This window comes from Ascaphus truei, chromosome 1 (assembly GCF_040206685.1).
Source record: "Ascaphus truei isolate aAscTru1 chromosome 1, aAscTru1.hap1, whole genome shotgun sequence".
Taxonomy (NCBI): Eukaryota; Metazoa; Chordata; class Amphibia; order Anura; family Ascaphidae; genus Ascaphus; species Ascaphus truei.
This window is the reverse complement of record NC_134483.1, coordinates 191,921,388-191,993,476: the sequence shown is the minus strand read 5'-3', so window position 1 is coordinate 191,993,476 and position 72,089 is coordinate 191,921,388. Positions and strand designations below refer to the sequence as shown.

General features: G+C 42.9%; 1 protein-coding gene across 1 annotated transcript; it reads left to right on the top strand.

The window, feature by feature from the left end:
* Positions 1 to 36,917: 36,917 nt before the first annotated feature.
* LOC142490774 (uncharacterized) lies at positions 36,918 to 43,721 on the top strand. The gene is made up of 3 exons (XM_075593220.1): positions 36,918 to 38,820; positions 39,625 to 39,722; positions 43,695 to 43,721. The coding sequence occupies exons 1-3, from the start codon at positions 36,918 to 36,920 to the stop codon at positions 43,719 to 43,721; spliced, it is 2,028 nt and encodes a 675-aa protein (XP_075449335.1).
* Positions 43,722 to 72,089: the final 28,368 nt, after the last annotated feature.

Genomic DNA, 72,089 nt, shown 5'->3' with positions numbered 1-72,089 from the left:
TTATAAAAATATAGACATAAAAACAGGTATATATAAAATAAATAGGCAGTAAGTAAAACAATATAGTTTAGAACAGGGAAACTAGCTAATTATAAAGCATAGTTGATTCATAGGAATAGATGAAATCTAATGTGGAAACAAGAAACAGGGCATAAATAACATTATAGAAAAGGTTTCAAATCAAATTCCAAATTCAGACTAGCAGGAGACATGGTTTTTAGTTCGAACATCCAATATGATTCTCTTTTTATCAGTGCTTTATCTCTATTACCCCCTCTCCAGTGAGGCATAACCTGTTCGATGGCTTTAAATTTTAACCCTTTAGGATCTGAATTGTGTGATAAATAAAAATGATTTGAAACATTGTGTGGTCAATTTTCTTTTTATGTTTCCTATGTGTTCCAATATACGGGTTTTTAAAGATCTTATAGTTTTCCCAATATATTGTAGACCACATTCACATTCTAGTAAATAGATTACAATATTGGACCTACAATTTAAATGTTGTTTTATTTTGTAGCTTTTTTGTGTTTCTTGTTTCCACATTAGATTTCATCTATTCCTATGAATCAACTATGCTTTATAATTAGCTAGTTTCCCTGTTCTAAACTATATTGTTTTACTTACTGCCTATTTATTTTATATATACCTGTTTTTATGTCTATATTTTTATAATGTTCATTTAAACATATTTTATATCTATGCATTAGCATTTTTAAAGATACATTTCTGCATTACATTTTCAACATTGATTGATTGTATTATTTTTTGGACCTCTGCATATGTAATATGTAGAGGGATTAATTACATGTCTCTTTCTATCTCATGTGTATCCACTCAGTATAATCGTTAACCCAATTAAAATCTGGTTAGCCATTCACCAATGGGAACTAAGTTAAGGGTATATATACATCCCACACCCATCACAAAGTCACTCCTGATGAAATCGATGAGATGAAACGCGTAGAGTGACGTCTGTACTACTGGCCTGAACCCCTGGAAGCCGATGACATCACTTCCTGTGCAGTTGGAACGCAAACCAGTGACACGCACGCCACGGAAAGAGGGGAACCAGATACACCATCTATCCGGCTGCTGAGATCCACTGCGTGTGATCGAAATGCTTTTAAACTTTTGAAATCATGTGAGTGTAATACCTTTCCCTTACCTTTTATAAATTCTTGGTATACAGTCTGCGCTATGTCCAGTCTTCTTTTCTAAGGTCTCTTGGATTCTATATGGGGCTGAGATTGATTTCCTGAATACAGTGTGACATCCATACTCTGGGAAAGATACCTTTACGTGCCTTTAACCTTCTCACACTTGTGAGTACATCTGCATTAGATCAGCCAATTTATTTAATTTGTCACAGCAATATTGCACTATCTATATACATTTTTGTTTTGACATATCCCTGCGCTTCCCGGAGATTCATCCCTACTACGCGTGTGTGTATGTGTGTGTAAATGTCGGATTTACAAAAAAAAGCCAGATGTGAATGGCTAATTTCCTGCACCCTTTATCCAGTGTCTGAATGCCCCCACTTCACAATATCTAAAGCAGCAATCCCACCTGGGATCTTACCTGATCCGCAGTCCCTCAATGTCCATGTACCTCATTCCCGCAATGTTATAAGTTGGAGGGGAGGTGTTTTCTACCTGTCTTCTGGGTTAGGGGGGATTCCAATGTCTCCCGTCTGAAGCTTGAGAGTCAAATCTGGAAGAAAGCAGTATAGGTTATTTTGGTGTTGTATAGGACAGTTAAGATATATAGGGTAAATAAGATATCCAGATACAGAAAGGGGAGAGGGGAGAGAGAGAGAGAGTGGAGAGAGAGAGTGGAGAGAGTGGAGAGAGAGAGTGGAGAGAGAGAGTGGGGAGAGAGAGAGTGGAGAGAGAGAGTGGAGAGAGAGAGATTGGGGAGAGAGAGTGGAGAGAGAGAGAGTGGGGAGAGAGAGTGGGGAGAGAGAGTGGGGAGAGAGAGAAAGAGAGAGAGAGAGAGAGAGAGAGAGAGAGAGGGGAGACACAGAGAGACTGGGGGGGTTGACTGACTGGAGTGTGTGACTGGGGCAGGTGTGACTGACTGACTGGGGGAGGTGACTGATTGGAGGGGTACCTCTGGTGTCACACACATACTCCCATACACACATACACATTCTCCCATATACACACACACACACACACACACACACACACACACACACACACACACACACACACACACACACACACACACACACACACACACACACACACACACACACACACACACACACACACATTCTCCCATATATACACACACACACACACACACACATTCTGCCATATATATATATACACACACACACACACACACACACACACACACACACACAGTGAGATGTCCTGACGGCCTCTCTTGATTTTGAATACATTTGTGTCTTTTACATACAGTATTATGCTATGGAGCTGGCGCTTCTTTTTCTCTTTTTCTTTTGTTCTTGTAGATTCCTTTGATCTGGCTAGATCATATAGAAGCTTGCCTCTCCATATAGTGACTTGATTACCTATCTGGACTTGTTTTCATCTATCACATTGGACTGGTCTGTTCTATTTTTATTTTTTCACTGGACACTGTTCTATTTATTTTTTGTTATTAATATATAACCAATTTTTGTTGTATATATTTTTCACTCTTTCACATCACCACACATTTTTTATAACACAATCAGTTACAACACATATTTTAGAACGCACTAACACTCACACACTGATAGCGCTACTTCTTTGTTTTGTATGTGTGTGTATATATATATATATATATATATATATATATATATATATATATAAGGCAGTTGGCACACTACTGTACTAACCAGGCAAACGCAGATGCTTATCCCATATGAATAGAATAAAGATGTATATTACCAGATTGGAGTCCAGCAAAGAGAGACAGCACACTGCATGTAGTCTTCAGACAAAGAACTGTATTAAATCACAGGGCATTGCAACCAACGTTTCTGTCCTTCATCAGGGTTGTGCACATTCACTTTTAACATCTGTGATTATTTGTTCACTTCTATCCTCCATTACCTGTGAAGTCTCTCCTCCTGCATCTTACTATGCCCTCCCTACTGCTTTTTCTGTGTACTGTTTTCTCACTCCTTTGTGAATATCTCTGTTCTCTCCAACATTGCACCTCTCCCAACTGCACCGTTATTTATACACCTCTCTCCCAACAACTTCTTTACCCGCAACAAAAAACACCCACACGAATCCTCTGTTCACACCCTCTATCTACTCCTTCCTGCTGATGGAGGTCTCCCCGTAGCCTGAAGCGAGACATACACACCTGATCTCACTCATACCTCCCTGCCATCTCTTCCCCTGTAAATGGTGTTAACCTTTTCATTTAATACTGACCAGCCTTAAATCTCACCCCACAAATTAAGTATCCCAATAGCCTGATCTCATGGCTATTGTCCCACACTCAGTCATTCCTACCACCCATTGTGACCAAGCACTGCAATCTACAGCACTTACTCCCTCACCTACTGTCTCTGTAAGTTTCCCATTAAACCTCTTAGATTGTAAGCTCTTTGGGGCAGGGATTTCCTTTCCTATTGTCTGATTTTGCTGCACTTATTTTATAATTATAAGTCCCTGTACTGTATTCTTTGTGAAGCGCTGAGTACACTTTTGGTGCTATATAAATAAAGACATACAATACAATACAATATATACACACACATACACACACAACTAGAGAGAAAGTATCCCACAATTAGCACTCTGCCATACCAAAATAATAATACATTTTATTATAACATCACACAGAATTTAAAACAATCTATTGTTCCTTCACATGATGAAATTCCTATATTGAATCTAATACATAAGATGAGCCGTATAACTGAAAGAGGTAAGTACAGGTATTAAATCTCTTATGTATCAAAACCATATGGTAATGAGGCATTCAACCAGCCTCATACCTCTAAGACTGGCAGGTCCCTTATTAGTTAATGATGGAATAAGACAAACCCCAAGCATAGATCAGGAATAGGGGGATATCAGACACAGGAAAAAATAGCAACAAGGAATTTGTAACTGCACTCATGTGAAAATACACAGATTAAGCTGAAACAGCAAAAAAAAACAGCCAATTTAGCATGAATACATGGCTGATAGCAAAACAGTTCAGATTGTCCCTTCATATCACATCAGTATGTATGATGAGAAAGTCCCAGAAATCATGCAATAGTCATTGATGGAATCAGGATAAGTTTGTAACTTATCCACAGCAGGCATCCTGGAACTTAAGAAGCTGTTAACCAGTGGCAGTTTTACTCATCCCTGACTCCCTAATACAGTAGAGCCAGGGGAAAGGTATCACTCCTCACTCATTTAAGGGGGGTGTTCCGTGGGTGCCAATGCTAGATACAACTCTGTGGGGGTACCTGTCTCTCTCAGGGGTAGAGAAACTGAGTACATTTAGATGTGCAGCATCTTAAGTACAGAGGGGGAAGGTCCAAAGTCTGAGCCTGGATTGGGCATAACATAGGCCTTAGCCCGCCTCCTCCTTATCACTCAAGAGAGCTGCTAACTATGGGGAAAACTCAGGATTGGTCCTGACAGTGCCTGCACTGTTACCAGGGCTTGCATTTCAGGGAAGGCAGACTGGTAGCCAAAACCAGATATGGCTACATATGTATTAGATTCAACACAGGAATTTCGTGATGTGAGGGAACTAGAGACTGTTTTAAAATCTGTGCGATAATTTTATAATAAAATGCATTATTATTTTTTTATACCAGAGTGCTATTGTGGGATACTTTCTCTCTAGTTGTGTATATTATTCTGTCCCAAGCACATCAGTAGCTTTATCTTAAATTTTACATTCACTGATTTTGGTACCATTTAATTATAGGGTCTCTTGCAGGCACTTCTTTTGTGTGTATATATATATATATATATATATGAATGAAGGGAGATGGTGGCATATATTCTGTACTAGTAGATGCGAGGTTTTCTTTCCCCCATCCCTCCCCCCGTTTTTCCCCCGTTATTTGAATATATATATATATATATATATATGTTCCTTACCGAGTAAATCCAGGATCCCAAGATCACGAGGCAAGAAAGAGACAGCACACTCAGGAGGTACAGAAAAAGCATGTATTCAGTAGAAAAACTGGCACATAAACCCAAGGGTTTATGTGCCAGTTTTTCTACTTAATACACACTTTTTCTGTACCTCCTGAGTGTGCTGTCTCTTTCTTGCCTCGTGATCTTGGGATCCTGGATTTACTCGGTAAGGAACCTATCTATTCATTATTTGTATGGGACAAGCAACCATTTCCAGTTTATGTGTGTGTCATCTGCCTATTTTTATATATATATATATATATATATATATATATATATATATATGTGTACTTATGACGCATTGGCCAAAGGGTTTAACTAAATAACCAGGTTATTATTATTATTATTATTATTATTATTATTATTATTATTATTATTATTATTATTATTATTATTATTATTGAAGTATTTAAACTTTATACTGTATTACTTTATATGTTTTGTCAATTGGATGTAGCATTGGGCTCCCCTGTCTTTTGTGTGTGTGTGTGTGTGTGTGTGTGTGTGTGTGTGTGTGTGTGTGTGTGTGTGTGTGTGTGTGTGTGTGTGTGTGTGTGTGTGTGTGTGTATATATATATATATATAAAAATTGAATATAATAAATAAATAATAAATAATAAATAAATATATATATATATATATATATATTCAATTTAATAACCTGCTTTATTTAAATATGCTATACATAAAAAAAATACAATTTAGCTGACCCAAAATATAGGATAAAAGTTACCAGCAAACAACTACAAAGCTCCACAATACAAAATGTGTTTTTTTTTCCTAAAGTATGTTTTATCAATTTCAAGCTTCCAAATAAGCGATATACAGCAGTTGCATCTACAAAACAAGTCTGCTTTACAGTTATTAAAAAGAAAAGGACAACAAGGTCAAACACGCAAGATCTTGCATTCAAAAACTCACTTCAACCACTGCATGAATAATAACTGTCAAATTGACATTCCTCTGATTGCTGATCCCAGTGAGGATTCAGATCTAGCCCTTTATCTTTTGAAATGTCAGGACTTTTATCTCAGTGGTCTACACCTGAATATAAGGTTACTGATGTTATGCACTGCACCTTGTTGAACTATAACTGTTAAGACTTTTCTTGTTGCCATGTCTGCATGTGGATAGGGATTGTGAAGCTATAATGAGTGACATTTCCTTTGTGTGATTAAAAATCACCAGTCAAAAAACAAACAAACAAGAAAAACAATTTCCTCTGGGAAACAACTGCAGGATTGAACATGTTGGTTTATATTTGAAGGTGGATTTATAATACTTAACCAAGCATTCTTGGTATCTTGGAGGAAACATTTGTAGATATGCCAGGGGAGAGAAAACACAAAAAATGGAGATCTCATCAATTTTAATAAGATTTGTATATCTAAAAATTTGCATCTAAAACATAATTTTCGTCCATTTTTTGGGGGGAAAGGTAATTTTTTTTGTGAGATACATATGTAAGTGAAAAAGATCGTGGTGGTAGGCACTCATCAACTAAGAAGTAAGAAGGTTTGGAGTCTGGTGCTGGTTCAGGGAAGAAGGGAATTCACAGCTGTGTGGTTTTAATAAAACATAAAAAAAAAATCCTGCTGCACAAAAACTCAATCATTACCAGGAAATAGAGAAAAAAGAACCCTTTATTTTACATTGCAGCCAATACCAATGGGGAACAAAACTTACAAGTCTAATAAAACATCACTTTTGCTGTCCAATTAAAACTATGTACCAACTTATTACACATATGAATTCTTAAAATTGAACAGGCAACATTTTTGTTGTTAGTACAGATGCTCCGGCCCTTATTCAAACATTTCACGCGTTGTATCCTTTTACTTACCGGGTCATGGTGCGTAATTTCTCAAAATATTCTCACGTTACAATACAAAGAATACAAAGAAATGGTTAAGGATTACAAAAAACTGCCAAAATAAAAACCTCACATAGCCAAATATCAAACACAGAACATCTCAAAATACAATCATGACTTAACCAAATTTAAAACACAGCACATCTCAAAATAAAACACAGCACATAGCCAATTAAATATATAACAAATGCAAATCAAACAATTGAATGGTACAGTGGGTACATGATGCAATGATGCTATTGGGAACTTCGGCCCGGAGACACTGTTCTCTTATGAAACCTAGGGATTCCTGGTAAACACAAGCTAGCCGACTGCTGGAGAAACAGGCCCTTTGAAGTAGAGTCCCAAATGCCAGGCCACCCTGTCAACCGCATCCGAGAAGCGGATGGCAGGCTAAAGTTCTGACACCTAAATCACTTGCTGCCCATTCCTCAAGTGAGGGAAGACCCCGAACCAGAGACAGTAGTAACGGTCAGTGACCAAGAGGGATTCCCCGAGAACCCAGATTCTGTGACCGAACAAAATCAGGAACATACTGTATGGAAGAATGCTAAACAAAGAATTATCAATAAAGTGGCGCTTAGATATAATTATGTAATGCCATACAATAAGACATATACTTTAAAGTGGTGACAATTCATATAAAGTGTTGAACATACAGTATGTATCATAAGTATTTGTGACTTCAGTGATTGTGATAAAAAATATACAGAGGCGGCACAATTTATTCTAACTCAGCTCGAGCTGCAAGCCGGGAGGTTTCCCGGCTTGCTCGTTTTTTTCCCTCGGCGTGCCGTGCGTCATCTGTGTAGGGGATGGCGGTGGAGGGCTCCGGGGGACCAGGTGGACCCGGAGAGGGGATGGGGGTGCCTCAATCGGAGGACCGATCCACCGAGGCTCCGGGGCGCGCACGGGACACCTCGGCGCGCGCCCGGTATCTGTCGCGGCCGAGACCGGGCAAATGTTAGAATAAACTCGGCCGCAACAGTATACAGATGAATATAGTTTGCAGCTTCAAACCCACAGTTGATTGCTTCCTCAATCTACTGTATGTGTTGTCTCAGTTTTCCAGGTTGGAAGGGAGCGGATACAGAACATATAGAAAAAAGAAAACAAACCACAAATAGTGCAATATGTCTGATAATTTAAGGAAACAGACTTATTCCCAATTCCAGTGAAATTTGTACTTACAAACTTCACTATTTAACAAATCCCATAAAGGTATCTTTATGTAGTAAGACCATGGATATTCCCCATGGAGTAGTAGACAGGTAACACGGTTCACCGGGTAAAACCTTGAGATGGTAATACAGTAACCGGAGATAGTGCAGACTGGTACAAAAAGGTTTATAAAAATAATCATAGATAAAACACACTCACATTGTGTCAGATCTGAAAAGGCATTTTGATCCTATAAAAGAAACCTTCGCTAGTTCAAATGGAGACTGGTGGGCACCTAGTGAAGGAGCAACCGGTAGTGGGTCCATGCCGCAAGTACCCTCACCAGTAGCTTCAACAAGCCACCTCCTTGACCCGAGAAGCCTGTGCTTTGTTCCTCAAAGAGACTTTGTAGAGACTGCTTCACCCCTTATGAGATGGACAGGGCCTCAAGCCCACAATAGCTTTTCCCAAGAATGAGTCACTGCAGAAGAGACTCGCAGAAGCCAGCGAGTGAAACGCCCTCCTACTAGAGTGGCATATGATTCATTAGAGGCCCCTCATTTGAGTCTCAGAAGCTGTCTTGGAGTAAGCTAGCTTCGGTTATCACCATGCTCACCAAAATATTTAATTTGGTTTAGAGTAAATTGTGTTGTGTTAAGTTGCATAATTGTTCTGCATTTTCATTATTTAACTTCTGTGTATACGATGTTCCCAAGCGGCGACGTTGGATTCTCTACCAGGGACAGGATGTAGCCATGTCCCCAGCAACTCCCGGTGCCCAGGAGGGGGGCAGCTACAGTGTATGGGAACGTCGGAGCAACGCAATGTACTTGGCAAGCGGGGGCCGCCATCTTGTAGTTTGCGCATACGCAAATGCAGCCATGCGCAGAGAGGCGAGAAGTTGCGGTGGCCATTTTAGGTTCACGCATGTGCAGTGGAGTCTTTGCGCATGTGCAGTCCCCAGAGTTGTGGCTGTATTCTTAGGAGAGGCTCCGCAAGGGACTATATGTCCCAGGATCCTGTGGGACATGCAGGTAGAATGTTGACACTGTTTGGCAGTTGCTGGAGTGACTGTCAGTTACTGACAGTTAGAAGAAGGGGAGAACCATTGAAGTAGTGTCCAGGGAGCAGTGCTCCCCTGGACTAAGACTAGGGTTGTCCCTTAGGTGGCAGCTAGGACATAAGTCCCTTTTTAGATTTTGGCTGCTATAGGGAAGACCCCAGGCAGGGATGCTACCCATTAGCCTTACAGTGTCAGGTGTAGCACTAGCAATGAAACACCATGTGGTGAGCTGCAGCCTGTGGTTTGGGATCAGACCACAGGCAACTATAGACATTGGGGGACGCCCTCCAGCTGGAGCTCCCTCAAGAGGTGGACACTTTTGCGAACCAGAGAGAGACTATTCAGCAGACAACGTGGGATCAGATGGATCCTTTTTGCTCATTCAGCATTTTCCTGGGTACAAGAGTGCCCAGGGAGGTAAAGTACACCAGGGTAGCTCTTCTCCTTACATATTGGTGGGACTGACTCTCATTGTGGGAGAACATTAGGGGTATTTGTGCCACACACCCTAGGTACTTTGGGGGCCACTCACCCTGTGTTGTTATTATTGTATTGTGTGTGTTATATTTTATGGTACCGTATATCGTTATTCTATTGTTAGTAAACCAATTGTTACATACTGGTGTGTATATCATTTGTGTGTAAGTGGCCCTGAAAGGGGTTCCACCGCTACGCTGGGATCCCTCTCAGGTTGGACGCACTGCATCGATGAGAACAAAAGGTCACCCAAGGCTCCCAGCTACGGAGGTTCAAGCCTTCTGTGAGCCACAGGTAATGGCAGCACACGTAGTTCCCTTTGACACAGGAAAATGGGGGTTACACATGCTTTAATCAAGTGAAACATGTACTTCGGGTAGGATTAATACGCTGACTTTGTGCTCAACCATCCACAGTGCACACATTTATGGCAGTAGTAGGTTGACTAAACAGTACTTATTATTCGATTCTTCATCAGGGCACTGAAACAAACAGCATTAAACTGCATGAGCTGGTATTTCGGGCTCTCTGCAGATAGAAATAGTCATACACACTGTATTTTCCCTTTTCAAACAATATTCCTGTTTCGTTTAAAGATCTCGGCTAAATCCATTTTTGTCTTAATTGTTGGTATTCAGACACAGGGTACACCTTATCCAGGCAACTGGATCTACTTTTAAATGTGTTCTCATCTTAACACCAAATAACCTGCTACTCAGGTATGCTATAGTCAGCATACAGACATCACTGATACATAAGGGGGCAATGTATATCTGCTAACAATATAAGCGTGGATTATGTCCCAGATCTGATATTTCTGTGTGTTAGACATTGCATACCCGTAAAGGTCTTTTCTTAGAGTTTTGAGATTTTCAAAAAGAAGTTATACCCAACACCTTATACTACTGTATAAGAAAATACCACACCGTTGGTGTTACTCGGTGCACTTTAGGTATTATAAGACAGTTACGACACTTGCAGTTTCAACTGCTATTGATCTAATCTCTGCGCTGAGGAGGTTTCAGATATTTATATCTTTGCAATAAGTCAAATTAATTTTCTTTTACAACTTTTCTTTGTATATAGTTGATCTTATTTCTTCATATGATTATTCAAAATTTACGTTTTTGTCACTCTAATACATAGTACATCTAGCACTACCTTCCTTTCACTATCTCATGGTGAGAGCGCCTATTCAGCTGCTCCCACCGAGGCACATAGATACAGTGTCTTATATACTAATATGTTAACATCAAACCAGTGGTTGTGCATGTAGTCAGTGCTTTTCATCCCTCTCTTGAGGGTTCACTTTTGTGCATATACCAGCAAAGAATCTTCTGTCGCTTGCTATTTCAGCATAAAAGTCTTGAAACTAAATATTTTTGTCTTGTTAAAATATCAGGTATCATTTTTGTCTGTATTTTCTATGCATTGTGATATTTTCTTGATATTTATAAAAAGAAAACCCTCTAGGTTTTTCAGTTGTATTTGTTTTAGGCCGACCCAGACAGTGTGCTCTCTGTATTAGCATTGGTGAAAGGTCATCGTTAAGCCCCAATTTTAGTGGTATATAAGTATATAAAATGCTTAATGAGAGTCAACCCCTTTACATCTTTAGTGAGGCGTTTATAGCACAGGTCTAAATGTTGCTGTACTTCTATTTTCTTACTTGCCAGAGCTGCTTATTTGGACTTCATTGCAAATATACCTTTAACAACATCCCATTGGCACTTGTATATTTTGTAAAATCTTTTTATTAAATTGTGACAAGTGGTCTTTAAATTCTTTGAAAGTTTTTGTAGATTGTGAGGAAAGTTTTTTTCACTCTCTGACCACTTTGCCAATGCGCCTATACCTGATGGAGATACCATTTAAACTGTTACCATCAGCCGTCACACTTCCTTTAATTCAGAATAAACATCTTGTTACAGTACATTTTTTATGCAAAAAAGTAGCACAACGTTTTTGGGGTCTAGCCCCTTTTATCAGGTGCAGGTAATGGATCATATTTCAATTCATTAAGAGTTATCATGCTATAATGCAGAATATCATATCGATCATATTTTATTTCGATAAAATTTTAACGGCAATGATAAAGCACCATAATTGTATTGTATGTCCTTATTTATATAGCGCCAATAGTGTACTCAGTGCTTCACAAAGAATACAGTACAGGCAATTATAATAATACATTAAGAGCAGCAAAATCAGACAATAGGAAAGGAAGCCCCCGCCCCAAGGAGCTTACAATCCAAGAGGTATGATGGGAAACATAAAGAGAAAGCAGGTGAGAGAATAAGTGCTGTAGATGGCAGTGCTTGGTCACAATGGAAGGTAGGAGGGACTGTGGGTGTTGGACAATAGTCACGAGTGCAGGCTATTGGGATGCTTGATTTGTGGGGCAAGTTTTAAGGTTGGTCAAGATTAAATCAAAAGGTTAACACCATTTGCATGGGAGGAGATGACAAGGAGGTGTGAGTGATAGCAGGTGTGTTTATGGCTGGGTTCAGGATTAGGAGAGATATCCCCAGCAGACGGAAGGAGTAGAAAGAGTGTGTGGATAGAGGATTTGTGGCGGAGCTTTTTACTGAGGGGTAAGGAAGTTGTTGGGAAAGAGGTGTATAAATAATTGGGCAGTGTATGGGCAGGAGAGATGAAGAAATATGGATAGGAGGGGTGTGGGGAAGTTGGAGAGTACAGAAACGTTTGCAAAGGAGTGAAGAGACATTAAACAGAAAAAGCAATAGGGAGGGCATAGTGAGATGCAAGAGGCGAGACTAAACCAGGTTTTGGAGGAAAGGATGCCCACAATGAGCCAGCGGGTACAATAACTCTAGCTACATCTGTATATAACTGGTATGTTAATACTTTATTCACAATTCAACATATTCATTCCTTATTTTTAAATCATTATTTTTAAGGTACGGTTTAAGAGTTAGATTTCTCAATATGTAAATACATTTGTGAGAAATCTAACTCTTAAATGGCACCTTAAAAATAATGATTTAAAATTAAGTGATGAAAAGTTTGAATTGTGAAAAAAGTTCTGTAAATAACGTCAATCATTTAAAAAAAAGGATTCCTCTGGAAGTCCTCTTTTCAATTTCTTTTGATCGGGGCATGTAATTCTTTCTGATTTACCCTGTACTTAATTTTGTTTTTCTCTAACAAAGGAAGGCCATATAGATGAAGTTCCCGGTTCTGGCGTGTCCTCCCTGCGGCTACCGTGTTGGACACCCCCCCAGAACCAAGCGCACAGAAGGGACATGATTTGCCCATTTTTTTTAATCCTTTGTGGGTGCCAGCATGCCACGGTGAGCTGCAAAGTCCCCCGCGGGCAGCCAACAGACTTCCCATGGAGCGTCGCTGGAGGCATGGCCAGAACCGGAGACTCCATCTGTAAGATAACAATGTGGGTACAAAAGAACATGCCCTGCCTAAATCCCATTTCATATTAGAAGGCTTCTTGCAACTGTAATACAACAGTATCTTAGTTAGAAGAATTTTATCAAACAGTATATAATGTCATACTGTAAGTGAAAGCACTAATCCACATGCAGCCTTTTTCTAACTCTACCGAGGTGGTAATCAGACCATTTTTGGATTACATTCTTCATTGATTGAAGCAGAAATATAGAATAAGCCTCCTAGTTTACCCACTATACAAATCACTAAAGAGAAAGAAAAAGACAGAACAATGATGCCAAATTATTGCATTTGCTTTGTATCACACAGCAAATAAAAATATCACTTTTCTCAAATAGATCAGCAACCCTGCTTATCGCCATTATTCTAGTTTACAATGCTTCAACTGCAGCTACGGTTTCTGGGAAATGACATGCAAATCAGCACTCAATTTCAAACACAATTATAGGCCACATACAGTACATAAAATGAGGAACTCGTATGACAAATGGTAGACTTCATAAAGATTGCTTGATATTTAGTCAAAGAATAAAGGAGTGGAACATTGAAACAAAACTGAAACATCTAATACTTAGTTTTTATTTTCATGCTGTGTTCTCAAACAGTAAGCACTAGTTACACAACAGAGATGGCAGGATCATGCATAAAAATCAGAAATATCGTCGAAAATAATAGGTTGGCTCTAAAAAAAATAAAAGTCATAAGTTGGAAACAGAAAGGGCCGTGGCACATTAGCAAACATAACATTAAAGCCAAAATGTTTTAGTCAGTCCTGGGCACCGTACAATTTGTTAATGCCATTCTGGATGATGATTTATGACTTTGCCTTAAATTAAAGATCTCTGAGACTTAGCAATCTGTTTGCCTAGTACTAGAGTCAGTCCAATTAGCTATTTTGGTGGATTCTTCAAGATGGTGCACCATCTGGACTTACTAACAAGCTAAACAATCATCCATTGAAAGGAGCTGGCAAAATAAATAATAATGAATCCCTGAGACCAGCTGGTAAAGCAGGTCAAAACAGAGAAGCTACAAGGTACTGTATAAATGACTGTAGCTGATTAGAGCAAAAGCCTAAGAAAAGCAATAGGTATTACATATGGTAGATAGGGTCAGTTGTTCAGGAGTATTAACTGTTGCAGTACAATTTTTGCTTTTTTTTTTCCAGATATATTATGTATTTCTAGATGAAGCATACAGTGTATAAGGTATTCACATAATACTGTACGTTAATATAAATTAGCAAAATTATACAATTGGGAGAAATGTCTAAGATGATATAGGGGCCTATTTTAATAGCATTGATAATCCACTTATCAAGGTTTTTTAGTAATTATTGGCAAAAAAAGCCACAGCTATTCAGAAAGCTTCGATAAGTGGTTGGCGATAGCATTTTATCGACATTTTTGTCTCTCGCCTAAACATGCTGCTAGGTGTGCAGCAATAAGCCCCTAATCGCCAGTTTTGGGAAATTGTACAATTCTAGTAGCATCGATTAGGTTATCAAGGCTATAGAATGGCGATTTTATCCAAAATCCATCTCGCCAGAAAAAATTGGCATGAAGCTGGTGAGAAGTTGCGAGAGAGAGACTTAGAAAAAAGTGAATTTTTCCTGCATTGCATTGATGCCGGAGGTCTCCGGACCTGATACACATAAATGCCAGCACGGGAGACCCCTGTCATCAATTCAATGCAATAAAAATGCATTTAGAGGCAACATCATTAGGTTAGCTGCTAACCGCAAAGGCAATGAAAGTGTTAACTACCCGTGCCATGTTTATTGTGGGTAGCGGAGTTCGGTGAAGGTGGTATTTGGCCCATGGTGGGTGTTTAGGCATGGGGGGGGGTTGTGGGTGGAGATGAAGCTCTGTCTTTTTCCTCTTGTGCTCAGTCTCCCTAACCCTGTAGAAGAGCCTTGACATCGGTCAGCTCATTAAGTACACTCATCAGTGACTGTTTGGCCTTCTCTTGTGAAGACAGCAACTCTTCTTTAGCGGTGATGGCTTTTGGACATTTCCCCATCAGCGTACCTTCAATGTTGGGTTCCACACCATTCATCTGCAATACTACAACTTGGGCAGAATTCTTATTAACCCGAAGTGCAGCCCATGACGCCTCTCTATTACAGTTGGCAGACTCGTAGGCTTGGGCTTTTCTGTCTTGACTCCTTAACTTACTCCGTTGGGAGTGTAACTGGACAAACTGTGAGGTCTTTCTCGTCTTATGATCGCGAACACACTTCCATCCCATTCGTGCCTATCTCATCACAGTGGTTGCCCTTATGGCAAGGAATCCACTTTGGGTCCTATGGGCGCTGCAGTATGAATGGATTCCTACTGTAATATTCCATCGCTACATGGCCTTCCCATTCCGTGCCTTGTGGAAAGTAGACTGTAGTACTGCAAAGGTATTGCAATCATACTTCCTGGAGCACCTCACTTGCTCAGGCGGTTCAAACTTTGTAATCTTGTTTTTCAATTGAGCGGTGTCCCCAGCTCTCACTGTACCCTTGTCTTCATGGGCATTAGTTTCTGTGGGATACAGATGCTTGGGCTGGGCCAATACCTTTTTCTCCAACTTCAGCTGAGAAACCTCATGCTTGGCATGAGCGTCCCGCTTAGTCTTCAGAGCCTAGAGCTCCTTGCCCAGGTCATGCTTTTGTTTCTCTGCCATCTTGCAGCCAGCACGCTCAGAATCCAGGTCCTTCCTCAAGTCTTGAAGCTGTCCTTCTGCATTTCTTTTTCCACTCAGTGCAGCTGCCAGTTCAGCTTCCTTGGCATTGAGTTGCAATTCCACATCTGCCAGCTGATTCAGAGCAAAAGCAAGATTTAAATCTGTTTTCTTTTCTTCATTTCTGACCTGCAGCAAGTTTAGTGCTTCAGTGAGAAACTGCTGTCTCTTGAAAACATCTTGCAATTCTCCTCTTAGCACCTCTATCTCTTTAATGTGGTTGCTCTGATTTTGCCTCCACGTATCCTTCATCATATTACTGAGCTCTGCAGTTTTTGGCGCTAGGAATTCCCTGCTTCTGTTTTCCAGGCCTCTTTCTCCTTGGCATACTGACTTCAGGGGAAGGACAAGCCCCTCTGCTTCTCCATCTCTTGCTCCAGTTTCTGGATCTTTTGCCACTCCCTCTCATACAGGGTCACTGTAAGGAATCGGGGGCCACGTCCCTTGCGGCGTGATCCCTCCTTACCCACTACCAGTACTGCAGCGGCTGCTGCCCCTGCCCCCCCGTCGCTACCCATGCCGTCGCCCAGTGCATACCTTGAACTCTGTCGTCGCCATCTTGGATTCTGGCACTGGTGTTACAGACTCTCAGCTGTGCTCTGCTATTTCCAGGTCTCTCAGCCACTCACGAGCAGCTCCTCGACACGCCTCCGCCATGCCCCTTGTCCGGATTGGTCACTGTCGCTTTAAATATCCTGCTTTGCCTTCACTTCCTTGCTCTGCATAGCTCCTTGCTTCCTGTGTAGTCTGGAAACTGTGTCATGCTCCTGTTTCTCTTTACTTCCACAGATTTGAACCGGCTTGTCTGACTTACCTCCCTGGCTCCCGACTTCGGCTTACCCATCACGATTCTTACCGCTCAGACCCTTGGACACGGAAACGGATTTCACTACGGAACACTCTATACTCCTGGACTTGGCAAGTACAACGACTATTCTGAATCTTAACCCAGGCCTGGCCACGCTACAACCACATCTCGGACCCGCTCCCTCTGCTGTCGGTGTGTATATTCAACATCCCACCTCAGTACAGGGGACTGGCCTTGTCTGCGGGCTGCACAGCGTGACATTATGCAGAGCCCAACTGAAACAGACCTGACTGAGGTGGGCCAAGTAATCAGGGGACTTGCGCTTTGCATTGATACTTTGGGCACTCAGATCTCAAGCCTGATACAACAGCTTTCCCAGCTTTCACTACAACCTATTCCGGCCCCAGCCGCGCAGGGTGGCAACCGGCCATCAGAACTCAGGATTCCTATGCCTAAAGCATATGCGGGTGACCCTCTAGCCTGTCGTGGGTTTTTGAACCAATGTGAAATACAGTTTGAGATTTCTCACAGCCTATTCCCCACCGGATGCACCAAGGTAGCCTATGTTTACTCTCTTTTAACAGGGGACGCCTTGGCATGGGCCTCCGCAGCGGAGACGAATTGGAACCAAGAAGCCCTTATTGCTGTGTTTTGGCAAGGTTTGTCCGACTCTGTAAAGGATGAACTTGCTGTCCAGCCCAGGCCCCAGGGATTGGAGGAATTGATCGCACAATGCATACGAGTGGATCAGCGCCTCCAACAGCGCCGTCATGAACGCCAGCGCCCCAGAATTTTCTCGTCTGAACCTATTCTTCCCAGGTCCTTCCCAGCTATTCACCCTGTTCTAGATGCTGTGGAACCCATGCAGATTGCCAGTTAAGAGTTCCGTAATACCAACAGGAGTGCCGATAGAACCCCTGACCGGACTGCCGAAAGGGCTCGTCGCCGGAATGAGGGCCTTTGCTATTTCTGTGGATCTCCTGAGCATACGGTACGTTTTTGTCCTTTAATGCCCAAAGAACAAACACGACCAATGGGGCAAGAGGGACTCATTTTGAGGTCAATTTCTGCTCACCCTACCTCTGAAAAGGAACTCCCTAAAGAATTATGCTTCCAGTCTCGCTTGAAGGTCTGAATTTTCTCGTAACCACCGCTGCTTTTCTTGATTCAGGATCCGGTGGTAACCTCATGGATCAAGATTTTGCTACTCAGAACAAGATTCCGCTCATTGCTAAGAAATCGCCGATTGGCCTCGAGGCTATTGATGGTCGTCCTTTGTAACCTGCCTTCATCACGTTAGAGACTCTTCCTCTCACCCTTTCTACCGGTACTCATACCGAAATCATATCCTTTGACGTGATGCACTCTCCTGCCGTTTCAGTTATCCTAGGATTACCCTGGCTACAGCAGCACAACCCACGCATTGATTGGAGGGATGGCAAGACAATTCAGTGGGAGCCAGAGTCAGATGCCTCACCATTGCCAGTCATTTCTCCTACCACAGTCCTTGCAGGAGTGGAAACGCCTCCGGCTAATGAAGCATATGCGGATTTCATCGACGTGTTTAGCAAGACACAATCAGAGGTTCTACCTCCTCACAGACCTTATGATTGCCCCATTGATCTGGTTCCCGGCGCTGTTCTTCCGAAATGTAAGTCCTACCCCTTGTCTCTCCCTGAAACTGAAGCCATGGCAGCATACATCAAAGAAAACCTTGAAAAAGGATTCATTCGTAATTCTTCGTCCCCTGCTGGTGCCGGTTTCTTTTTTGTCAAAAAGAAAGACGGATCCCTGAGACCATGCATTGATTACCGAGGGCTCAATCTCATCACAGTCAAGAATCGATACCCCCTTCCGCTGATCTCCGAACTTTTTGATAGGCTTCAAGGGGCAATTTTTTTTTTCTAAATTAGACTTCCGAGGAGCTTATAATCTTGTTCGCATCTGAGAAGGCGATGAATGGAAGACTGCCCTCAATACCAGAAGCGGCCACTACGAGTATCTGGTAATGCCCTTCGGCTTATGCAATGCTCCTGCTGTTTTTAAGGATTTTATGAATGATGTCTTCCGTGATGTTCTCAACTCTTTCGTAATCATCTATCTGGGCGATATCCTAATTTTTTCTAAAAATCTTCAAGATCATGTCCAGCATACCAGGCTCGTCCTCACTCGCCTTCGTGTCAATAATCTCTATGCTAAGCTCGAGAAATGCCTTTTTCATCAAACCTCTATTGCCTTCTTAGGCTATATTATTTCAGATAAAGGATTTTCAATGGACCCTGAAAAACTTAAGGCTGTTTTGGATTGGCCTTTGCCCAACTCTCTCAAAGCCATCCAGCATTTTTTGGGCTTCTCCAATTACTTTAGAAAATTCATCCGAAATTTTTCTACCACTGTGGCTCCCATTACTGCCCTTACCAAGAAGGGAGCTGACCCATCTGTATGGCCTCCGCAGGCCATCTCGTCCTTCAAAACCCTGAAACAAGCTTTTGTCTCGGCACCCATTCTGCGACATCCCGATGTTAGTCTTCCTTTTACTTTAGAAGTTGATGCATCTGATTGTGGTGCAGGCGCCATCCTGTCCCAGAGATTCTTCCCTCAAGATAAGCTTCATCCATGCGGTTTTTTTTCAAAGAAGGTTTCGGCCGCTGAAAAGAACTATGATGTTGGCAATAGAGAGCTCTTGGCTATCAAGATGGCCTTACAGGAATGGCAACATCTCCTGGAAGGTTCCCGCGAACCTATTTCTATATTTACTGATCATAAAATTCTTCTTTATATCGAAAATGCACGTCGTCTGGGGTCTCGTGAAGCCCGTTGGGCACTATTTTTCTCAAGATTTAATTATACTGTCTTATATTCCCGGTTCTAAGAACACAAAAGCTGATGCCTTGTCCCGACAATTTTCTCCTGAGGAAAGATCCGAAGAAACCCCTGAAACTATCGTACCCTCTAAGTTTATAATTTCCGCCAACTGATTTGACATTCTCGAAAAGATCGTTGAAGCTCAAACACAAATTCCGAGTGGTCTAGGGGTACCGGAAGGAATTCTTTATGCCGCACCCAGGTTTCATCAAAAGATACTAGAATGGGGCCACTCTGTCCGTTCAGCCGGCCATCCTGGCTTCAAAAGAACTTTGGATCTTATCAAGCGTACTTTTTGGTGGCCTCATATGGCAAAGATGGTTCATGAATTTACTAGTGCTTGTCCAGTATGCACACAAAACAAGACTCTTCATCAAAGACACTCAGGCTTGCTCATGCCCTTGCCAGTACCTGAACGTCCATGGTCACATATTTCAATGGATTTCATTGTGGATCTACCCACTTCCAGAGGAATGAATACCATTTTGGTCATCGTTGACCGTTTTTCAAAACAGGCCCACTTTGTTCCACTCAAAGGACTTCCCTCCTCAACCACCCTAGCTGATATCTTCACCAAAGAGGTGTTTCGCATCCATGGGATACCTACATCCATAGTCTCGGACAGAGGCACGCAATTTATATCGAAATTTTGGCGGGCTTTCTCCAAGAGAATTGGCATGGCGCTATCCTTCTCGTCAGGATATCACCCCCAGACTAATGGACAAACTGAAAGACTAAATCAAACGCTGGAACAATACCTACGGTGTTTTATTTCCGAGTCCCAGGATAATTGGGTTGACCTGCTACCTTGGGCAGAATTTGCAACCAATTCACTTCGTAATGAATCCACGTACGAAACCCCGTTCTTCGTGAATTATGGTTTCCACCCAAGTCGACTGCCAATCTCAAACATTCCGATAGGAGTGCCAGCGGCTGATGAACGGGTAACTACTCTTCAGGAGTCATGGATCAAGATTCAGTCCGCGCTTCTTAGCGCCGCTCAGAAATTCAAATCTCAGGTAGACCACCGTCGTCAACAGGCCATTAATTACAAGCCAGGGGACGGAGTTTGGCTTTCGTCCAAGAACATCAAGTTGAAGTCTCCCACCCCGAAATTGGCACCCCGATTCTTAGGGCCTTTTCTGATACAGGTGAACAAATCAATCCTGTGGCATTTCATCTGCAACTTCCGTCTTCCATGAGGATTCCAAACGTATTCCACGTTTCCTTGCTCAAGCCATTCGTCCAGAGCAAACGGTTCCCTGCTAAGACCTATAAACTCAAACCAGTCACGGTCCAAGGACACCCTGAATTCGAAATCCAGACAATCATGGATTCTCGTGTATCCAGAGGAAAGATACAATTCCTTGTTCACTGGAAGGGTTATGGCCCAGAGGAACGCTCTTGGGTACCCAAAGAGGACATCCATGCTCCAGTTCTCTTGGACCGCTTCCACAAGAAATTTCCACAGAAACCTTGGATAGATCGTCCTGAGGTCGATCCTGAAGGGGGGGTATTGTAAAGAATCGGGAGCCACGTCCCTTGTGGCGTGATCCCTCCTTACCCACTACCAGTACTGCAGCAGCTGCTGCCCCTACCCCCTGTCGCTACCCATGCCGTCGCCCAGTGCATACCTTGAACTCTGCCATCGCCATCTTGGATTCTGGCACTGGTGTTACAGACTCTCAGCTGTGCTCTGCTATTTCCTGGTCTCTCAGCCACTCACGAGCAGCTCCTCGACACGCCTCCGCCATGCCCCTTATCCGGATTGGTCACTGTCGCTTTAAATATCCTGCTTTGCCTTCACTTCCTTGCTCTGCATAGCTCCTTGCTTCCTGTGTAGCCTGGAAACTGTGTCGTGCTCCTGTTTCTCTTTACTTCCACAGATTTGAACCGGCTTGTCTGACTTACCTTTCTGGCTCCCGACTTCGGCTTACCCATCACGATTCTTACCTCTCAGACCCTTGGACACGGAAACGGATTTCACTACGGAACACTCTATACTCCTGAACTTGGCAAGTACAACGACTATTCTGAATCTTAACCCAGGCCTGGCCACGCTACAACCACATCCCGGACCCGCTCCCTCTGCTGTCGGTGTGTATATTCAACATCCCACCTCAGTACAGGGTACTGACTTGGTCTGCGGGCTGCACAGCGTGACAATCACCTGGTATCTAAGCTCTGCATCCAGTTATGCTCTGGTGACACGCAGCGTGGCCTTCAGCTTCCAGAAACGTTTGTACTGTCAATGTTGGCTAATCAATGTAATAAATTATACTGGTCCCAAATTGAGTCTCTATATCATTTTCTCTCTCTGCAGTGCACCTAGTATGCCATCCACTTTGCTGCAGAAGCAGGGCATACAGTAGAACAACAGAAGCAATCACTGACTGTCATTGCATAATAATTTAGCTCCATTTAAATATAAATATAAGTTTATAAATATATATAAGTATATAAAGCAAAAGTGAAGTGAAATAATTATCAATATGTCTAAAAGTAGAAATACCCACTATCGGGTCCTATGCTTATCGAGCACTTATCAGTCAAAATGTCTACGGCAATTCAGTAAGCCTCAATAAGTGGGCGATAAATGCATGATTCGCCAAAAAATTCTGCTGTTATACAAAAAATCGCCAGGTGATCGGTGATAAGCCACTTATTGGCAGGTTCTAAAACTCGTGCAATTGTAGAAGCCGCGATTAGGTTATCGAGACCTATCGTGGCTCTAGAATGGCGAGTTTCTCCCAAAATCATCATGCCAGGAAAAGTTGGCATGAGGCTGGTGAGAAGCTGCTGAGAGGCGGTGAGACAGGATTAAGAAAAGAAAATGCATTTTTCCTGCATCGTATAGATACTGGGTATCTACAGAGCTAATATCCATTAATATCAGCACCGGAGACCCCCTGCATGAATCCTATACATAATGCATTTACAGGCTAAACTCTAAGGCAATGAAGGGGTTAGCCCCTCCCACTACCCACCAAGGGCGAAATACCCCCTTCAGCCACCCCTGCTAGCCCCAGGATTGTCCGGGGGTCCTATGGTGGTCCCCGTGGGTGTCCGAGGTCTTTGGGTGGTCCCATCCCGCTGGCCTGCGGTACTAATCGTCTGGCAAATATTTTTCTGCAATACATTGAAATAAATACGCCCCCCCTATCCAACCCCCAAACACATACAGTACAGTAATGGATAAAATAAATATTATTATCCAGATATGGATGATAGCTCATTTGCCCATTATAAAATAAAATTGATTGGTTGGCTAGTGCTTTTATTTATTTATTTATTTGGGGTTTTTACGTGCTTGTGTATATCTTTTATTATTGTGTATTTTTGGCCTACATGCTTTTTTATTAGGATGACCATTGACTGCTATAGTGGCTTATCAGGCCCATATTATATGGGTATGATGTACCACTATGCCAGATCACTGTTGGGGTCATATAAGTCCTACATTGCATAACTGTCACTACATAAAATAAAACGCTAAAAGAAGATTAAAAATGATAAAATAATACTAATAAAATATATTAAAACATATTACATCATAAAACAATGAATGGAATTGTAGAATCAAAATGGTATTCTAAAAATCTTTTAAAAAGTCTGCTAAATCAAATTCTATATTGAGTCCTAGGGGAGACAGGGTTTTCAACACATATATCCAATAACTCTCATGTTTGGATACCGTGTTGAGCCTGTCCCCCCCACGCCAATTGGTTTTCGGATTGTCAATACCCATGCAGATTAGGCCGTCTGGGTTTTGATTGTGCTTCAATCTAAAATGATTGGAGACACTATGCGTCTCAAGACCTCTTTTAATATTATACACATGTTTGGCAAATCGCCGCTTTAGATGTCTCCCAGTTAAAAGATCTTTAGAATACCATTTTGATTCTACAATTCCATTCATTGTTTTATGCTGTAATATGTTTTAATATATTTTATTATTATTTTATCATTTTTAATCTTCTTTTGGCGTTTTATTTTATGTAGTGACAGTTATGCAATGTAGGACTTATATGACCCCAACAGTGATCTGTTTCTCAGTTTGCTGTTATATGTTCCCAATGACATTCTGTCAATCATCATTAATGTGCCCGCCCCTCTGTGGGAAAGTTGTCCTATTACACTTGTATATATACCCCTGAGGAAGTGACGCTTAGTCACGAAACGCGTAGGGAGGAGCAGCTTAGTCCTGTGCGTGCCGTTCAGCTGCTGTAGCCGCCTGATGCCGGAAAAGCGACCCGTGCTGCTGACGTCATCTTTTGGCGAGCCGCGGGTGCTTTTGATAGCTGGTCGATCTCCTTGCTTATCGGGTTGGAAGCAGGTTGCGGACGGCATTCGTGAGTTGTATCGCTATCTCATACTTATTGTAAGTGTGGGTGGTGTGTTGTTTTTAATTTTATTAAAGTGTAGTTACATATTACACCAGGCTGTGTCCTATTTCCCTTTTCATTGGTTATCGCTGTTATCGGTGTGTCCGTGAGTTCAACAACTATTACAAGGGGAACCATCTTGTCAGACCACGTGGGGTCCGTGGAAACTGGGGTGAAGGCGTGGCACAAGCACAGATTCTCTCCCCTGCACGAGCAAGATATTATCTTGTAAGTAGGGTTTTTTTTGTTCTAGATAGAGGTCCTTGCCCTTTATACTGCGCAATTGGTGTGTCTTTTTGTCTTTGTGTATTCCCAGAAATATTTTGGAGGTCTTCCATAAGGACACCCCTACCCACCTGGAACTCTTTTGGTTGCTCCATCTACCTATCCGGACTGTCTCATATTACAGGACTGTCTTTTGGACTATGGTATCTTGGACACTTTATTCACTAGCGCCGGGGATACTTTTTTTGTATGTTCATTTTGTCTAGCAGGTTTGGGACTATCTGTTTTATGTAGTTCCCCTTGGCAGCTTATTATTATTTTTTCTATCACATTAATTATTGTGTTTAGATTCACCATATATTGTTCACCTATCACACTGTTGGATCTAGCGCTTGTAGAGAGTTTATTTAGTTAGTTGTTTGCTCCCTTCTGCTTCCAGATTGAAATATTGCTACCCGGTAGGCTCGGTGCGAACTCGGGATTATTCCATAGGGGTGTCATCATGGTATGGTTTGTCGTGAGGGAATGCCTTATCCTCGTAGCCTCCTAAATTGACAGTGAGTTGGTCATTGAGGAGAGCGGTATGTCAGCAAATTTTCGCGCTGTTCTAGGTAACCAAATCAAGCTGCTGAGTTCCAATGGCGCACAGGCAGCACTTTCTAGTTCCACCCATCTTTTTAATCACGGGTTAGATTGCCATTGAACAATTTGGCTTAATTGTGCCACTTTATAGTAGGCTACCAGGCAGGGTACTGCTAATAGATAAAAGTTGAAGTGCTCAATCCAAAAAACACCTTAACTGTGTAAATAACTTGGTTATACAGTGCACCATACAAAAATCCCTTATATATTAGTGCTAAATGAAGCAAGTATAATGCTATATAAGGTACTACTCTACTGTGAAAGTAATTAATAAGCAAACCATACAGTCCGTTGGTATTAGCGTGTGCTGCTATAATCAGAGAGTGGCTCGGCACTCACACAAACTAAGAGAAAAAGACAAAAAAAGCGCAAAACGCAAATGGTGAAGTATGTCATTAAATAAATATTTAAGTGATAGGGAGGTAAGTATTCTGCGTACATCAAGGTTGAACAATTAAAGCATTCACGTGCAACATTGCACGAAATTACCACACTGCGGTCACCTGGATTGGTGGTCTGGAAGGTGTAGCCCCAGTGGATTGTCTCCTGTCGCTGTTAAGATGTCATCTGCGTCTCTCACAAACCGGACGTCTCGCGATCAGCATCTAAAGTCCTTGAGCTGCTAGAATCAACACACCGCTAGGAACATCTGTTCTGTGTGAAGCACTGTGTGCACGCCGCAAATGCGGAAGTCTCTATAGTTGACAACGCACGTCCGTGCAGAGGCGCTCTCACTGCAGTCAGGCTGACCGGTGCACAGCAACAGCGTTCAGTCCCGACGCTCACGCACTCCAATGATGTCACTTGTATAGTGTAGAGTGTACACGGAACGCACTCGGACAGTGTGCCGCAGGTATATAGAAAAGCTCACGTACTCTTACAGTACTAACAGGTTATAAAGGTACCATATAATAAAATAATCCAACGCATTTCGAAGCTAGAAATGCTTCTTCTTCAGGGATAAAATTCATTGTCACATACCCCCAGCATTAAATATACACACAGCTGCCGTTATTGGTCAGCTAATTAGGGCTACAAGCCAATCAAGTGTATATGCTCAAAGTTGGGGGCGTGCCAATGAATCGGATAGAAAACATACATAAATTATACACTTCATTTAATTCAATATTTAGAAATCTGCAAAGAAATCGAAAAATATAAAATAAAAAAGGGAGATAAAAAACAGATTTAGAATACATATTCATACAAAAATACAAATCATTAATTCACATTATTTATTAATAAAAATAGAGGAAATTCTCCAAAAGATTAACACAGAGATGATTTCTTGTTCAATGGAGTCAATGAAACCGATTTAATTCTTAAAGACACAATGAGCTAATATGTTATATCATTATACCCCTAATAAAATGCCCACACATCTAAATCTTCATTCAGCCCTTTAGGGACCATACAATCTAATTTATGGATCCAGAAAGATTCCTGAGCAGATAGGGCTTTAAATCTGTCTCCCCCTCTCCTATTTTTTGGGACATGCTTTATACCTAAAAATGTCAAACACGAGGGGTCTTTCTGATGGTGAGTCAGAAAATGTCTAGAGACACTGTGTTTTTCAAATCCATTCCTAATATTTCGAATATGCTCCTGTATTCGTATTTTTAAATTATGTTTCGTTCTCCCTACATAGTATAATCCACAGGAACATTCCAGTAAATAAACTATGTACACTGAGTCACAAGTTATAAAATCTTCTATGGTGAAGACTTCCTTAGTTTTTTTAGAGGAGAAAGTCTTCCGATTCACATGCATAAATTTACACACATTTAGCACAATTAAAATTACCCATAGGTTTATTACCCAGCCTATTTCTAAGTTCTAATGGCGCACAGGTAGCACTTTCTAGTTCCACCCATCTTTTTAATCGCGGGTTAGATTGCCATTGAACAATTTGGCTTAATTGTGCCGCTTTATAGTAGGATACCAGGCAGGGTACTGCTAAGCCCCCAGCCAGCACAGGTCTTTTCATGTTTACTTTGTTTACTCTTGGTTTTCTACCTTCCCATATAAAATTGGAGATTTCAGATTGAAGTGAGCGCATGTCCTTCATTCTGAGTGGCACTGGTAGCGTCTGGAAGAGGTATAGGATACGGGGGAGTAAATTCATTTTGACACTATGTATCCGTCCTATCCAGGATATCCTCTTGGATGCCCACCTCTGTAGATCAGATTTTAGGGTCCGAATAAGGTTGGGATAATTTGCTTTATATATGTCTTTGACATCTTTGGTAATGTGGACACCCAAGTATTTTATATGTTTATGTTGCCAGTTAAATTTCAAATTCAGTTTTAGTAACTTCTCTGTGTGTCTGGGGAGATTGATATTGAGGGCCTCCGATTTGGACTGGTTTATTTTGAACCCCGAGATCCTCGAGAATCTGTCCAGTAGGTCAAATAGGTTTGGTAAGGAGGTAAGGGGTTTTTTGATAATCAAGAGGATGTCATCTGCATACAGGGCCGCTTTATGAGTTTGGGAGTATGCGTTTAACCCTGAGATGTCTGGGTTGCCTCTGATTTATGCCACCAGGGGTTCGATACAAAGGACAAATAGAAGAAGAGATAATGGGCATCCCTGTCTCATGCCACTTTTTATTTGGAATGGCAAAGAGGGGTAGCCTTGATGTATGACCCTGGCGGAAGGGCCAGAGTACAGCGAAAGAATCGTACAGCGAAAGAATCACCCCACTCACCCGATCTCCAAAGCCGAATACCGTGAGCGTCTCTTTTAAATAGGGCCATTCTATCCTATCAAAAGCATTTTCTGCGTCCAGACTTAACAACATACTTTGAGTTGTCTTTGTATTAGCCAATTCCAACAGATCAATGAATCGTCGGGTATTATCCGCCGCTTGCCTTCCCTTAATAAATCCGACCTGGTCTGGGTGTATAAGTCTGGGTAGGATGAGACAAAGTCTATTGGCCAATAATTTGGCATATATTTTAATATGAGTATTAATTAATGATATTGGCCTGTAGCTTTTGCAGTCCAGCGGATCTTTCCCAGGCTTATGAATTAGTGAAATAGACGCCTGCAGCATTTCCCTGGGGATGGTGGCTCCCGCTAAAATTGCGTTTAACATTTGGAGCAACCTTGGGGCGAGTGATTTTACAAATTTCTTATAATATAGCCCTGAAAAGCCATCCGGCCCAGGGGCCTTTGATGGTGTGTAATAATTGCTCGATATAGAAATCTGTGCTTAAAGCTTCTCTATCTGTTTCCGTCAATCTCTCCAGATTTGAGCTGGCTAGGAAATCTCTCAGCGCCCCACTAGTTTTAGTGTTATGTGCCACTTTCTCTCCGTTGTATAGTGTCTCATAGAAGGAGCCAAATTCTTCTACTGTTTTCTTAGGATAGATGTGGGGGTACCAGATTTTAAGCATATAGCTTCGATGTTATACTTAGATTGCCTGTCCTTTAGCATACGGGCCAGCATTGTATCCGCCTGTTCGCTTTCTCGTAAAATTTCCTCTTTGACCAACTCAGTGAGTTATCAGCCCTGGAGGCTAGCAGCATATTTAGCTCAATTTGGGGTCTTTTACTTCCTGTAGGGTTTGAGGGTACAAACTCTTTTTGTGTTTTGAGGAGAGTGACTAATTTAGTTTGGAGCGTGACAATTTTGGCCTCTCTCTCCCTTTTTCTTCTAGCTGTGATACTGCACCGACACACTTTATTCGAGCAAATGCCCAGTTTGTACCTGGCAGATACCTGGAATCCGCCGCTGCTCACCTCTTGCATGCTTCATTGCGTTTGCCTTCCCAGCCACAGTTCATGCCTGGCTGACGGGGGACTGATCTGTTAAATGATAATGAGAAGGATTTACTAGGCTGCAATGCTTCGTGTGTCCACCAGATGGCATAAACTCATGACTTGTAAAGCGCCGAATCAGTAATGTGTGGGCTTGCAGTTGTTTCGTTTAAAAAAGATACTGTACCACAGTGTGCCATTGTACAGTAACTTGGCCTTGGCCTTGAGACTGGAGGAAGAGTTGCAAAAATGTATCAATTTAGGCTTTACATATTAAATAAAGACAAAGACCAGTTTCAGTTACACTATTCTCCAGAGACCCACCATGAGTGTCCAAGTGCAGCAGCCCGTGTTCCAAAAACCTGACAGAAGTTATGCTTATTTGATATGGGCCGCTATTAATGCAACAGAGGATAAGATGGCAACAGTTGTTCAAATGTATCAGTATTTTATCGAAAACTATGACTTTGACAAATTTTCGCCAACTCCTCATTTGTGGTAGCGTGCAATAAGGAAAAGGTTATGTAGTAACCCCTGTTTTCACCGTATTGAGCCCCAATTTGTTGGAGGGTATTGGTGTGTGTCACAGGGTTTTTCCCATATCTATGATCATGGAGGTGGCAAAAGGCGAAGGGTCGTGTTAAAACCAACTAAGAAGCGACAGTCCCTGCCAAGCAATGCACCAGCAACAGCACCAGCACCGGCTTCCAATGACGGTCCCACTGTCAGTGATAACCCTGAGACAGAGTCGGATTTCGCGGCCAGTTTTGATGAAGCTTGCATGTACCTAAGCGATTTCCCGCCTCACCTGCTGACTACAGGTGGGCTAGTCCCACTGCTAACTATCGACGTGGGTGATGAAGAAAGCTGTACTGGCAGTGGACCGGCGCCGGCGCAAGCTGAATGGGAAATAGTATGGTGAGTACTGTATTGTTGCCGTAATATTTTGGTGGGGCTGGCTGGGTACTTCTTTAGAGGGCTGACCATTACTGTACATTAAAACTTTTCATTTTTTTCCCTCAGAAAAGAAAACGGCTAATGGGGGGATTTCGACGGATAATATTGTGCTGTACTGTATGCTGATGTTTTCCGGCCGAACAGTATACTGTGTAATAAACCCGAATAAATAAAACTATGCATTTATTCTACAGTACATGTTCAGTAAATTACTGCACATACTGGGGGCGAGATGTGTTTGCAGCAGAGAGAGATCCGCTGCTCTCTCTGCGCAAACATCACACATTAAAAATTATTTGAAATACATTTTTATTGATAGTGTACATGTGCAGGGGGTCTCCGGAGCTGAATCGCGTTGGTTGCAGGTCTGGGGACCCCCGGCCCCCCGAGATACAGGCCCCTTTAGTTGGTGCCGGTATCCCTCTGCGTTTAAAGGTCCCGATCACGTGAACGCGAACTGTAAACCAATCAGAGGGATACCGGCACCCCCTAAAGGGGCCTGTATCTCGGGGGGCAGGGGGTCCCCAGACCTGAAACCTGTGCGCTTCTGCTCTGGAGACCCTCTGCACATCTACACTATCAATAAAACACATACAATATACAGTATAAATAAACACTCGTTCTTTACCTTAGCGGCTATGGGCTATGGTAAAGAAGCATCATTTCTGTATTTTAATAATATTGTACAGTGAGCAGGAGGTTCCCTGAGCCAGAAATTAATGCTCAGGGACCCCCCCTGCTCCTGCTCAATATTATTAAAAATACAGAAATGCTGCGTCATTACCATAGCGGATAGCCGCTAAGGCAATGAAGGGGTTAACCCACCGTGCCCGCTTTATTGTGTGTAGTGGGGATGGGTGAGGGGGGTATTTGGCCCTTGGTGTGAGTTTAGGACTTGCGGGGGGGTTGCGGGTGCACTTAACCCCTTCACGACCGTAGCAGTTAATACCGCTACGGTCATGAAGGGGTTATGTCCTCCCGCTACCCCCCCGCAAGCCCTAAACAACCATCGTTGGGGCTAATACCCCATTCACCCACCCTCCCGCTACCCACAATAAAAAAAATACACACACACAGCACAGCAGCCGCCCAAAAATCTTATAATATATTATTGAAAGCACTGTATGCCTGCCTGCCTGCCTGCCTGCCTGGATGTCCGGTGTCCCTAGGGACAATGGCATTGCACCTTTGGCCTGTCACTCCGCCTCAGGCCATGCCCGCCCCCGCACCATGCCCGCCCCCGCACACCTGTCATTGGTCGGCCATGCCCGCCCCCCGCACCATGCCCGCCCCCGCACACCTGTCATTGGTCTGCGGCCAGCACCCCGCACCATGCCCGCCCCCACACAACTGTCATTGGTCTGCGGCCAGCACCCCGCACACCTCTCATTGGTCTGCGGCCAACAACACTGACACACTGTGACACCCCTCACTGAGCTACACCACTGACACACTCTCCCACCCCTCACTGAGCTTTGGGAATCGCAGCACCTAATCCTCACTGCTCTGAGACATTTGCACAACTGACAGATTTGAAACTTTTTTGGGACCACGCTTCACAAGTCTCAACAGAGACAACCCTGACCACCTGCTATCTGACCACCTGCTAACAATCAGGTACAGACTCTTCTCTCTATAAATACACCCACATCCACACACCGCATCTTCAAAACACCACCCTCGCACACCCACACCCCCACCCCACACTCTGCTCCAGGCCTACCGACTCAGCACTAACCACCATTAAACTCCCCCCCCGCTCCTCACCTCCACCGCATGGTGCTCATCCGGAGCCATACTGACACGCCATTAACCCCCCCCCCGCTCCTCACCTCCACCACGGACACCATTAACCCCCCCCCAAACAGCACCCCCCCCGTTCCTCACCCCGCTCCTCACCTCCACAACGGCCACCGCATGGTGTTCATCTGCGCCCATACTGAGACACCATTAACCCCCCCCCCGCTCCTCACCTTTAGCGCATGGTGCTCATCCGGAGCCAGAAAGACGCCATTAACCCCCCCCCCCCCCGCTCCTCACCTCCACCGCATCCTGCTCATCCGGAGCCAGAAAGACGCCATTAACCCCCCCCCGCTCCTCACCTCCACCGCATCCTGCTCATCCGGAGCCAGAAAGACGCCATTAACCCCCCCCCCCGCTCCTCACCTCCACCGCATCCTGCTCATCCGGAGCCAGAAATACGCCATTAACACCCCCCCCCCTCCCGCTCCTCACATCCACCGCATCCTGCTCATCCGGAGCCAAAAATACGCCATTAACACCCCCCCCCGCTCCTCACCTCCAGCGCATGGTGCTCATCCGGAGCCAAAAAGACGCCATTAACACCCCCCGCTCCTCACCTCCAGCGCATGGTTTTCATCCGGAGCCAGAAATACGCCATTAACCCCCCCCCCTCGCTCCTCACCTCCACCGCATCCTGCTCATCCGGAGCCAGAAAAACGCCATTAACCCCCCCCCCCGCTCCTCACATCCACCGCATCCTGCTCATCCGGAGCCAAAAAGACGCCATTAACACCACCCCCCCTCCCGCTCCTCACCTCCAGTGCATGGTGCTCATCCGGAGCCAGAAATACGCCATTACCCCCCCCCCCCCCGCTCCTCACATCCACCGCATCCTGCTCATCCGGAGCCAGAAAGACGCCATTAACACCCCCCCCCACCCCCCGCTCCTCTCCTCCACCGCATGGTGCTCATCCGGAGGCAAAATTACGCCATTAACCCCCCCGCTCCTCACCTCCACCGCATCCTGCTCATCCGGAGCCAGAAAGACGCCATTAACCCCCCCCCCCCCCCCCCGCTCCTCACATCCACCGCATCCTGCTCATCCGGAGCAAAAAAAACGCCATTAACACCCCCCCCGCTCCTCACCTCCACCGCATGGTGCTCATCCGGAGCAAAAAATACGCTATTAACTCCCCCCCCCCGCTCCTCTCCTCCACCGCATGCTGCTCATCCGGAGCAAAAAACACGCCATTAACAACCCCCCCCCGCTCCTCACCTCCACCGCATGGTGCTCATCCGAAGCAAAAAAGACGCCATTAACACCCCCCGCTCCTCTCCTCCACCGCATGGTGCTCATCCGGAGGCAAAATTACGCCATTAACCCCCCCCCCTCCGCTCCTCACCTCCACCGCATGCTGCTCATCCGGGGCCATACTCATCCACTCACCCCCCCCTCCTCATCCACTCACCCCTCCTCATCCACTCCCCCCCTCCTCATCCCCTCCCCCCTCCTCATCCACTCACCCCCCCATCCCCCCCCCTCCTCATCCCCTCCCCCCCTCCTCATCCACTCACCCCCCCTCCTCTCCATCCCCTCCCCCCTCCTCATCCACTCCCGCCCACCCTCCTCATCCACTCCCCCCCTCCTTCCTCCCCCCCTCATCCCATCCCCCCCCTCCCATCTCACCCCCCCCACCCAACATCACCCCCCCCAGCCCACATCACCCCACCCCCCCACCCACCCCACATCCCCCACAACCACATCCACCCCCCCCCCCCCAGAACACATCACCCCCCCACGCCCACATCACCCCCCCATCCCACATCACCCCCCCTCCCACCCCACATCCCCCCCCCTCCCACCCCACATCCCCCACCCTCCCACCCCACATCCCCCACCCTCCCACCCCACATCCCCCACGCCCACATCAACCCCCCCCACACCCACATCCCCCCCCACGCCCACATCGCGGGATGCTCCTCACCTCCCCAACTCAGCTCATACACACAACAGTCACACACACCCACACAACACCACCTCATCCACACACAACCCTCCTGTGCTTATACGCCACACACAACAACTATTCAACAATCCCCTAACCCCCAACAACACCCTAACCGCTGGAAACACACCTCCCCTTCACCTTGCTCCCAGACACACTACACTCAATTAAATTAAAATTCACACGGCTGACCACCAAACCCCCTTTTACATCAACCCCCCACCCCCCCAAACGTGTACAGCAACACACCACGCTAACTCAGCTCTTCGTTTAAATAAAATATATTTGGAACACAATTAAACTGGAGCCGTCTGTGTCATTTATTGCACAAACACTCAACTCACCAACACACACACAACACCCACACATAACTCACACACACACCTGCACCAAACACACAATAAATATTCCTACATACACACACACACACACACACACACACACACACACACACACCTCTGAGCACCAAACAAGCAACACTCACACATACACACACACACACAACACACAACCAACACTTACAAATAACACTCAATCACACCCCCCACCACCACTCGCACACCCAAGACTCACAACTTTCACTCGCTCACACACCGCACACTCACTCACCAACACATAACACACAACACCACACTCACCCACCCACAAACACCACACTCAATCAACAACACACTAACACATACCCACCCCACACTCGCACAACCACCAACACCACACTCACACACCCACCACACACAAACAATACTCACACACACCACTAAAAAACAACACATACACACACTATTCACACACACACACACAAACAACATTCACACAACACTCACAAGCAACCACCAAGACACATAACATTCAAACACACACACACACACACCACACAACAACCAGTAAACAACCATAAATACTGTCACACTTAACCCATTTACAACCCTTTCACAGACCACTGCCGGATGCCTTGAACACCTCTACACCTGAACGCTGTTCGATCCAAGTCTCCGTTGACACAACAACATCAGGAAGTATACTAAACACACACACACTGCAACACTTCACTAACATCACACATCACACCTACCGCAACACACACACACAATATACTTTAAACAACACAACTCAAGTTACACACACAACACCTCTACACCACCTACAATACCGCACTTCAAAACAACAACACAAACAACACCTCTTGCCAACACAAAACATGCCACCAAAAAAACACCTTCGCAAAACTAAACATACACACCCTGACAATGAACCTCACACGCACACGCACACAACAACCATATCTAATACAACACACAATGCACACACACATTTCACACACTTTGAAATGCACACACAAAATCAAAACAACAAACTCACACCAAAACACACAATCGCTCAACAACAAATACTCACAAACACAACATCAACACTAACAGATACCACACAGCAACATCACACACTACTTCCATATAATACACACACACCAGCTACATCAAAGGGACAAATAAACACACAGCATCATAACACACAAATTCATCAACACACACACACACAACATCACCTGCTAATCAAACACTAGAGCGCTAAACACGCCTTGCACAACAAAGAGACAGAGCCAGAATCAGAAGAGCGACACAACGAGAACACCAACAACAAAAACACAGAGACACACCCAGTACATCAACATCCACTCAAACTCAAGAACACCATGAGTCACACCTTGCAAAACAACAACAACGTACTACAAGACCACCAACTGTACACACTACACAACAGCATGCCGCATACCTTGCAAAAGACCAACAACGGGCTAAAAGATCACGCGCTACACAGACTACAGAACAGCATGCGGCACGCCTTGCAAAAAACCAACAACGTGCTACAACATCACGCGCTGCAGAGACTACAGAACAGCATGCGGCACGCCTTGCTAAAGACAAAAAATGTCGTACAACATCACGCGCTGCAGAGACACCAGAACACCATGACGCACGCCTTGCAAAAGAACAACAACGTCGTGCAATATCACGCGCTGCAGAGACTACAGAACACCATGACGCACGCCTTGCAAAAGAACAACAACGTCGTGCAATATCACGCGCTGCAGAGACACCACAACACCATGACGCACGCCTTGCAAAAGAACAACAACGTCATACAACATCACGCGCTGCAGAGACACCAGAAGAACAGAAAATACGGCTGGCTAAAAATACACTACGAGCTACAACATCAAGAGCCACAGAGACTCAACAACAACATGAAACACGCCTTGCTAAAGACAGAACAATACGGCGCACATCAAGAGCGCAACTAAACACAACAACAGAGACAGTACAAGAACAACAACAACACACACATACTACATTAACGCATTCAACACATTACACTTTGCTACGCGCTGCTTTCCTATATAATCCACACATACTATACCACCAACATCCAAACGTCAACATTGGACACATGGACACTATATGCTGCTACTGTCAAGCAAAGAAATTCCACAAGGAATCAGCTGGAATGTGCTGCAGCAATGGCAAAGTTCACCTACCACCTCTACACTCACCACCAGATCAACTTATTTCATACATGTCAGGGACAACTTCACAATCTAAACATTTTCTACAAAACATACGCAAATACAACTCCTGTTTCCAAATGACATCCTTTGGTGCTACATCTATAGTGGAACAAATACTGCTGCGGCAGAGTTTATTCGAGAATTTGCCCGTTCTCTGCCGCAGCAGTAGCCTGGCGCGCGCCCGAGAGTGACGGGCGCGCGCCGAAGCAGCGGAAGAGCGCCCTCCGATCGGGGCGCTCTCCCTACCGCTGCCGGGTCCGCCGGGTCCCCCGGAACCCCCTGCCGCTGTCCCGCGATCGCGGGACACCAGGGCTCCCTCGGGGAGCCCCTGGACGCGCGTGCAGGGGGCGCACGCTCCCGAAGACGCGTGACCGCACGTCTATGACGCGCGGCACGCCGAGGGGCGGCCACTAGCAAGCCGGGAGATTTCCCGGCTTGCGGTACCGACCACACTCGAATAAAGTGTGTCGGTACTGTAGGATTTAAAAGTACTTTCAAATTACAAGGTCAAGTTTACCACAGGGCTGGCTCTCTGCTCCCATTACCAGAACAAGATCCACAATTCTTGCAAATTTACTTCATGGGTGATGAACAACAACAAGCTGATCAAAGATGCCATTGGATACCCAATACAAGACGTGATATTGTCATCTCCTTACAAAGGATGTTACATGAATACAACCATCTCATTAACACATTCAAAACATCACTTGAACTCATGCCAACTGATGACTATAAAGTCATTATCAGAGCCGACAAAACACCAGTGGGCCAACATGAACGTCGCTTTAATGCTCCACAAATCAACGAAGTCGCTATTGTTATAGCAGGGGAACAATTTAATACACGTGACATCATTCTTCAGCGACGTGCTCATTCACTCACACGCATTTGTGAAACACATCGCTCATATGATGCTCTTCAATACCCTCTCATACTTTGGAAACGGTGACGATGGCTATCACTTCAACATCATGCAAGTAGACCCAGCTTCCCAAGCAAACACTAAAAAAACTGTCTCCGCTATGGACTTCTACACATACAGATTAAGAATCGCAAAACCACATTTTACATTGTCGCCAACTATTTCATCAGTTTATTGTTGACATGTATGCTAAAATTGAAAGTGAGCGTCTTCTATACATACGTTTACATCAAAAACAACTTCGCGTTGATCAATACATACATCTAAAGGATGCTGTTGGCAACGATGGTCACGTTGACAACATAGGAAAAATGTTAATTCTACCAGCAACATTCACAGGAAGTCCTCGACACATGCACGAATATGCTCAAGACGCTATGGCATATGTTCGAGCGTATGGACGACCAGATTTTTTTATTACATTTACATGTAATCCAGCTTGGCCAGAAATAAAAATAGAACTTGCGCATGGACAGGCACACAGCGATCGACACGACTTAATTGCCAGAGTATTTAGACAAAAACTAATCACATTAATTCACATCATCACTAAGACTTATATCTTTGGACAAACACGATGCTGGATGTACTCAATTGAGTGGCAGAAAAGAGGTCTTCCACATGCTCATATTCTTATATGGCTCAAAGAAAAGATACATGCCATAGACATCGATAAAGTTATCTCTGCAGAGTTGCCACATCCAGAAGAAGACCCAATACTATTTGCAATAGTCACAAAAAATATGATTCATGGCCCATGTGGAAACATTAATATTCAGGCACCATGTATGAAAGACGGTAAATGCACAAAAAAATTTCCTAAACCATTCATTGCAGACACACAAAGTGGAGATGATGGATATCCTCAATATCGACGACGCGCTCCCACAGACGGTGGATACACAGCAACAATGACTATTCGAGGCAACAAAAACATCCAAGTTGACAACAAATGGGTTGTTCCATATTGTACACTTCTAATTAAAATGTATAACGCACACATTAATGTTGAATACTGCAATTCCGTTAAATCTATTAAATACATTTGCAAGTATGTAAACAAGGGAAGCGACATGGCCATTTTTGGAATAACAAATGAACACATGAGGGACGAAGTTACGCTCTACCAGCTGGGAAGATATATCAGTAGTAATGAAGCTGTTTGGAGGATTTTAGCTTTTCCCATTCACGAACGACACCCAACCGTTGTTCACCTCACTGTTCATTTAGAAAATGGACAGAGAGTATACTTCACACCTCACAATGCAGAGGCAGTTGCTGCTCAACCACCAAACACAACTTTAACTGCCTTCTTTCAATTATGTCAACACGACTCTTTTGCAAGGACATTGCTTTATCCGGAAACTCCACGATATTATACTTGGAATACATCAACAAAAATGTTCAAGAAAAGAAAGCAGGGTATAGCTGTTCCCGGAACTGATGCCCTTGCAAGTGACGCCTTAGGCCGTGTGTACACAGTTCACCCAAACAACGCTGAATGCTTCTTTCTACGAATGCTACTTCATACCATTCCATGCCCAACTTCATTTGACGCTCTTAAAAATGTCAACGGTCAACTGTGTGTGACTTATCGAGAAGCTTGCCAAAAACTTGGATTACTAGAGGATGATCAACACTGTAATACTACATTAGCCGAAGCTGCATTACACTCATTACCAGTAAAAATTCGCAATCTTTTTGCCATTATCCTTACCACCTGCAATCCATCAAACCCCAACACTCTATGGGACACATATCGAGAAAGCATGAGTGAAGATATACTTGCCAAAGCACAGAGAGACAATCCATCACTCAATGTTCACTTTTCACCTGAGATTTTCAACGAGGTACTCATATTGTTAGAAGATACATGTCTCTCTATAAATAACAAAACACTCCTTCAATTAGGTCTGCAAGCTCCACAACGTCAGCATAACGATGTACTCAATACGGACCTTATGCGAGAGAAACAATACAATATTTCGCTGCTCAAAGAATATGTTGCAAAAAGAAAACCTATGTTAATTGCAGAACAACTTTACACCTATGACAACATCATGCAGCACATCACCAACGGACAAGGTGCAATACTGTTTCTTGATGCTCCAGGTGGAACTGGCAAAACATTTCTCATTAATTTACTCCTAGCCGAAATCAGAATGCACAATGATGTTGCACTTGCACTAGCATCATCTGGCATTGCAGCCACTCTTATGGATGGAGGAAGAACTGTGCACTCAGCTCTTAAATTACCGCTAATCATTGCTCATGAAGAAAATCCAACCTGTAATATCACCAAAACATCTGGACAAGCACGTGTTCTTCAAATTTGCAAACTTATTGTTTGGGATGAATGTACCATGGCACATAAAAAAGCACTTGAAGCCCTTAATAGAACCTTGCAAGACTTGAGGAACAATAAACAAATTATGGGTGGCGCTGTCATTCTTTTAGCTGGTGATTTCAGACAAACACTTCCAGTCATACCACGATCCACACCAGCAGACGAACTTCATGCATGCCTCAAGTCCTCTATTTTATGGCGACATGTTAAACATTTCCCATTAACAACCAATATGCGAGTACAACTTCTCGGCCACTCAAATGACCAAGCTTTTGCAGACACCCTTCTTAAAATTGGTGAAGGTACTTTACCTACTGACTTAACATCAGGTGAAATTGCTTTTCCCACACATTTTTGTAACATGATGACATCACTTCAAGATCTCATACATAACGTCTATCCAAATCTCTTACGCAATTACACAAACCACCAGTGGCTCTGTGAAAGAGCCATCCTTGCTGCAAAAAATACTTCTGTCAATGACCTAAATAATCAAATTCAAGACATTCTTCCAAACACAATTACTCTATACAACTCAATAGATACAGTTGTGGATAACGATGAAGCCGTGAACTATCCAACTGAATTCCTACACTCCCTGGAACCATCTGGAATGCCACCACATCACCTTCGTCTGAAAGTTGGATCACCCATCATGCTACTTCGCAACCTCCACACACCTAACCTTTGTAATGGAACCAGATTGTGCATCAAAACATTGATGCCCAACCTAATTGAAGCTACTATCTTAACTGGCAACGCCAAAGGCCAAGATGTCTTCATCCCCCGCATTCCACTAATTCCAACAGACATGCCTTTTACTTTCAAACGACTACAGTTCCCCATCAAACTAGCTTTTGCTATCACCATCAACAAAGCACAAGGACAATCAATCAAGTGCACTGGTATAAACTTGCAATCACCATGTTTCTCCCACGGCCAGTTATATGTTGCGTGCTCTAGAGTGGGATCCCCACAACAATTGTACATCTTTGCTGCAAGTGGAACTACCAAAAATGTGGTTTACAAACAAGCCTTACAATGAACATACACTTTGGTACATTTCCATCATCTCTACATATTATCATACCAACCTCAACAAAACACTCACACACTCAATTCACTGCACTCATCTTTTATTACAAACAATTTCACCAACACACACTTCACGATTACATCAAATACACTACTCTCAACAATGGACATAAACATATTTCAACAAGCCTTTACAACAATTACATTTTCATAACTAACAACCGTAACAATTAACATACACTTAACAAATTTGCCCTCATATACATGTGCTTTCTACTCTTTTTCTTTCACAAATACTATTTTTTTATAAATTACATAACATTCACATAACATTACAAGTTTACAATACAACATTTACACATACTTATTCACGGTTCACATCCCGGGCAACGCCGGGTCTCTCAGCTAGTAGTCTATAGAGGCAGGGAAGAAGAGGTGGACATATTTTTGGTTGAGGTCATTGTGGTGGTTGCATTGATGATGATGAATCTAATAAAGTTAAATCAGTTACAAGTTATGCTGTTGGTGTTGATGATGATCTTGCTACAATTAGTACTCAAAGTCCTCATCATAACAGTCTCAGCAAGTATAAGCAGAAGGCCAATAATGATACTGTCAATCAATCACAACAATCTCACTGCAAATGGTCAGGGCAGGCAGAAAGCAGCGAAGTCCGGGTTACAGTTCAGGGTCAGCAACTGGGGAATTGAAACAGACGAAAGGGTAAGGCGTAACAGCATAGACAAATAGGAACTGCAAATGTAGAACCTTGCTCGGTGACTCCCACTAGGAACTTCAGCCTTATATAGCATGCTACCTGTATCCAAAATGGCCACAATGATCAGAAAGGGCAGGTGACTTTGGAAACCCGAACCACCGCAAAACCTGGCACGGATCGAGCAGAATCCTTACAGTACCCCACTCTTGAGGAGAGAAATACGGGCGATATAAGCCGGTTTGGCAGGGAATTTCTGATGAAACGTTCGGACCAGGTTTGGACCATGGACATCACTGGATTTGATCCATGAATTTTCCTCGGGTCCATAGCCCTTCCAATGGACCAAGTACTGTAGCTCGCCATGGGATCTACGGGAATCCAGTATTTGTCTTACTTCAAATTCCTCCTGGCCATCTAGGAAGAATGTTCTTGGAGGAGGGAGGGTAGGAGGAGAGAAGGTGTTCTGGATGAACGTGTTGACATTGACCTGGGATCTTCTGCTGGGCCTGTGAGATCTATGCAGGAGTGAAGAAAAAACTGCCAAAATTATCTGAGAAGATGGAATTATGGGCCGCTGCTCTATCTCCTTGGTGTCATCTGGGGAGAATTGCCTGGATAAAGCATCTGCTTTGACGTTCTTGGATACTGGACGGTAAGAGATCACAAAGTTGAACCGAGTGAAGAAGAGAGCCCACCTTGCCTGACGTGTCCCAGTCTTTTTGCTTCTTCTATATATATTCGAGGTTCTTGTGATCTGTAAGGATAGTTATCTGAGAAGTTGCCCCCTCAAGCAAATGTCTCCATTCTTCTAGAGCCATTTTCATTGGCCATAAGTTCATGATTTCCAACATCATTAATTCTTTCTGCTGAGGATTATTTTTTAGAAAAGAAGGTACAAGGGTGGAGTTTCCAATTAAATTCCTTACTTTGGGAAAGAACGGCTCCGGCTGCCAGATCAGATGCGTCCACTTCAAGCACAAAGGGTTTAGTAGAATCAGGATGGATCAGCAAAGGTGCGGATGAAAAGGCGGACTTGAGCTTCTCGAAAGCTAGAAGACCCTCAGAGGGCCATATCTTAGGGTTCGTCCCTTTCTTATGTAACCCCTCTTTATTTTAGTCAAATTATATGACCTATCACTGAGGTGGGAGCCTGATTCCTATGGGTTACTGTTTAATTCTTATAGTGTGTGGTACGGGTTGTGTGAGACTGTAGTGACTAGACACAACACAGAGGTAATGAATTATAACAAGCTTTATACACTCACATAGCTATCATTTGTGCTGTTACATGTCTCATATGAATCAGTACTGTGACCCTTAGGGCCTCATGCAGTAAGCAGCGATAAGTAACTTATCGCCAGCTTATCACCAAGAAAGCCTACAGCGATTCAGTAAACCCCGAAAAGCCGGTGATAAGAGCAAAAATCTCCATTTATTTTATACCGAGAAAAACAAAAACTCCCAACGTGCGGCGATAAGCCACTTATCGCCAGTCTCTCAAACTCACTCAATTCTAGTAGCACCGATCAGCTTATCGAGGCTGAGCGCCGCTCTAGAATTGAGAATTCCTCTCCAAAGCGTCCAGCCAGAAAAAGGTGTTAAGAAGGTGGTGAGAAGCTGCCGGTAAGAGGCGAGACGCACTTAGATTTATTTTTTATTTTTCCTGCATCGGATTGATGCCAGGAGACTCCGGTGCTGATATCCATTAATATCACCACGGAGACCCCCGGCATGAATCTGATGCATGAAAAATACATTTACAGGCAACTTCATTACCGTAGCAGCTAACCACTAAGGCACGTTCTATAGTGCCGGGCGCGTGCTACGCCGTGCGCGCGGAATTTTAGTTGGCTGACGTCAGTCAGCCTTTCTAGACAAGGGCCACGCATGCGCACGGCAGGGAGAGGGGAGCGGCGAAGATGAGGAAATTTATCTTTTCGCGCCACTGCCGGCGCTGAATGTAAGTATATGTGTGTATGTGTATATGTATGCATGTGTATGTATGTATATATATGTGTGTGTGTGTGTATGTGTGTGTGTATGTGTGTATGTGTGTATGTATTTGTGTGCTTGCACAAGTCTAATACATTTTTTCTTTTACTAATGTTTTTTTAAAATAAATAATACATTACACATAAACACACACACACACACCCATATACATACACATACACACACATACATGTACACATAAACACACACACACACACAAATACACATAAACACACTCAACACTGTATACACTCAACAGAGTATACTTATGAAAAGCATGCGGCACATGCACGCGCGTTCGCATAGGCACGCACGGCCGCATGCTGTAAATAACAGCCCTAAGGCAATGAAGGGGTTAACCACCAGTGCCGTGCTTTTTGTGGATAGTATAGGTGTTTAGGACTTGCGGGGGTGTTGCAGGTGGACTTAACCCCTTCATAACCTTAGCCATTAATACCGCTAAGGTAAGGAAAAGATTAACCCATCCCGGATTTCTGACACACTATTTGAGAGGGTTGGGGTTCCTCAGAATTTCAAAATATAATTATAGGTTTCATTAACCAAATAGACGATTGGAAATCACTGTCGTTAAATAACTCCACTCTGATAATAGTGGATTGTTTAACATCCAACACCATCATCATCATGATTAATAGATGATGATGCACTACAACACAAACCAAAACTTAAAAAAAGCTCTACTGCAACCGCTTTCAGAAGGTCAGAGTCAGAAAAAATTCACTGCTCCTGTAGGGACAGACACTAACATAAAAGGATGAGATCAAGGAGTGACAGGAAAAAAAAGTACTGTAGGCCTGAGGAATTTATTTTTCAATTCTAAAATTGGACTGAACATGTTGCGTTCAGGATGAAGATGCAGAGGCCGAAGGATAACTATTGTCATGTTCTTGAGGAGGCTCAGCAAAAGGGACAGGATCAGTAGTACACTCTGAGGCTGACCATGACCTTAACAAATGGTGGAATTGCTGCGGGTGGTGCAGCCTCAAATTCTCACTGATGGCCCAAGTCCATGTCTCATCAAGTACCTCACCAATACTAACAACATTCTGACAGTGCAAGCATACCACTCTCACAGCCACATGAAGGGTCGATATATATTTTCTGTGGCACCAAACACTCTCCCACTCTGAAGACTACTTCTTCTTTCTGTCACTCCCTGTCTCTGTTTTCTCTGGAATGGTAGTGACAAATATTGGGGAGAATGAGGAAGTTCCACAAGCAACAGAGTAAATTCTCACAGCAGAGGTGAACAATGTATCCTACTTGGGACTAGTGTGCTGTTGTGAAGGAGAAGTGGGCGACCAATGTTTCTTTTGAAAGGGCAGTGGTGGTAGTTGCATTTCCACAATGACACATGGCCAGATCATCACGTCTGAAGAGATGTGGCTCAGAGGGTTGCTGAGATAGCATCTCCCAAATGTCATGGTGCTTGTTCCACAAATGTTGCAGCAGACCACTGTCCCAAGTCATCCTGTCCCATACTTACTGCTGCTTCACAAAGTGGAGAGAGTGGACAACCTCAGAGGAGCTAACAAACCATGGATGGGGCAAATTGAAGTATGTCCACACCATAATCATAGCTCCTCTAGACAGACGACTGCAATGCCTGCGAGCTAGCATATGAATCTGGAATGCCAGGAGGGGAGGCCTGGGGACTTAAATCATGATGTCGATGAGAGGCATGTTCACGTTCCTCTGCCACATCTTCTATAGAACATAACTCATCTCTAAGATCATCGAAAGTGCCACCATAATCACCACTTTCACCCTGATCATCTCGAAATTCAACTGGGGCACTCCCATGACCAGATGAGATTACAGCAGTCACAATCACCTGACTGCTAGAAGGGCTCTCAACTACCCTACCCACTCCTCCTGACTGCTTTTACACATCCTGAACCCCCACATCCCCACCGGTTAAAGCTTACATTACACAAACAGGAGCCGTGTAAGCAGCCATAGAAGTGCTGGGCATTACAGATTCAGGTGGTGAAACTGAAACTGAAACCAGATCCAGGGCCACAGTGTCAAACAAAAAGAACGATTCCTGCGCTCCTACCAGTTAGGCTAAAATAAAATAATATTCTCATGAAAAAGGGTATTTGGTTAAACCCTTTGGCCAAAGCATTTGTAAGCATGCATGCCACGTCAAGACAACCCGTTTATTATTGGAAAAAGGCAACCTCTTCTGGCGCTGAGGAAAGGATGTAGAGGGATATGCTTGAAACTTCTTCTGTTGGACTGTGACCTCAGGAAAAAAGAGAAAAAGAAAAAACATGCAGGATGCCTGCAATGGTGTATTACCCAAGGGATAACAATGATGTTAATATAAGGAGCAATTTATTATAAGGTTAAAAATGACCATGGATATGCAAAGTTATACAAACATGATTAAAATGAATTAAATGAATAAACGCTGATTTTACAATTTATTTTGCTGTTTGCATAAGCGCTGATTTTACACTTATTTTTTCACCTACCAACCCGTTTATTATGTACTGTACAGTTTCCCACAGTGTCAAAACCTGTTATGGTGGTCCACAACCGATTAGGACCCTGCTCCAGCAACCCCAACACCAGCCTGACCTACAAGTGCACACAACATGTCTGGCTGCATCTCCAAAATGATCCGTATTCCAGTTGAAAAACCCTAATGACAGATGACTGCAGAGTAGGGTCTGCATGCCAACCGGAGAGGGAGAGCACAGTACTCTATCATTAAGCTTTTAATTTGTGTACTTGTGAGTGCCTTTTTTGTTCTTTAGTTCTTTAAAAACTTAAATGTGGCAACCCTGGCTAAAATGATATTGTCTTTAGTGAACATCATAAGTATGCCAGCCCTTGTAACTTTCTTTCAATATAATTCAATATTATAGGGGCACTGTAAGGGATAAGGGCTGTTATATACAGCATGCGGCCGTGCGGCCGCGCGTTCCTATGCGAACGCGCGTGCACATGCCGCATGCTTTTCCTGTATATAGTGCCGGGAGCTGCAGGTAATGTATACAGTATGTGTGTATATGTGTGTGTATGTGTGTGTATGTGTGTGTATGTGTATGTATGTGTGAGTATATGTGTGTGCATGGGTTGTGTGAGTGAAAGTAAGTCCTAAATAAGATTTTTTTTAAAGAAAAAAAAAGTTTAATAAATATTTTTTTGTTTTTGTTTTGCAATCCTTGACATACACACACACACACACACACACACACACATACATTTGAGCACAGGCAGCGGCGCGAAAAGATGATTTTCGTCATCTTCGTCGCTATCTGTCGGCTCCCCTCTCCCTGCCGTGCGCACGTGCGGCCCTTGTATAGAAAGGCTGACTAACGTCAGCCAACTAAAAATCCGCACGCGTGCATGGCGCAGCACGCGCCCGGCACCAAAGAACATGCCTAAAGCGGGTGTGCTTTTGACTTACAATTGCAGAATGTGCAAAAACCCTTATTTGCTCAAATGAAGGAAGTAGTTGTGAGCACTAATCTCACACAACAGATGGCAAAGAGAATGCTGAAAATTAGTTAAAAATTCTTAACATTTGTTCAAAAAAAGATCACTTTGAGAAAAAAATGTCATTAGAGTGCTTAAGGATTTACAGTGCATTAACAGGTGAAAGCGTTCCTTAGCAGACAGCACATTCTTTTTCTAAAATATTATGTCAAATAAAACGACAAGATAAGCAGTGCTACAGTGTTTGACGTGTATTAAAAATCCCAAATAGATAGATGACTAATGTTTTTAAAGAAAATGAATTCCAAATGTAAAGTTCACATATCCAATTAGTTTGCAAGACAAAGTGCACTCCCACTAATGTAATCTCTTCACAAAATGAATGCACAAAATCTCAGGAATAGATTACAGTTGAAACCATCCATGTGCTATCTCATTGTAAATAAGAATATAGAGTATCTAGTTGGCAGCTGTGATGACAGCTATTTTGACATGGTGTATTGCTAATTGCTGTACTATTCTTTTGAATATAAATGTATTGCTAAGAGGAGCACTGGAACTGAAATTAAGTAATATGTGTATTGTTTCTATAACTACCACTATTTAAACAGATAGTTAATTAAATAGTTTATAAATAAGATATCACTAACCTTTGCAATACAGATTGTACTGTTCAGCACAACCAAACTATACTGATGATGTGAATATATACTAAAGCAGCAAATGCAAAGTGCAAACTCTAGCTCAAGGTGCAGTACATTTGAAAATAAAAATAGAAGAAAAAACTTACTGTAGTGCAATAATGCTAGACAAATATAAGTAAGTGCTGATAAAGACTGTAAATGTTCAACCCACATAATAAGAGCAAACGGTTTTATCACAAAGTGACGTCTCCAAGTGTATCTGGAGGTGTGCTGCAGTACGTTTCAGATGACCGTGGTATATGAGAAGGAAAGAAAAAAGCAGGACATTATGAAAATGCAGCTTTATGTCAAATATAAATAGAGCCATGTAAGACCAAACTCACATGCTCCCAGACAAATAAAAGCACTTTAACCACTCTGGGTCCAGGGGTATGTCGACCGGAGACTTCACTCCTCAGCACTGGACACCCACAGCTCCTGACTGCGTGCTAAACTGACTGATGATGTCACTGATGGAGGAGGGGCAGGTCGCATTCCTGTAGCAGTGTAGAGAGAGATGTCAGAGCAGTAAGTATAATTTGGGGCCTATGCACTAAGCCCCGATAAGCCACTTATCGACGCCTTATCGCCAAAAAAGCTTACAGCGATTCAGTACGCCTCGATAAATTGGCGATAAGAGACCTTTTCGGCAATTTTTTTTCCCGAGGAAAAAAAACACCAAATAAGCAGCGATAAGCCACTTATCGGCAGGTTTTCAAACTCATGCAATTCTAGGAGCCCAGATTATTTTATCGAGGCTAATCCCAGCTCTAGAATAGAGATTTCCTCTCAAAATACTCCCGCCACGAAAAGATGGCAGCAAGGTGGTGAGAAGCTACCGTGAAGCGGTGAGAGGGGACTTACAAAAAAAATTCATTTTTCCTGCATCGGATTGATGCCGGGAGTCTCCGAGCTGATACCCATTAATATCAGCACTGGAGGCACCGGCATGAATCCCATGCAATAAAAATGCATTTACAGGAAACTTCATTACCTTAGCGGCTAACCGCAAAGGCAAAGAAGGGTTAAGGAAATACAACCGCTTTATGGGGGCAGAGGGGGTGAGTGAAGTGGGTATTTGGTCCTTTAATCACCCATTCTGTCCCCAATAAACATTACAATATGTACTAAACACCAATACACAACCCACCCACCCCATGTGCCCCCACATAAAACCATAATTTATTTTTTATACACAGGATTGATAGCAGAGGCCAGTGGGGTTCCCCGGGTGGTCCCCTCTGGTGTTGGGAGGTCCTTAGTTGGTCCCCATAGTGTCTATGGGACTTCAGGTGCACTCCGTAGGTGTCTGGGGGCCCCTGGTCCCTGCAGGTGTTTGGGGGTCCTCAGGAGATCCCTGTGGCTTTATGGGGGTACTCAGATGCTCCCCACGGGTGTCTGGGGGCCCTCGGGTGGTTATCGTGGGTGTTCCCCGCGGGTGTCTGGGGTTCCCCAGGTGGTCCCCGTGGGTGTTTGGGACTCCTCGGGTGGTCCCTGTGGGTCCTTGGGGGGTCCCCATGGGTTTCCAGGGGCCCTCGGATGGTCCCCGTGGGTGTGTGGTGGTCCTCGGGTGTCCCCATGGGTACCTGCTAGCCTGCGGTACTAATCCTATTGGGAATATAAAAAAATTGTATACATTGTAATAAATACACCCCCCCCAACACATACAGTACAGTAATGGGCAAAATAAATATTATCCAGTTATGGATGATAGCTCATTTGCCCATTACAAAATCAAACATTAGCCAGCCAGCATAAATAAAGTAAATAAACCTTTCTACTTACCCCTGCCATGATGAAGGGCATTCTTGTCCGGCATAAAATGTCATGCATAAAATAATACAATCTAATAGCCCCTAGCCCCTTAATCACCATAGCGGATAATAACTGCTATAGTAATTAAGGGGTTAACCCACTCTCCCCCGCTGCCCACTCTGGAGGCATAACCACCCACACCCTGGGCCCATTATACCCACCCTGTACTTATTGATTGACATAGTGGTATATCCTACACATATAATATGGGCATGATAAGCAACGATAGCAGTCAATGGTCACCCTAATAAAAAAGCACAAGAACCTAAACACCATAATTCAATAAATAAAAACACTAGCCAATAAAACAATTCATTTATTTTATCTAGTAGCCAATAAATCAATTAATGTAGGGTAATTTAGTTTTTTTTTATTAATTATTTATTTATTTGGCTCCTGGTTTTAATTGATGTGTTGGCTAGTGGTTTTATTAATTAATTGATTTGTTGGCTACTGGTTAAAATTAATTAATTGTTTTGTTGGTTAGTGCTTTTATTAATTTAATTGGTTGGTTAGCGCTTTTGTTTATTTAATGTGTTGGCTAGTGTTTTTATTTATTGAATTGTGGTGCTTGTGTATATGTTTTATTACTGTGTATTTTTGGCCTTCATGCTTTTTATTAGGGTGACCATTGACTGCTCTAGTGGCTTATCATTCCTGTATTATATGGGTATGATGTACCACTCTCCCGCTCTCTCCCGCCTTAAACCTTTCTCACTTTCTGCCCCGCAACTCTGGAATGCCCTTCCCCTCAATACCTGACTAGCACCCTCTCTATCCACCTTTAAGACCCACCTTAAGACACATCTGCTTAAAGAAACATATGAATAGCACTGGATAATCCTGACACATGATACATAAAGCTTGGCTCCATGCAGACGCACTTACTAGTATTCCCTCCTGCTGTCTCTGTACGTTCTCCCTACCTACCAATTAGATTGTAAGCTCCTCGGAGCAGGGACTCCTCTTCCTTAATGTTACTTTTATGTCTGAAGAACTTATTCCCATGACCTGTTATTTATATTATTAGTTATGTATATGATATGTATTACTACTGTGAAGCGCTATGAACATTTATAGCGCTATATAAATAAAGACATACAATACATACAATACAATACCACTATGCCAATCAATGGGTACAGGGTGGCTATAGTGGGCCCTGGGTGGGTGGTTAGGCCTCCAGGGTGGGTAGCAGGGGAGGGTGGGTTAACCACTTAATTACTATGGTGATTAAAGGGTTTGGGGCCATTAGATTTTTTTAAATGTATTCTTGCTGGACGTATGTTGACGAGAATGCCCTTCATGATGGCAGGGTTAAGTAGAAACATTTATTAACTTTATGCTGGCTGGCTAATGTTTGATTTAATAATTGGCAAATTAGTTATTATCCATTCTGGATAATAGTTATTTTGTTCATTACTGTATGTGTTGGGGGGGGATTTATTTATTGCAATGTATTCCAATTTTTTTGCTAAAGGATTGGTACTACAGGCCAGCAGGGACCCACAGGGACCCCTGGACAGCCACAGGGACCATCCGGGGACCTTGGACACCCATGGGGAACACCTGAGGACCCCTGGACACCTGCAGGGACAAGCTGAGGTCCCCCAGACACCTGTGTTGACAACCCGAGTACCTACAGACACCCACGCGGACAACCCGGGGATCCCTGTGTGTGCCCCTGGACAAACACGGGGACCACCTGGAGGCCCATGGACACCAGCGGTGACCACCCAAGGACCCCCAGGGACCAACAGGGACCACCAAGGGACCGCTGTGGGGCCCCCAGAAACCCATAGGGACCACCTGGAGGCCCACGGACACTGGCGTGGACCATCCAGGGGACCCCCGCCAGCCTCTGCTATCAATCCTGTGTTTAAAAATATAGATTATGGTTTTATGTGGGGTCACAGGGCGTGGGTTGGTTGTGTGTTTGTGATTAGTACATATTTTAATGTTTATTGGGGGCAGAGGTTGTGAATGGAGGGCCAAGTACCCGCTTCATTCACTCCCTCTACCCTCAATAAACCTGCTGTAAGGAATAAATGTCAAATATAAGGATGAGGGAATGAGGGAATATGAGGGGAATATGAAGTAGTATACAAGTATATTCATACACTCAGCAATGCGTAATGCAATATAAAAAACAGGAAAAAATTCCCTAGGTATGATATATACCTGTGTATATGAGAGGTCACAGGTGTACACTCCCTACAAAACAATAAGTATACTACCTCATATTCCCTCATATCATAGATTTTTCACCTTGCACCAAGTTTTTTACTGTGTACTATTAGGTGAGCGGTTTGTCACTATGTTTGTATCATCTAAGGAGACCCCCTGCTCACGCACACTATTAATAAAAATTACATTAAAGAAGCTTCAGTACCTAAGCAGATAGCTGCTAAGGCAATAAGGGATTAAAGCAAAACAGAAGAAAAATGTAACATTAGGGTACAAAATACACTACAGTTGTACAGTGCATAAGGCTACAGCATGTGATTTTGTGCATTATTTTACCCTCAAAGATGATTATGCATCCTGGTCCACGTCTGGAGATCACACCCCACATCTTCAGTGGGTGCTGGGGCCACGGCTTCAGAGATAAGCGTCCTTTTTTGTGGAATGCAAAGGTGGAAAATCTCTCAAGGGCTACAGTTGTCTCATCAGAAAAGATGACATGCTGAAAAGTTGCGTCACTATCGATCCATGCCTGTGCTTGCTCCACTCTCTTCACCTCCTTGGCATCCCTTATCATTGGATACGCTCTGTAAAAAGAAGGAACAATTTTACAGGTACTGTAAAATCACACTTTTACCTACTGTACAGTAGTGTACTGTACAATACTTTAACTGTACTGTCCTACTGTAAGGCACAGCACTCTGCATACAGTACAGTACTATTGCAATATACTGAACTTTATGACTATACTGTGCTATAAAGTATTCACAGGGTTATTACTACTGTATACTGTACTTTATTTAGTACTATATGCAATATACAGTACAGTACTGTACTTTGCTACAGTGTGACACTTACTTTACACGTCCATATTTCCATCCCAATTGGTGTCTCATCTGCCTGATGCTGATCTCAGATGCTGTGATATTATGAGTGTTCTCTAGGACAGTCTTGACTCTTGCTGCACATTGCTCATCATTTGTCTCTCTGATTTCGTCCACCAGACGCTTTGTCGTCCTACAGTATAAAGGAAAAGAGAACAATTTGTTAGAGAGGCCTAAAATTAAGTCATCACAAATACATGACATACTGTATAGTACTGTATACAGTATTCTACAATAATTGCAAGGCGTTTTTAGAGTAATACAGTACAATACAGTACATTATTTTATAAGCATCTAGAGCCCAAAAATACATCTTATGTTTTCTACTAAATGTACAGTAATTTTTTGGGTCTAACATAATTGCAAAGAAAACAAGTAAACACACAAATGCATTTTGATACTGTAGGCAAGAAGCTTATACAAGTAATACAGTAAATACATACAGTAATGATAACAAAAATACTTACTCTGTTGTGACTGTGGGACTCCGCTTTACACCTTTTGCATTAACATGGGCATGATAACTGACAATGCTTTGTGCTAAAACGAGGCCAGAAGCAACTAACCAGCGTTGGACCTGTAAAATTTTGTTTCCTTTCTTGTACATGTTCTGTATTCTCATGCTGAGATCCTTTTAAACAAATTTCCTCAGCATTGCTGCTTTAGGAAAGAAATCAAGAATTATGAAGTAGGAGAAAAGAACACCATTTAACAAGCACTCGTGGTAGTAAATGATATGATGAATTCAATTTAATAAATTATACTTTATTATAAATAGTTAATATAAATGGTAATAAAAATAAGTAGTGATAATGAACAGAGGTGACCTAACATATAAAATTAACCAAAGTGCACTATACATAAACTGAAACGAATGGTAGTAATGGTAGTAATGAAATAGCTCACAATAGCTATAGGAGAACCCCTAGGTCCAGCACTAGAAAAATAATTAAAAACCTGTACTTTTTAAACAGGTAGCAAGAGACTGACCATCATGGATCGTTAATGTATAACATGTGGATGTTCCTACAGAAACCACAACCGGCGTAGAATAGTTCCAGACTAAAGTGTCAAATAACACAGTCAGTGATCCCTAGGTACACAGCTGGTATAAAAGCATCTAGAATCTTAATTGCAGGATAACAGCAGAAGCTACTAGTAATCTAGTTGCTAGATACACATTGGTATAATGTATCTTAATACATAAAGTGCATAAGGGCCCACAAAGTGTGTTGAAGTGGCCCTGAGGTCCGTATCAAGTTATAGCCTCCTATAATAAAACTAAAAAATGCACTTATAGGCAGCGGTAGGTGGTTAGTGAGGAACAATCAAATCGTGAATCAATGGGTGGGGTGGGACCGCAAGTATAACACACATATTTGTATCCAGCAGCCCGCTACTTTACAAATTAAATGTAGCAATACAGAAAGGTACTTCAGCTTAACCAAAGCAATATTAGAATCTTAACGGCTACTGTGTTACTTGCACCGTCGTCACGGCGTAGAAACCAAACAAAATAAAACCACTTTATAATAAGGTAATTTTGAGCCTATAATGGAGGTTAATAAACTGTGTGAAAATCAGACATGAGGTGGGAGGTGGGACCAGACTGACGTCATGACGCATTCATGCTGGGATGAGGGTGAGAGGCACTGCTGAGTGCCGGTTTAGCCGCGAGTTGCTATTGTGCAGGTCTGATTTTCACATGTATGTCCGACGCAGGAGCAGGAGGGTGGCTTGGAGGCGCCTTTTTTTCCCATGGAGGAACTGCATACCTTCCCCCCCCCCCCCCCCCGTGCACCCTCTCAATCCCTGGATTTCACGGTCCCAACACCATGCACACCATGGGCACCCGCCACACTCACCCCCTCCATCTGCAGAATACACTGGCGACACACTTTATTCGAGCTCGGCTAGTCCCACGAATTCGGGTATACCAGGGTGTATTGAGGTTTGTGACTGTTTTCTGCCCGAGTGCATTGGGTTATTTTCCAGGCAGGGATTGAAGCATTTTATTCCCGCTGGCTGCAATACTGCACAGTATATATATATATACTGCATTACAATTCATGAATTTATGCCATCTGGTAGACATGCGAAGCATTGCAGCCTATTAAATCCTAATCATTATCATTTAACAGATCAGCCACCCGTCAGCCAGGCATGAACCCAGGCTGGGAAGGCAAACGCAACGGGGCTTGTCAGAGGTGAGGAGCGGCGCATTCCAGGTATCTGCCAGGTACATACTGGGTATTTGCTCGAATAAAGTGTGTCGGTGCAGTACATGTATAACCTTGTGGTTGAGATGACAACCCTCGTAAGACCACGACAGAAGAAAAGCATCCTCCCAGACCATCTACCCCTGCCCACTGCAAGAAGCACACCCATTCCAGCACCCAGGATTGTGCAGTTCCCAGACATCATGCTGAGAGAACTGCCCATGAGCGACTGGGATAAATTCAAGATCAGATGTGCACAGAAATATGCCCAGTTCATCTTTAAACACCACGTCTGTTTTGTGCTGTACAGCGAGTGGACCCACCATGTCAATTTTTACGGCAAAAAAGACAAGAAGGCTCTTCCTGCAAATTTAAGGAATGCAATTATGGAAGAAGTGAAGCGCTATTTTAATGTTATCACTGGTATTGCTAGAAATGTGAGAGACAGCATCACTGGCTTTTTGAGGCATACAAGGGTTCTTCATTGGAGCTCCTTCGAATTGTTTGACGACTGATTATGTTTTTAATCTAAATACTGTAAAAAGAGAGTTGATTTTTGAAATTATTTCATTGCTTAATGTTTTTTTTTTCAATTTTACAGTTTAACAATAGACTTTTCTGGCGGAATGGTATAATCATTTTTTTCTATTTCTGTTTTGCATTTCTGGAGCTGGGCGAAGACACCCTGCAGGAAAAAAACCCTTCGGTGCAGGAAACTCTCACAAAAATACTACCAAGTAAGACACAGTGCTCCAATCCATGCATAACAAATCCCTTCCCTCCCCCCAAACCCCACAAAACCTAATGTGAATCTCTAGCAAAGCCTAATGCTTATTGTTAGCATGCATCATTTTGTTGGATACAATTTGATTTGAGCTCCTTTAAGCTGAGGATACACAGTAACATTTTTCCAAATAGAACATAACATTGTTGTGGCAATACTAACTTGAAAGTCTGACACTTAGTATACAGTAGCAGCAATAATACACACTGATTGAATAAGTCCTGTAAGAGTATCCAATTACAATAAATCAGTGATTCTTTGCGTACAGTAGATCATGCTGTAAACTCTATAGAAGATGCCGGCGTACTTTAACTGTAGGAGGACATGCACAGAGGTATGCAAGGGAGACTTGTTAAGGTGAAATTAAATAAGGCTTTTATTGCGCCTGTTTCCTTAACATCAGAAAATCATCCAAACAAGGGGTCAAACAAAGCTTCTATTCACTTGGGAGTATTTCTAGTGAAACCCATGCAGTCCACAACTCCCTTTAGATAAGCATGTCTCCCAGCCCCAAACATATATCTTGATATGAGCAGATATACAAAAAGTCTTATAAAGGAAAGTCTTATCTGTTTCTTGTAGTTGGAGGGAAAGTCTTCTCTGTTCCTGGGTTGCTGCCTTTTTCCTCAGGTTTTGTCAGCATTCAGGTTTAGAGGTGCTTTCCCCTGTGTCTTGCATGCAGCTCTGCTGTTTCTTTTGGCAGGCTCAAGACATCTGTCCCCATGATCAGTCTCACAACTTGTGAGACTCAGGAACAATCTCCTTTCCTGTCTCAAAAGACAGGCTTTTCTAAGAAGCTAATCAGGCAGGTGGTGTTGGATAATTGACTACCAGCAGTTAACCACCACACTGCTGGATTAGAGGCACATTTCCTCAACAGGGATAACTCCCCTGTTACATACCTCCCCTGTTTGTGGGAAGCTCAGACTTGCCACGGCCAAAGCCCATCCTTCCACTCTTATTCTAGATATCTCTGTGACTTTGATGAGAGTGGATAGAGGAAGAGAACCCTCAGTCCCACTGGGATCGGAGCCCTTTCTCCAGTTCATTCATGTCTCCTCCCGAAGGTGCTTGAGATCAGCACTCAGTCGCTCAAGGAGGACTTTTTCTAAGTATAGTCTTTTTGCTACGTGCGCGGTCATGAGATTTCCCCCTCGTCGGGTGCTCGTTTTATTGTAGGCAGACTGTATGGAAACAAAGATAAAAACCGGGCGCTTCTTAAACTATGGTGAAAAATATTGTGTCTATATAATACAAGTGACAGTGATGTGTGATTTTCAATTTATATCACTAAATATGATAAGTGACCTCCACCGATATACAGTGAATAATAATAGTGATGTGAAATACAAAAATGAAAAGCAGCTCTACACCCTTTTAACGGACTGTCCAGGTCAGGTAGGTCTTTTGTAGGTTTCCAATTTGAGCGGAGCACTGTGTGTCTCATGAACATGGAAGAAAGAATATATATAATAGTGCAGATGGTATAACAAATGAAGTCTAAGAATATATAAAGTCTCTGCAATGGTGGTACTCACAAATGACAATGTCAATATAAACATATCTGAGACCCTTCTCTCTCTGATGGGAGCCCTTTAATGGATATCCCCTCAGAATGGTGTCTTGATAGTGTATCAGGAAGCTTGTTAGTGGTCAGGTTTTTCTCCCATGGTAGTATAGAAGAAAAGAGAGAACGCACAATGGTACAGTACAGTCTAAAAAATGTATTAGCAGCAATGAACAAAAATATGCATGATGCACTCACATTTTCAATAAGCTATGCGTTCGAGGGAGAGGACAGCTGTAGCAGGAGAGTGCCGGTATCTCCAGGAGCGGCGGAGCACTTCCGCATACGTCACGTGTATCCGCGTCACGTCCTGTGACGTCTCGGATCAGCGCGGAAGAAGCTGCCTTGTGTGTCCGTCTCCGTGCCAGCACTTAGCTCCAATGTTCTCCCCAGCTCAGTCACCTCCCGTAGCAGATCGATTCTATGCGTTTCGCTGTGGCTTCTTCAGGAATCAGACTGTATGGAAGCAGTTGCAGAGCGTTTAAAAACAGCCCTTTGAGTTTTCCGCTCTTGAAGCTGTCTCTCTGCACTTTTCCCACTTAATGGAGTTGCTAGTTCAGCCTCTTTGGGATTAAGTTGCAAATCCATATCCACTTCCAAAGAATGTCCCATCTTTTCAGCTTCATCAGCTAAGGATTCTTCTGGTTTTGATTCAGCACGTGTACCTTCTTTTGTTGCCTGTTGGGTGGCTGAAGGTTTTGCTAGTGCTTGTTTAGGTGGTTCAAATTTTGCAACCTTGTTTTTCAGACGAGCGGTATTCCAGCTCTCACTGTACCCTTGTCTTCATGGGTTTTTGTGGCTGTGGGATACTGACGCTTTTTCAGGGTCAATACTTGTCCTTGTAGAACTGTAATCTCATCCGCGGGAGATCCCTGTTTTTTGAGTGCGTCTTGCAAGTCTCTTCTCAGGGAATTTATCTGCACACTTTGTTTTCTCTGAGCTTGCTTCCACATTTTCACAGCATCGTGAAGCACTATGAATTTCTTTGCTCAGGCCACAGTTACTTGTTTCAGTTTCTGGACCTTCTTGTGCTCCCTTTTGTGCCGAGTCACCTGGGTTCTAAGCTTGGCCTCTAGCGATGCTTTGGTGAGGCTCAGGATAGCCTTCAGTTTCTCATGCTGCTCTGCGGGGACATACTGGGTAATCAGACGTTCCTGCAGCACCTGTATTTCTTTAACAGCCTGCAGATTGTCTTCCTGCAGAGTTCGCTGCTTCTCCTCGGTCATCTGGAGGTGCATACGCAGACCTTGCAGTTGGTTCTGCAGTCGGTGCCCTGCTTCAAACTTCTCACCTTCCAAAAGTCTATTTATTTCTTTAAGCTCATGCAGCTTTTCATTATTTTCCTTGACGTAGTCTGTCAAATGAGAATTTTCTTCTTCCAGTTTTAAGTTCTCTTTTTAATCTTAAATTTTCTCCTTTTTCAGTCTCTGTACTAATCAAGGCCTCCTTGCAGTCCTCCTTCCATTTACGCACATCTGCTTTGAGAATGGCGTGAGACTTCCTTCTCTAGGTTGAGGGTCTGAAGCTCCTTCTGAGAGACTTTGAGATCTGTATTAAGATTGACAATAGTTTCTTTAGAAATGTCCAGCTCCTCATTGAGACTGTGTAGTTCCTTTCTGGAGACATCCAGGTCTGTGCGGCAGCTGTTGGTCTCATGATGTGAGGCATCCAGTGCTCTGCGAAGTGTCTGAACCTCTTTCTGAGATACATCCACCTCTGTCCGGACACTGTTGACCTCCTGTTGTGAGGCATTCAGCTCTACGCGAAGAGTGTGAACCTCTTGCTGAAAGACTGTCATCTGCTTCAGTGCCTCCTCATACTTCCGCTTCAGCTTAGCCATCATTTTATCAGATTGGCTCTGCTTTTCATCCATGGCGGAAATAGTAGCGTTTGCAGTATCTAGCTCAGTCTTGAGATCGTCCAATTCTATTCCAGATTCAGAGTACATTGCGAGCACCTTCTTCTGTAACTCAGCATTATCTTCCCTGTCAAGTTTCAATTGTTACCGGAGTAGATCCCAGTCACGCCTGGCAATTTTCAGGGCGTCTTCAGGGCTGGTCAAGGGATCGTCACTCACTGGTTCCGCCTCCGTTTCCCTGGGATGATTGGTTGAGGGTTCCTCACTGTTGGCACCGGACAGACACCTCTTTGGGGTACACGACTTCTGCCTTGGGCCCTCTGGATATTCGATTATTCGCAGGACGAATTCTCCATTTTCTCTAGGCTGCAGGGCAACTCGGTCCCCCTTTTTCTCCACAGGATCTGCGGACGTGTCTGTTCCTTCCACGGTAAGTGAAGAACCGCTTTTCTTTTTCCGCCTTTTTGTTTTGGATGACTTCGTCCGATCAGGAATACTGGGGTCTCCTTCTTTATTTGATACTTCAGCGGCTTCATTGTATACACCAGGCTTTTCTTGCAGTTGCTTTAGCTGACAGAAATATTCGGTGATCTGCTGCTCCCGCTCTTTCTCCTGTCGCCCATATTCGTTATCATAGAGAGCGGTCTTTTCGGTTCGTACCGAGTTCAGGCACCCCCACCATTCTTGGGGTGTTTTTTTGGGTGTTACTCGGCTCGGGTTCCCCGTAAGAGATGTCTTCCTCTTTATTGGACTGGAAGGGCCACTCTTCCGTGGGGCAGGGTTCATTACAGGAACGCTGCATCTTGTCCTCCATTTTGGGGCTATCAGGTGTAATTTTCTTCCTGACCTCAGGAGGCGCTATTGCAGCTGTTACCACTGTATTTGCTAGAACCCCCAATTGTGGTAGTCCTACAGGTGGGCATATTTTGCTTGTAGAGGTCGTAGCTCTCACAGGCATCTCTGTAGACTTTTCTTTTTCTTGGGTAAGTTTTACACTATCAGCAGTACTGTGCATCAATTTTCACACTTTTCTGCATATACTCCATTCACAACTGGTAGTCCCATGCGGTGTGGCAGCCTTTACTTGCAGAATTAGTACCGCTCATGTGTCACCATCTGTATTCACTGCTTCAGCGAAACATTTGAAAACAACAACCGCCTGTCCCCTTTAAGGGCTAACTTACTTCTTGAACCCTGACTACAGCTGGAAGGAAAAACCGCTATTTCAATGACCATATTACACTTTATTTGTGATAGGCAAATAAGGTTTACCTGCTTCAGCACAGTCTCTCTCTCTCCTCTTGGAATCGGGGAAAAGAGTCCATCTGTAGTTTTGTGGGTTTCAGTGCAGTGTAGATACCCTGCCTGGGTGTGTATCCCTTTAACTCTGGTCTCTGCTGCATGAGCTATTTGTTTAGCTCAGGCTGTTTGTAGGCAAAAATCACAAAAAAAAAAAAATCACAGGCAATCTACGGGCCCCTTTTAACTTCAAGGACCACCTCAATCCCGATTCTGACACAATAAGTAGGAGGACATGCACAGAGGTGTGCAAAGGAGACTTGTTAAGGTGAAATTAAATAAGGCTTTTATTGCGCCTGTATCCTTAACATCAGAAAATCATCTAAACAAGGGGTCAAACAAAGCTTCTATTCACTTGGGAGTATTTCTAGTGAAACCTATGCAGTCTACAACTCCCCTTAGATAAGCATATCTCCCAGCCCCAAACATATATCTTGATATGAGCAGATATACCAAAAGTCTTATAAAGGAAAGTCTTATCTGTTTCTTGTAGTTTGGGGAAAGTCTTCTCTGTTCCTGGGTTGCTGCCTTTTTCCTCAGGTTTTGTCAGCATTCAGGTTTAGAGGTGCTTTCCCCTGTGTCTTGCAAGCAGCTCTGCTGTGTCTTCTGGCAGGCTCAAGACATCTGTCCCCATGGTCAGCCTCACAACTTGTGAGACTCAGGAACAATCTCCCTTCCTGTTTCAAAAGACAGGCTTTTCTAAGAAGCTAATCAGGCAGGTGGTATTGGATAATTGACTACCAGCAGTTAACCACCACACTGCTGGATTAGAGGCACATTTTCTGAACAGGGATAACTCCCCTGTTACATTAACCATAATGTATGGCGCGATTGATAATATAGAATATTGTCTCTGTCTTTCCAGACCCTGATGTCAAAGAAGCAGAAGCCATTACGAAGAAGAAAAAGACACGATTGTAAATTTTGAAGAAGAGGCGATGTTGTATTTTTGTATTATTCTTTTTTTCTTAATTCTCCTGTACAAATAAAACTTTTTATTATTTAAATATACTTTTTTGGGTGTTCATGTTTTTTCTGTCTATACACTTACATTATTACTGCTGTATACCTAAAGTTCTTTGGGCATTTCAATATATAAAAATGTGTCATTGATAAACTGTACAGAATACAGTACTGTACAGTATGTACAAAATAATATATAAAACTAGAAAATAAGATTAATAATAAATAAATAAAATATATTAAAATAAAAGGTTTTTTTTACTATCTAGATTCACTAACAACAGTACTGTACTGTCTAGCACAGTGTTTCCCAAATCCAGTCGTCAAGGAACCCCAACAGTGTAGGTTTTAAGTATATCCCTGCTTGAGCACAGGTGGTTCAGTCAAAAATGATTGGGTCTAGCAGATACAGCATCTAGCGACACCGTGAGGAAATAACATACACGCATGTGCATAAATGTGATGACACGCATATGCGTTTCAACCAGGTTCCAATTTGACATACACGCATGTGCATAAATGTGATGACATGCATATGCGTTCCAACAAGGTTCCAATTAGACATACACGCATGCGTGGAAAAAATATTTTACATTCGGAAGAAGAAGCGACGTTGTATTTTTGTATTATTCCTTTTTCCTTTATTATCCTGTACAAATGAAACATTTAATTAGTTAAAAATACTTTTTGTTGTGTGTGCTCATATTTTTAATCTTCTACAGTTAGATGATTTGTGTATGGCTAAGAAGCCTCAGAAAGAACTTCTTTCCTATGCACAGTATACTGTACAGTATGAACTCGTAACGTTAAACTTCAAATTACAATTACACACATACACACTTGCAGAACTGTACGGCAATAAAAGACAGGTTGAATTGCCCTTAGATTTTTAAATTTTAAGACAACAACTCACGATCACCCACTTGAGTTTCTCGACGGTATTGCAGACAACGCTAAAATGCAATTTTCTACACCCGATATAAACACTAGTAAACACGCGTCTTAACACGGGAAAGTTTGAAGAAATCACGCAGCAGGACCTGGGTATGCCCAAGAATACAAATCATGAACGTTTTGGATAATGGCCGCTGTACTGTATGGTCTTTCAGTGTCTGGATGTGATTACCGCCAAGGTTAGGTATGACTTATTGTAACTTACGTAACCTTAAGAACCCACATTAACCTTAGTGAATATTTATTGTTATGATAACACCTTATTTGCATAGTGTTTTTATGTTCTTATCAATAAGTTACATTATAGTTAGCAAACTGCTGTTTATTGGAGAAAAATTATATAATGTTATTATCTTTATAAGATAAACGTGGCATTTAATTAGGTTAGTGTTATGTTACTGTATGTAACTTAACAGACCTTTGTGTATTTTGGCTTGAGTGTTTTATGGGTGAGTTTTGTTAGTACAGGCATACCCCGCATTAACGTACGCAATGGGACCGGAGCATGTATGTAAAGCGAAAATGTACTTAAAGTGAAGCACTACCTTTCTTCCACTTATTGATGCATGTACTGTACTGCAATCATCATATACGTGCATAACTGATGTAAATAACGCATTTGTAACAGGCTCTATAGTCTCCCCGCTTGCGCACAGCTTCGGTGCAGGTAGGGAGTTCAACTTTGCTGTACAGGTCGTGCTGACAGGCGCATGCGTGAGCTGCTGTTTGACTACTGAGCGATATGTACTTACTCGCGAGTGTACTTAAAGTGAGTGTCCTTAAAGCGGGGTATGCCTGTATATGACTTTTTCATTTATTTTTCTGTATGGACTTTAATTTGTTCTATGCTTATATAGACCAATATTCTAAAAACCAAATATCAGAAGAACATGCAGCTTAATGCATTAACTACTGCAGTCTTTTAGCATATAAATATAATGAAAACAGTGATTCGTTAAAAAATAAGATACTTTGCAGTTCTCATACGCTGCAATTTACATTTTTGACAATAATTACAACCTACTGTATTTGTACTGTAAATCTGTCCCTAAATGTGTATATAGTGTGCAAAAATGTAAATAATTCCTTTATTTATTATAAGTTTTGTCAATACTTTGAGAGTTGTGATTGTGTGAACAATACATGGAATTTTTAAGGTTTATTTAAGGTAAAGGATGTTTCATTTTGTACTTTCAAATGCCAGTCTCTAACTGGAAATGTAAAACTCTGTAAAAAAAAAGCGCAAATAAATGTAATTTTTTTTAAATAACAGTGAAACAAAACAAAGCAATGAAACTGTACTTTTTTTTTTAACTTTTAATTAGCTTTACAAAAATCTATGAGGAATCAAACACATGAAAAGCCTAACATTTCCACAGCAAGTGACCTTTCAAAGTTCAGATATTTATTACTTCCCTCGCCCCACAACTGACATTTATTAAAAAATATATATTTATACATTTTGACTGGAATAGGTGCAACATGAAATACTGTTAATGTTTCTGTCATCTTTTCTTTCTATCAATATCTATTTTAAACACAATCAAGCAAAATATAATTATTATTGATTGTGGCAGAGCAGTCATTTCAAACAATACACAAAAAAGCAGCAGTGCGAATATATAGTGAAATGGATTTGAACATTTTGTTGGCTTTGAGCATTTCAGAGGGTCTCAAAACAAAGTTTGTCAGTATCGACTAACCTTTTAATTAAGTCACCAAATATCTCCAGTCAGATAAAATTATTTTATTGATACACATAAAAAGAACAAAAAAGGTTAATGTTATTTACAATATCATTATGGAAGCTTCTTCTGACTCTATTGGAAATAAAGTATTTGGTGAAGGGAAGCACAGGTCCATGTTTGATCAAGAGAAATAGCACAAATAGAGTTATACATTCTGATGGGAGTAATATTTGAAAGTAGGGGAAGGAGAGTCTATTTCCAATTCCCAAATAAATCTAGGCATTACAGAGATACTTACTCTCTGTGAAAGGAGCTTGGAGTCACTACCTCTCCAGTCCCAGACAGCTCCCAACCTCATTTAAGAGAGAGTATGTGCTATTTATAAACTATTTGATAATAGTGAACAAATGTAATAAAATGGTGGTACAATCGTGATAAAAAAAAAACAAATGTACTGTAGATAACCAGTTTGCAGCTCTGAACCCGAAAATAACCATCCTCTGAAGTTCTGGAAATTGTGATCTCAAAAATAAGGGGGCACAAAAAACAGGGGAAAAAAACAAGGAAATAGAATATAGTGCAATATTAAATTGAAAATGTTCAAGAAATATTTCCAATATCTCCAAAAAAGCGCACTCACAAAATGATCACTTGATTAAGTCACCAAACAATGTCAGCATCAATGTGTTCTTCTCTGCCCTGATGTAGCAATACTCATGTATTGTGTGTCAGATGCGATGCAGTGCACATTCCCCCAGAAAGAAAGAGAGCAAAGGGATGTTGCAGATCATAAAAATAGTATATTGTATTACAGGTAAGTCTTCACAAGTGGACACTTACAATCTTTTAGGCATTATAGAAAAGAAGTAGAAAACAAATGGGATACTAGCACTACTAACAGGATTAGGAATAAAGCTGAACGGTTCACCAGGGGAAAAAAACACAGTTATGCATAAAACAAACTGAATATCAGTTGGTCCAGATGGGCCAGTGAATCAGAAAAGGTCCCCAGATAACGTCCACTCAAAATCATTCAATATGGTGAAGGAAGTAGGGTATTGACTGAAATAGTAGGTATATATGGTAATGGATGCTAGAAAAAAAACAAAACTGAAAGGGGGAAGGTTAGGCCTACCGGATGGATAGCAGGAGGGGTTAACTCTTTCATTACCATAGCGGTTACTACGGCAAGGTTATGAAGGGGGTAGCCCCTCCCACAACCTTTCCAGTAGGTCTAACCACCCAAACTAGGGCAACTACACCCTTCACCCCGCTCTACCCCCAATAAACCAGGTACGATGGCTTAACCCATTCATTACCTTAGCAGCTAGCCGCTAAGGTAATGACGCTGCTTATATTTAAACTAATATATATTTTTTTATATATTAATGTAGCAGGGGGTCTCCGGATCTGACTGTATTAATTTTAGATCCAGGGACATCCTGTTTCCCAAGATACAGGCCTGTTATGGGGTGCCGGTGCCCCCCTGCTTTGTTTAAATCTAACGATCACGTGGTCCATGACACGGGAGAATTTAAACGTGGCTTGTATACTGTCACGCCATAATGGGGCCTGTGTAACAGAGTGCTCACCACAAACAAGGCGTGACCGCGAGACCGAGGTGGGGAAATTTATAAACACCAACCCACAGTCATGTGTAGATTGGTCGAAGTAGACGGGTCGAGGTTGGAGAGGTATGGATAGTCACAGGTACTTGCCGAGGTCAGGGTTGGAGAGGTGCAGAATGTTGTAATTACTTAGCTGTGGTCTGGATTGGAGAGGTGCGGATCATCGTGGTACTTTGCGAGGTCAGGATTGGAGAGGTGCAGATCATCGTTGGTAGCTGGGGTCAGGAGTGTAGAAGAGCGGAGTCCAAAAGAATAGCCGGGGTCAGGAATGTAGAAGCAAGGAACCATACAAGACAAGACTGTGGAGGCAAGGGTAGCAGTGAACACTTCGCACATAGGAAGGTTTATGCTCAGCCGCTTTGCCAGTGGGCCGGCTGAGCATATATAGGAGAGAAACCAATGAGACTGCAAACAGAAGGAGGTGCGTCAGTAAGGCTGACCATGATTGGTAGTGTGGGTATAGGACACAGGTGTGGGAAGAATCCCTGAGGACGCCAGATGACATGACTCATGCGCACAGACCGCGCACTGCGTGTGCGCACTGCATGTGCGCACTGCGTGTGCGCACTGCGTGTGCGCACTGCACGCCAAATACATCGCCACATGAGCGGAGTCTGGAGGCGGGACAGAACGGAGGCGTATTTACCTCTGCACAGGATGTGCACATGCCCATAGCATGGTAGCTGGTCACAGGAGGAGGAAAAGGAGCGTCAGGGTTGCCGGGAGTAGTGGGGGGCCCGATCACGGGTTGGAGTAAGCTCCGGGTGTGCTGAGCGCATCGCGGATCACGGATCCTGACAGTAAGGGGAGCACCTCAGGTCATCTCATGAAGGGCTTGTGTGGATATTTGGCATGGAAGAGCCGGACAAGCCTGGGGACATGAAGACAGTGGCGAGAAACCCAGGACCGTTCCTCAGGTCTAAAGCCCCTCCAGTGTACTAGATACTGGATCGATTCCCTGGAAATCCTGGATTCCAAGATGGACTGAACCCCATACTCCTGTTGGCCTTGTACAAGGAGAGGAGCTGGAGACGAGGATGAGTCGGGGAAGCGAGGATCCCGGATAGTCGGTTTCAGCAGGGAAACATGGAATACAGACGGGATCCTCAAATACAAAGGAAGGTGTAGGCGGTATACCACTGGGTTGACCTTCTCTATCACAATATAAGGTCCAATGAACCGAGGTGCCAATTTCAGCGTATGGACCTTGAGGCAGATATTTTTACATGAAACCACACCCTATCTCCAGGGCTGAATTCTTGCACAATGCGATGGTGACGATCTGCCTGAGTCTTCTGTCTCGAAGTTGCCCTCCTAATATTCTCTTGGATTCTTTTCCAGGAATTCTGTAGGTAAAGAATTTTGTTATCTGCTGCCGGTACCCCAGAACTGGGTGTGGCGATGGGCAGGAGAGATGGATGAAAACCATAATTAATTAACAAAGAAAGGTACTCCATGGTGGATTCACCGCGCAGATTGCTGTGCACAAACTCGGCCCAAGGAAGGAGATCAGTTCAGTCATCCTGGGTGTCTGCGACGAAACAGCGAATATACTGCTCCAGTGACTAGTTGGTTCGCTCTGTCTGACCGTTTGTTTGGGGATGGTAACCCGAAGAAAAATGTAGAGATATACCCAATTGCTGGGAGAAAGAACGCCAGAACTTTGATATAAACTGGGATCCTCGATCAGAAACAATGACTTGTGGTACCCCATGGAGGCGGAAAATCTCTTTGACAAAGACGTCTGCCAGTTTGGGAGAGTTAGGAAGACATTTAAATGGAATAAAATGAGCGTGCTTAGAAAAGCGTTCTGCTACTACAAAGATTGTGTTCATCCCTTTGGAGACAGGTAACTCTACTATGAAGTCAATGGACAAGTGTGTCCGACGACGATCTGGGATGGGAAGAGGTCGAATAAGTCCAGGTGTTTTTTTCCGAGGAGTCTTATTATGAGCACATGTCGAGCACGCAGCAACGAAAGCCTTAATGTCCTTTTGCATGCCCGACTACAAAAAAAAGTCTGATCCACAAGATCGGTGGTTCTCCAAGTACCAGGATGTCCTGATGATTTGGACAAATTACCCCATTCAAGAACCTTCCTCCAATAAGGTGGTAAAGTAAAAAATTGCCCTTCTACGACTTCAAGACCATCTGGTCTTCTACAATCTCTTTCAAAGCATCAAAGGTGTTAGCAGAAAGTATGTATTTAGATGGAAGAATGGTCTCCTGACAATCCTCAGTTTTGTCGTCAATCAGAAACTGATGGGAGAGGGCATTGGCCTTGACATTTTTTTAACCCGGTAAGAAAGAAATAATCTAATTGAAGCGGGAAAAGAAAAGCGACCAGTGAGCTTGATGAGCTCCTAAGCATTGAACACCCTCGATGTAGAGTAAATTCTTGTGGTCGGTTAGAATGGTAATAGGATTCTCTGTGCCTTCTAAAAGATGTCTCCTTTCTTCTAGGGCTAATTTGATGGCGAGAAGTTCCCAGTAGCCCACGTCATAATTTTGTTCTGCCAGAGAATTTTTTTTTTTAAAAGGCACATGAGTGAGTCTGGCCTGAGGGGTCCTTTTCTGCGACAGAATAACACTGGCACTGACGTCTGAAGCATCCACTTCAAAGGTGAACGGTAGTCTGGGGTCTGGATATATGAGGATGGGCACAGAAATGAAGGTGGTCTTCAAATGCTCGAAGGCCTGGATAGCCGCCGGCGACCATGAAATGGGATCCGCTCCTTTTTTTGTTAGAGCTGTAATGGGGGCTATCAGAGAAGAGAAATTTTTAATGAACCTGTGGTAGTAATAGCAAAGCCCAAAAAATGTTGTACGGAATTAAGAGTAGTGGGGCGAGGCCAGTCCAGAACCGCCTTGACCTTAGTGGATCCATGGTGAGACCTGTGTCGAAATGATGTAACCCAGAAATGCCGTAGTGGTTTGGTGGAACTGGCACTTCTCCAGTTTAGCGAACAATTGGTTTTCGCGTAGGCGTAGAAGTACCTGTTTGACATGGCCGATGTGTTCCTGTGAAGACTGAGAAAATATCATTATGTCATCCAGATAGACGATAACAAACTGGTTGAGCAGGTCTCTGACAGTCAGAGCATATGTATATATATATATATATATATATATATATATATATATATATATATATATATACTGTATATACTGTATATACAATTTAGGAAACATATTAGGCCTTTGAGTAAGGCACATTGAAGATGATGACATTTATTTTACGTAAGAATGATGAAAAAACTCTGAATTTACACACTCTATTAAAGCCAGTTATTTCAGCATAACATTCACAAGATCATTACAACTTTTGATTTATAACAAATTATGTTTCCTAATAGTGTGGTATATACCAAAGATAGGATTTGGCAGATATATTTATACAGTAAATCCAGAAATTAGAACAACCTATTTCACCATAGCAGTTTCGATCCATAAGATAGCATAAATGTACTACCACACAGCCAATTTGTGAGTTAGAAGAATACTCAGTTCTAATAATATTCTTATTGATCCAATTTAAGAAATGCCTTCAAAATTTCTGATTTTTTTTTTATGCCTTCATACTGCATGGGTTTTGCTTTTTTCCCGTTTCCTATTTCTCCCTGCTTTGACACTTCTCTGTGGGCTATTAACTTTTAATTTTCATTTTTTTCTGTTCTTTAGTTAATGTTTGGATTGTTTAGGCGTTTGATTTCTTTTATTGATGTATTGTTTAGGCTTTTGATTTCTTTTATTCTTTTTGTGTTTAGGCGTTTTATTTATTTTATTTTTCTAGTGTTTAGGCTTTTGATTTATTTTATTCTTCTGGTGTTTAGGTGCTTGGGTATTTTTTATTGTTGTGTCTATTTGGTGCTGTTGTTTTTTTTAGGTTTCCCATTGACTGTTATAGTGGCTAATCATGCCCATATTATATGGCATGATGTACCACTGTGCCAATCCATGGGTAGAGGCTGGGGTTTGTTGTCCCGGGGTGAGTGGTTAGGCAGCCTGGGTTTGTAGTGGGGAGGGGGGGGTTAACCCATTAATTACTATAGCGGTTAATAACGCTAAAGTGATTAAGGGGTTAGGGGTTAGGGGCCATTTGATTGTATTTTTTATAGTTGTGTTCCTGCCAACAGAGGACAAGGACAGGGAGGAATACGAGGACGGCCTTTATCCTGGCAGGGGAAAGTTGAAGTTTTATTTACTTTATGCTGCCTGGATAATGTTTTATTTTGAATGGACAAATGAGCTATTATCCATATCTGGATAATAGTAATTTTGGATAGGTAGAAGAAGCAAGGTACTACAGATTTTATATTAATGCAAATGTATTGCCAATAGATCTTGCATTAATATAAAATCCGTAGGGCATTGCTTCTTCTATCTATCTATAGTCAGTTTGAATACCACTCAGAGATCCCTGGACCAGGAGCACCGGTAGTTGTATTGATTTTTTATTTTTTATTGTTATAGGTATGCAGAATTTCTCATATTGCATTGTAATAGTAATTTTACCCATTACTGTACTGTAATTTAATGATTGTTGGAGGAAGAGGGGCTCCCCATTCATTCCCATTGGGGTCATCTTTGCTCCCATTGAGGGCATAGGTAACCACACTAACAATTAATTGGTGTATTGGCTAGTATTGTGTTGTAATGTTTATTGTGGGTAGCGGGGGTGGGTGAAGATGGCATTTGGCCCATGGTGGTAGTTTAGGCCTACGGGTGAATTAACCTCGTCATTACCTTAGTTTATTAACTGCTAAGGTAATGAACGGGTTAACTCCTCCCTCAATCCCCTGCAAGGCCTAAACACCCTCCATGGGCCAAATAACACCTTCACCCACCCCGCTACCCAAAATAAACTGGGAACTGGTCGTTATCCCCTTCATTGCCCTAGTGGTTAACCGCTAAGGTAATGAAGCTGCCTGTAAATGTATTTTTATTGCATCGGATTGAAGCTGGGGGTCTCAGGAGCCGATATTAATGTGCATCAGCTCCGGAGACTCCCGGCTTCATTCAGATGCAGGAAAAATGCATTTTTTATGTCCTGCTCTCAGATCCCATCTTGCCACCCTTAGGCTGGCGAGATGAATCTTTGATAAACTCACAATTCCAGAGCTCTGATAATCTCATTGGAGCTACTAGAATAGCGTGATTTCAGAAACAATGCGAGTTGGAGCTTTTTTGCAGCTCACTCCCGTCGAGTTTGGGCAGGAGCGAGAAATTGCGAAAAAATGCCTTCCACGTATGATTTGACAAACTTATCGAGGCTTTCTGAATAGCTACCTAGCAAAATTTTGCGATAGCTGTTCAAAATCCTCGATGAGTTGGTTATCAAAGCTACTAGAATAGGCCCCTATAAAGGTTAGATTGTATTTATTATTCATCAATTAATTCTATATTATTTACTTTGTGGTGTGCACCAAATGTCTCTCTCTGTGTCTCTCTCCAAACCTTATTTTGATCCTTGGGTAATACTCGCATTCATCTCTCTTTGAGTTGACTGAAGCTTCTGAATTATCTTCCCATTTAAGGTTTAAGTTTCACATTCATACATGAGCATGGGCAGAAAACACTGGTCGCAATTTTTACTCTTCAGGCTCAGTGGAAGTTTCCCTTTAAAGATTTAAATTCTTGTTTCTTCTAAATCCACTCCATACCATATTCATGAACTTGTTGATTTCAATCAATAGGTTCCCATCCGTTGTTTCTTGCCAGTCAAGGTAGAAATAGTCTTCAACTTCGAGTTCTACTGTGTTCCATTTATTTAAATCTTTGAAGAGTTTACACATTTTGGTATTGCTGAGATTCAGATTTGCTTTGTCTCATTAGATTTTTTTCTTCTCCTGTTATTTGGTAGTTATTCTTCCAGTTTTTTTCTGCACTTTCTACTGTAATCGTAATAAGTTCTTCATAATTGTTTGTTAATGTGTCTCCATGCATTTTGTTCAAGTTAAAATGAGTTTTCAGTTCTAAGTGTAAGTTGCCAAACAGAAAAAAACAGACGCGGTACCCAGTCTACCTTGGAAAAATTAGTGATGGTTATGTTCGGTAAAATAGTGAAACATAATAAGAACAAAGAAAAGACCCTGTCACAGAATTGTCTCCTGAAATGGGGAAAGACAGAAGGCCCCAGATTTGCAGGCACTGGAATACCCCAATTTAGCACGTCATATGAATGAATTAATCTCGGAGGCCAGAAATTCTGTGGGATCGACCATCTCACCTCATCTAGAAAAGTTGACTGGGACAGGAAACGTCCTGCAACAAGAGTGTAGCTTGATCTATAATCTACATTCCTTAAGTCCCTTTGGCCTCAATGAGGGATTCTTGCATTTATCCTTTCTCTAGTCCAGCCAAATCAAATGTCCACCTTGTCAATTTATTTTTGGTTCTTAAAACTCACCTTGTTTGTGTCACTATAAGTAAACACTATGGAATGGCAGAATATATTTTTGCTTTCAAAACTAATTTTTAGCATTACTCCATATACAGTATACATCATCTGCCTCCGTGAAGTTGTGTAATCAGCATCCGCCCTCCCCTCCTATCTGTAAGTATTCCACTCGATCTGTGCTGGGTTTTGCTGCTAGTTCATGTTTTCCAGGCTGCCTCCCCTTTCTATTCAATTTGGCCATGCTATATAAGGCTGCACTTCCTGGGAGTCGCCGAGCAATGTTCTGTGTTTCTGCAGCTCCTGTCGGTCTTTGCTGTTGCCCTTTCCGTTACCTGTTTGGATTCCTTGTTGCTGACCCCAGACCATCACTCCGACCTCGCTGCCTTCCATCTGCCCTGATCCTTTGCCTGTTCCCTGTACTTTGCACCACTGCTGCCTGTCCTGTCCTTTTGACTGTCCCCTGGACTCCGTACCATTGCCGCCAGCCCTGACCCCTGCTTCCATACCGACTACGAATACTCTTACAGGACTCTGTCCCAGGGCTCTGGTCAGTTTATTTACATCCCTAGCTCAGCCCTGCGTGTCCTCCTCCTGATTTGAGATGAGCACCGTCACACTATCCCCCTTATTTGCGTTCTGCTATCTGGCTACCTGCTACACACACTTTGCCCCTGTGACAGGGTAAATAAAAGCCACCAGTTATATGCCTGGAAAACCTATGTCTAGTCTGCAGTGCAGCACTGACTAGGTTAACTTCAGCTTGGAACCTCAGGACAATTAGGTGGATCCCAGCTGCCTAATCAAGGTGTGTTTAAACCCAGGCTGTAGACACATGGAGGGTTGTTGTAGATGAGAGAGGAGTAAG

Excerpts from the sequence above, each read along its gene's own strand:
- LOC142490774 (XM_075593220.1), top strand. The coding sequence starts at position 36,918 with ATGTATGCTAAAATTGAAAGTGAGCGTCTTCTATACATACGTTTACAT. Across the intron at positions 38,821-39,624 it reads GCACATCACCAACGGACAAG|ATACAGTTGTGGATAACGAT; the intron begins GTGCAATACTGT and ends ACAACTCAATAG. Across the intron at positions 39,723-43,694 it reads CACATCACCTTCGTCTGAAA|GATGAAGATGCAGAGGCCGA; the intron begins GTTGGATCACCC and ends TGTTGCGTTCAG.